At 44.3% G+C, this 71,667-nt stretch overlaps 3 protein-coding genes across 5 annotated transcripts in view; all 3 read right to left on the bottom strand.

The window, feature by feature from the left end:
- Window positions 1–15,499: 15,499 nt before the first annotated feature.
- On the bottom strand, window positions 15,500–36,903 carry BUB3 (BUB3 mitotic checkpoint protein). Of its 2 annotated transcripts, none has more exons than XM_028730014.2 (8): window positions 36,750–36,903; window positions 33,830–34,024; window positions 32,400–32,469; window positions 30,380–30,531; window positions 27,003–27,161; window positions 25,745–25,922; window positions 25,133–25,353; window positions 15,500–15,743 (listed from the first exon to the last, which is right to left on the bottom strand). In XM_028730014.2, the coding sequence occupies exons 2-7, from the start codon at window positions 34,022–34,024 to the stop codon at window positions 25,133–25,135; spliced, it is 975 nt and encodes a 324-aa protein (XP_028585847.1). In that variant the 5' UTR covers window positions 36,750–36,903; the 3' UTR covers window positions 15,500–15,743. The 2 variants fall into 2 exon arrangements, with proteins under 2 accessions (XP_028585847.1, XP_028585846.1); XM_028730013.2 differs by having other exon boundaries at window positions 25,137–25,353.
- A 4,273-nt stretch (window positions 36,904–41,176) lies between these two features.
- HMX2 (H6 family homeobox 2) lies at window positions 41,177–67,827 on the bottom strand. Of its 2 annotated transcripts, none has more exons than XM_028730015.2 (3): window positions 67,656–67,827; window positions 43,554–43,851; window positions 41,177–42,299 (listed from the first exon to the last, which is right to left on the bottom strand). In XM_028730015.2, the coding sequence occupies exons 2-3, from the start codon at window positions 43,843–43,845 to the stop codon at window positions 41,755–41,757; spliced, it is 837 nt and encodes a 278-aa protein (XP_028585848.2). In that variant the 5' UTR covers window positions 43,846–43,851; window positions 67,656–67,827; the 3' UTR covers window positions 41,177–41,754. The 2 variants fall into 2 exon arrangements, with proteins under 2 accessions (XP_028585848.2, XP_028585849.2); XM_028730016.2 differs by having other exon boundaries at window positions 43,554–43,846.
- A 3,824-nt stretch (window positions 67,828–71,651) lies between these two features.
- HMX3 (H6 family homeobox 3) overlaps window positions 71,652–71,667 on the bottom strand; it is a 4,805-nt gene continuing 4,789 nt past the window's right edge. The window contains exon 2 of the mRNA XM_028730017.2: window positions 71,652–71,667. This exon is cut by the window's right edge and continues 2,088 nt beyond it. The gene's annotated coding sequence lies outside the window, so the exon portion shown is untranslated.

Raw genomic sequence — 71,667 nt, 5'->3', positions numbered from 1 at the left:
CCCTAGGACAGTGTTTCCCAAACGTTTTTGGGCAACGGCACACCTGTTTACTGGAAAAAAATCTCGCGGCACACCACCATTAAAGCCCCGCCCCGTGACGTCAGCGCGCAGCGTCACGCCGGGAGGGACGCACAAAAGTGAAAGTTTTCTCCCGCCGCGCAGGAGCGATGCCTCTCTCTGGCTCTCCCTCTGCGCAGGCTGAGGGAGGGAGGGAGGGGCGCGTGTGACCCGTCTCTGCTGGGAGACCAAACCCAGCGAGGCAGAGTCGCGCGGAGGCGCCCAGGCAGCGCTGCCGGCTGCGAGGAGGAGCGCCAGGCAGCAGCAGGAGGCGCGGCCTCTCCTCGCCGCCGCCGCCCCGCCTCTCGCCGCCCGACTCGCCCGCCTCCCTCCAGGCATCTCGCGGCACACGAGGCAACGTCTGACGGCACACTCGTGTGCCGCGGAACACCGGTTGGGAAACACTGCCCTAGGACACACTATCTACCGGAAAAAAACACACACCAACCGCTACTTACATGCACAATCACACCACCACCCTGCACAAATAAACTCCGTAGCCAAGACTCTCATCTCCAGAACCAAACGCCTGGCTGACAAAAACCACTTGACAACTGAGTTACAGAATCTCTCAAATGTGTTAATTGCCAATGGATACCAGCAAAACAGGGTTACGAAGCTAATCCAAAAAGAAACACCCCCCAAAAACCAAGACACAGAAGAAAACAATGGCATGGCCCTCCTTCCTTATATCAAGGGCACTACAGATAAAATTAGCAAAATCCTCCATAAACACAATATCAAAACAGCCTTTTGCACCAACCAAAAAATAGCCAATATCCTCAGAAACCCCAAGGATAAAATCCAGTTGGAAAACCAAGGGGTCTATGAAATACCCTGCAAAGTCTGCCCAGCCACGTACATTGGACAAACTAACAGACGAATAAATGCACGTATCGCAGAACACAAGAATGCCGTCAAAAAAGAAGAAAAAACTTCCTCTCTTTTCCAACACATGAAAGAAACAGGACACGAAATTAATTTTGCAGATTCCAAATTGCTCTTTAACATGGAACATCACCACAAGAGAATAATCATGGAAGCCATCGAGATAGAGAAACACCCTCACAACATGAACAAGCGTGACGACACATCCCGCTTGCCAGACATCTGGAAATTAGCCCTCCCCACAAAAACTGACACCAGAGCCAGAGGCACACAGAACGCCATCACCAATCAACCACACCAGACCCAAACCCAGACCCTCTCCACAGATGAATTACAGATACCATCCAGTAGCCAAACCATGGTGGCACCTCCGGATGCTGCACCCCCCTGCAATCCCTACACAGATCTGGCTGGCACAGACCACAAAACCACAGCTCGCCCCTATACACGAAGCCAAGCCAGAGCACAACAAAATGCAGTACAACCATCTTCCCAGAAAAACTCTTCACAAAGTTCAAGAGGTCAAGACACAAAGGCTTTAGCAACTAATCCACACCTAATGACCCACCTAAGTGGTACTCAGGATACAACTCAAGAAATCACTCAAGATATCCCTCAAGTAATTAAGAAACAAAAGAAGAAAAGGCACACTAGCCTGGGAACTTCCTCTCTGCCCAAGAACATTAGAGGCCACACCTCCTCAACAGTATTTATAGGAACTCAAACACTGAGATCCTGCTCTGTTCCAGTAACAAGAAGCCGAAAGCACCAGCCTGAAGATGACGAGTGAGACCTCGTCGAAACGTCGCCTAGACACCCCAACTTTTACACGGGAAGACACCCGAGGACACCAAAACCTGCATATACATATATATATATATATATATATATATATATATATATATACTTCTTTTTTGCTAAATAATTCATCCCAGATTATAAATGATACCTAAATAAAAATAAGATTCCTCTGGAAACTGTTAAGCTACACCAGTTTGGACTTCTACATGGCAGAAAGATAAGTCTTTGCTTATTTTTAAATGCATTCTCATTATACTTCTTCTAATTTCTGCTGAACTTCTAATTCATCTTCATTTTTGAAGTACAGTTCTTCAAACTGAGCAACATTCTTAGCCCAATAAGACAGACAGACTGTCTGCACAGAAACTATTTAATTTGAGCTGGTTGCCCCTTCTGAAAAATGATGTCGACAGAAGATAAGGAGACAGGCATTTTAAATTTGTTCCATCAGAACCAGTGGCTTGTTATAGGAAGCTTATTTGAGGCAATTCAGAACTGTTCACTTTTAAGAGCCAATTGTCCATCTCGAAGACTGTTTGTAACTGAAATACAGACCAAAAATGGTTTGTAACAGCATGAGCTGCTACCGTAGGATGGAATTCACTTGACAGCCAAACGATATGTGCATATCCCTGTGTTCCATTTTATTATCTGTTGACTCTTGGCTTTTTGTCAATAACATAGGCCACAGTCCATCAAATACTGCCCTTGTAAAACTTCCATATATATATATATATATATATATATATATATATATATACGCACACAGAATCTGGATTTCTGGTCACTCTTTTGTCTATATTTGCCTTTCAAATCCATAAAACCCATTGGATCTCATTAGCGTGACCATGCTTAACCAGCCATATGTATTGGAAGGAAACATCCTTCAAGGACCTCACTCTCTCCTGCTTCTTTGAATACTATGCTGCAACATGGCAAAAGCTGATGAGAAAAGGTGGGGAACCTCTTCCAGCCCAAGGGATGCATTCCCTTCTGAGCAACCTTCCAAGGGGTCACATAAGAGCGGTGGGCAGAGCAACAAATGTGAATTTTTCCTCCGTACAGTTGGCTAGTCCCTATAAACTCCTCTCTCTCCTCTATCCAGACAAGTAGGAGGCATTATTGGAGTTCAGGGAAACATTCTAGCCAAGCAAAAATTCCCAAGAAGGGTACAAAGCGGGGTCACTGAAGTGTGTGGATGGGGTATGGCCAGGTGGAGAGACACAGAGGTTGCATTTGGCACCTAGACTTCAGGCTTCCTCTCTGTTCTTGCTGTGGAGTCAGAACACCTGCTACTAGCTCCACACAGAGGCCATTGTGTGAGCTGTCTTTCAAGTCAGCTTGGAAACCACAGCTGGTGCAGAAGGCATCTCACCATCTTTGGGCTGGAGCCAAGCAATCAGATCCTATCAAGCTGAGACTTCACCAGTTCCAATGATTGCCAGTACATTTCCAGGCTTGATTCAAAGCAAAAGCCTTTAAAGCCCTGAATGGGTTGGGACCAGATTGCCTTAGGGACTGCCTGATGATATCTGTCAAGGCCAGCCCAAGACATTTTGCTGCCTGAAGCAAAGGGCAAAAAGTGACATTCCACATACAGAAACCAAATAAACTGACAGATGAATCTTACGTACTAGAAGCAGGACAGCACACCTGGGAGCAGCAGACTAGTTCGAGGAACACAGGATATGCTATATCTATCCTCCAACAGAGTGGAATGGTTAGGGGCTCAACCAAGAGACTGCATCTCTGCCCCCCAACATCTGACACTTAAGGCTATCACTTCACTCTAATAGACCAGCTCTGATGCCAATCTACATATTCCCTAATATCTGCGTCAGTGACCCTGTTCAGATGCCCACCGGTAAAGCTATTCGGCTGGCAGGCACAAGGAACAGGGCCTTTTCTGCAGTGGCCCTCCATTCATGGAACTCAGTCCCCATGAGCAGTATCACCTTGGGAACAATCTCCACCAGATTACAATGATGTGATGATGAGTGAGACACAAAATGGCAGCAAGAAGGCTGTTCCCAGAATCATCTTTGTGATGTTGGTCCTCATTGTGAGAAGCATCCTGCATATAGACTCTCCCCACCACCGCCCCAATGTTATTGCCACATTTAAAGCCACATTTATTTGCTTCTTGCAGCAACTGCAGACCAGGTAGGTCAAAGGGTCCAATTTTCTTGTAGCTAGAAGGATTCCCCCCTACCCAGAAGAAGAGGCCTACAACATGGTAACCTCTAGGCCAGAATGCAACTCACCACTACACCCACAAATAGCCATCACAAATACCATTGGACTTTTTCATGGCTATAGTAAAGGGACCTGGTATAACCATGGCCCTTCTTGAGACAAAATCTACTCTTTTTTATAAAACACACACACACACACACACCAAAAAACAGTATAATTGAAGCCCTGGATAAAAGCCAAATTGATAGGCATAAAAGACTAACCTGGTGCTTGCTGATGTCAGGAAGAGCTTTGATATGAAAATCGAAGAGAGCAACTTTGGTTCCATGATCTTTCCGGTTCAGATGCCTGCTATTAATTTGGGCAGGCATTATTTGATTCAAAAGGCAGGCAGCAGCAGCAAGTTAAACAGACAAAGATATATTAACTTATCCTTAAACTGGGAGACACACCAGAAACCGATAACCTCAATTAGATTGAGGTGGCTTTATCTCTCAATGGGATCTTTCACTCAGAACGAGGAAGTGAATTTATGAGGGGGGGGGGGAATGAATAAAGAATGGAAACAGCCCAAGCATGTATTCAAACCAATAATCATAATCTTTACCATTTTGTTTTCTTTAGGTATCCCCCCTCCCCAATTTCATAGCCGTATTATTCCAGCAAAGCTGAAACAATACAGAGGTAAAACATTTCATGTGAAGTGCAGCAGATATTTAACTAATTAGCAAAATGACCTTTGCATCATTTTCATCCACCATCTTCTTACATAAATATTTCATGAATTACATGTAATCATTAGTAACATCAACTTGAGTGAATTAATTACTGCCAATTCCTATTAATAAAATGCATCTTGTAATAAATAATGTTGGTTTATTACAGAGTATTAGTCTCAGGGGCACTCACATATGTCAGTTGCCTTCTACTTGAGGCTAAGAGAAAAGTAATCAAATAACTGTAATTATTGTACTAAATATATCACCGTTTGTTTAAAATGTCAATGAGACTGGATAAAGGCATTTATAACACTCCAAACTGAATATTCTACTGTATAGGAGTGTGGGGGAAGAAAAAGAGTGGATGTTAAATATCAGACTATAATGACTAGTGTACATGAGGTATCAGTCATGTCAGCAGATGGAAGATGACATATGGTTCAATGCTATGAACAAAAGTTCACTGATGTAGAGTTGTGCACTTGTACATAGCTGCCAACACCAAGATCTGACCCCAGTTCTATAAACCAAAGTTTATGTGTGAACATCTAGGAATTTGTGAGCTTCTGGCATCAACTGAAGAGGAAGAGTCCTAAGAGGGATGTTGCCAAAAGCAACTGACTTGCAGCACAACAAATATGATATCAAATGCTATTTATGTTCCAAGCTCTGCAGGTCCGCCATAGCATCTTCCCTCTCACCTCTGTAAAAAAGGTTGGAGAGAGTGGAAAGCATTCCCTTTGGACATTAGGTCCACACATGAAGTGATGTTCCGTTGCACAGTTTGTTGTCCTTTCGCAAAACACTGCTGCAGAAATACGCATTGTCCTCACAGAGGCTGCAGTCTAGAGAGGGAGAGCTACTTGGGGAGATAATCTGTGCACATGCTCCAAGCTGCTTTTCTCACCGTGACGTTTTGCTCCCACGGGTTGAACAGCAGCCAAGGTGAGAGGGGTGTTAATGCAGGAAAAGCAAAGGATTAAGAAAGAAACAGACAGACGGACGGACACACACGACTTTAGATTGCAACCATGGCAGAAACATTTGACAAAAGAAAAAACATCAGAGACAAATGATATGTGGCTGAGCATCATGTATAACTTGGCATTTAGGACAGGAATACAAACTTCTGCTCTTTCGGCATAATGGCTAAATATTCATTCTCTCTCTCTCTCTCCCTTGCTGGATTCCTGCCTGAGACCTTTCCAGCAACTGGGGTTGTTATATGGAGAGTTTAAATTTTAAAAAATTGCCTATATTGTTCCTTTGCAAGCAATGCCAATTTTAGAAAATGCTATTTTGTTTTACACCAAAGCCACCAAAGCTCAACTAACATACGAGTAAGCAGGTCTCTCCTGCATGTGTCGTATTTGCAAAACATTGCAAGGAGCTGTCTCTCTCTCCCTTGTTTTCTTGTCCCTTTCAACGGACTGGCAGCTCCATGCATGTGTCTCTTTGAAGATGAAGAGTTCCCCTGCCCTGTAAAGGGATGCCCTCTTGTGCAAGGGACAATAAAAGCAGCTTATCAAACGCGGGCTCTGGATCAGATCACTTGATTAGAAGTGTGCCTCCTGCTCCAGTCATATTTATCTAGCACATGTAAGCATAGAACACAGGTAAATGTGTTGATCCAAGAGGATGAAAAGGGCGGGCAACTGAACATAATAATGAATTTCCCTTTAATCTTTTTTTTTTTTTTAACTACAAACTAGACCAAAATTAATTTGTCCACACAACTTTTAATGTTGGAGGAGGGAATCGAGCAAATTCACAATGAAAGCTGCCAAACCGGGTAATTGAAACCATAGATTTATTTGTACGGTTCTTCCATTTCAGCTATACAGTAAATTAAACACAAAGCCCAAATATTAACATCAGATTTGAAGCAGCTTATTAATATATTCTGCCATCTTGTTAACATGTTAGGCTTTCTTTAAAAAAAGAAAGAAAGAAATGAACGTGATAAAGTAATAAAATAAAACTAGGCAGAGGATTAAAAGAAAGTGCTGCTTAACTTTATAAAGATAATTACCTGACACAAAAAGCAGCTAACAAGAAAATTTAGCTTTGGAGTTCATCCAAGAATATTAAACCCATGTTGCTACCACACAGCCACCAAATACTGGGGTTTGGCAGAAAAACATCTATTTTTTAAATAATAGCCCAATGGTCCCAGAGGACATCAGCAGATGAATAAAGGAGATGGGGGGGGGTGCAATATAGAATCTCAAGCCTTTTTCCAAAATGGTGCTAATGCTTCTCTGAAACTTAATTTTATAATTTACTGGCAGTCAAGATGGCAGGAAATAAAATAATTTGCTATATTCTGCACAACAAACCCCACTTTTCCTGGGAAGGGTAATTATCCCTTTAAAAAAAAAGGAGGGGGAAAAAGACGACATCTCATATTAAGCTAAAGTCTCATCAAGAAGAGAAAGAGTGCCTCATTACATGTAATTACCAGGGAATTAGAAACATCATTTAACTAAATGAGCGAATAATGCTCAGGATATTGAAGAAACTTGCCTGCACTTCTGCAGAGCACTCTAAGTCCCATTACAAAAATTGCACCTCTTTAATGGAATAATTTTAGGCCTTGTCTGCCTTGCTTTAAAAATAAAGAGCCTCCGAGAGGCAGAAAGAGGCTGAAACTACCATAAACAACTGTTGAAAAGAGCTGCTGAGTAGGAGCAGTCTCTACTGGATACCATGATTTAAAATGACTCATAATCTAACATAATCATGAAAATTAAACCTTCGGGATTGGGAGGGGGTGTGTGGGAGGGGAGTATTACCTTTTTTTTTTTTTTAAATCTACTTACTTGAGGCTGCAATGTGTTTGCGATTCTGTATATTGCAAATTAGGAGGGAAAGATTTTGAGGTTAAAAGCACGTCTTTTGAGCGTCTGCTTAAAATGAGGCTGTTGCATGAGAAGTGGGTTGAAAAGCAATATGGTTGCGAGCCTGAAGAATTGCCGCTGCCATCATGCATAGCAAATTCAGCCGTGGTTTTTCACTTCCCCTGTTGCTTTTATGCGCACCATACCTGCCAGCTCTGAAAACTCAAAAGGCGATTGTGGGGACAGGGAGGAAGAGGAGGAACTTCAGAGCTTGTTGGTGCCCCACCAACACTGAGTTGTAGACCTTGCCCTGTGATGCCCTTCCTATCTGACTTCTAATACTTCGCCTAATAAATGAGCCAGTGGGGTATAGTGGTTAGAGTGCTGGACTAGCACATGGGGTACCATGATTCCAATCCCCACTCAGCCACGAAGATCACTGGGTGACTTTGGGCAAGTCACTCACTCTCAGCCTAACCTACCTCAACTCACAGGGCTGTAGGGATAATACAGGTGAAACTCAAAAAATTAGAATATCGTGGAAAAGTTCATTTATTTCAGTAATTCAACTTAAAAGGTGAAACTAATATATGAGATTGGACGCGGGTGGCGCTGTGGGTTAAACCACAGAGCCTAGGACTTGCTGATCAGAAGGTCGGCGGTTCGAATCCCCTCAATGGGGTGAGCTCCCGTTGCTCGGTCCCAGCTCCTGCCAACCTAGCAGTTCGAAAGCATGTCAAAGTGCAAGTAGATAAATAGGTACCACTCCGGCGGGAAGGTAAATGGCGTTTCCGTGCGCTGCTCTGGTTTGCCAGAAGTGGTTTAGTCATGCTGGCCACATGACCTGGAAGCTGTACGCCGGCTCCCTCGGCCAGTAAAGCGAGGTAAACCCCCGAGTCGTCACGACTGGACCTAATGGTCAGGGGTCCCTTTACCTTTAATATATGAGATAGACTCATGACATGCAAAGTGAGATATGTCACACCTTTATTTGTTATAATTGTGATGATCATGGCGTTGAATTACTGAAATAAATGAACTTTTCCACGATATTCTAATTTTTCAAGTTTCACCTGTATGTGGAGGAGCCGGCCTGAGCTCCTTGGAGGAAAGTTGGGATATAAATGAAATAATAAGATAAAACAAATAAATATTTGATCAAAAACATGCTACTCATACCAACTAATGGGTAAAGCAGCCTATTTAATTATTTCATATAACCACTTATTATTTATACTTGTATCTCTCATGAAACTCAAGGCATGTGAGGCTCAGAGTTAGTCTCCCATTCAGGCACTGTCCTAACCCAGACCTCTTTAGTTTCTGGAAGCAGGCTGAATCATGGGGCTCCCTGGGCCAAGATCCCAAAATTCCTTCCTTCAAAGCAAATTCTGCCAAGGGACTAATTCTTTCAGAGTACCCAAGCCCAGCCCTAGGCTTCAAACCTAACTGAAAGGGCAGGTGCTATTCTCACAAGCAGCTCCGTGTGAGGCCGTCACAGGATACCACAGTGGTTACAGCGACTGGGCTGGCAGTTGAATCTTTTGGTAATGCTGGCAATGGAATAGCCTCCTCCAATAACACCTCAAGGCAGCAGGCTAGTTTTGAGGATGCATGGCAGTCTATATGGTACAAACAGCTCTCATCAGAAGACCCAGGAGGAATAGCTGGTTCCTTTCTCCACTTGTGACATGAGGAGATTGTATGACTTTGTCTAATGGTAGGGCCATCCCTGATTCTGTGCACCACAAAAGGCTGATCTGCAGCCTGTAATCTAGCCTGCTGCCCTCAGATTTAGAGATGGATGTTGTTCCTTTACCAGTTTTGGTGCAAGTCAGTACTGGTCTGGACAGCTTTTCAAAGTGGAATGGGGGTGGGTGCCATCTTGTTGTTTGTCTCAGGCAGCAAAATATTGTATTCAACTTTGCCAAATACAAATAATGTCTCTTCTTCTGTAGGAACCTATAATCAACACAGGCTGTCTCGTGTGCCCACTGCCCACAACTAGTTTGGATGAGAATATGGTCTGAAACTCCCTTCCTAAGGAAGACTGCCTCATTCCCTCCTTGACACCTTTCCACCACAGACCTAAGATTTTCCATTTTAAGAAAGCTTTTCGGATTCAGAATTTTGGTCATACCCTGTTTATATAAGCTCTCTGACAGATTACATCATTATCATCTGATTATTATTTTTAAATGCAAGTGGGCTTGCTTTTTTTTAGTTCTTTATTGTAAGGTAAAGGTAAAGGGACCCCTGACCATTAGGTCCAGTCGTGGCCGACTCTGGGGTTGCGGCGCTCATCTCGCTTTATTGACCGAGGGAGCCGGCGTACAGCTTCCGGGTCATGTGGCCAGCATAACTAAGCCGCTTCTGGGGAACCAGAGCAGCGCACAGAAACGCCGTTTACCTTCCCACCGGAGGAAGGTGCTTTCGAACTGCTAGTTGTGCTGAACATCTGTTTCAAGGTGTGGCATAAATGTTTGGAATTAACTAAATAATCCGTCACGGTGCTGTAAAAGTTCTTCAGGGCTGCTTCCTAAGCAGCTGATTTGTATTCCTCATTTTCTGACAAGGTTACATTGGCCCAGGTTCATTTTCTGGATTAGGTGGCTGTGTGGTAGCAACATGTGTTTAATTTCCTTGGATGAACTCCAAAGCTAAATTTTCTTGTTAGCGGCTTTTTGTGTCAGATAATTATCTTTATAAAGTTAAGCAGCGCTTTCTTTTAATCCTCTGCCTAGTTTTATTTTATTACTTTATCATCTTCATTTCTTTTTTTAAAAAAAGAAAAATAAAACCTAACATGTTAACAAGATGGCAGAATATATTAATAAGCTGCTTCAAATCTGATGTTAATATTTTGGCTTTGTGTTTAATTTACAGTATAGCTGAAATGGAAGAACCATACAAATAAATCTATGGTTTCAATTACCCGGTTTGGCAGCTTTCATTGTGAATTTGCTCGATTCCCTCCTCCAACGTTAAAAGTTGTGTGGACAAATTAATTTTGGTCTAGTTTGTAGTTGTTGTTTTTTTAAAAAAAAAAAAAAGATTAAAGGGAAATTCATTATGTTCAGTTGCCAGCCCATTTCATTCTCTTGGATCAACTTATTTACCTGTGTTCTATGCTTACATGTGCTAGATAACTGTGGAGAACAGCCTTTACCAAAGGTGTCATGGGCTTTGAAGATGCTCAAACTCAGGATGCAAGGGAGAAACGTACTAGGAGGAAGGCACGCTTGGCAAATCCACACCATGATCAGCTCCTGCCTGGAAACCAATGTCCCCACTGTGGAAGGACATGTGGATCCAGAATTGGCCTCCACAGTCAAAACTGTGTTTATGGAAGACAATCTTACTCGGCTACGAGTGATCGCCAAAGAAGAAGTATCTGTTAGTGTACTCAGTTTCCCATCTAGATAGGGAATCCTTCATGGAATCTTGTATGGGTGACATCCAACTGTATCTGTCTGTCCACCAGTGGAATGGACTTCCACTTTACTTTACTTTTCTGTCCTCTCCCCTCCCCTCTGTGCCACACTCTGTGTGGGTGGTTTGGGGATATATGGGGAGAGCTTCAGGGAGGTAAGGGACCTCTACTTATGCAACTTTGGATTTCACATTATAAATCTCACTGAATTAGAGCTCTGCATATTTCAGCATACAGCGGTACTTTGGTTCTCAAACCTAATCCGTTCTGGAAGTCCATTCAACTTCCAAAATGTTCAAAACCAACATGTGGCTTCCGATTGGCGCAGGCGCCCTGGAAACAATAGCCGACAGCCACATTGGGTGTTTGGCGTCCGAAAAACATGCAGAAACCAGAACACTTGTTTGGCGATCAGTAGCCGATTTGTTCGCAACTAAGCTGTTTGAGAACCAAGGTTCCACTGTAGCTGGTAGAAAATACATGGAATCATGCACTGAACACAAGAAGAAATTGCAGATAAACAGAGAAAGCTTTAGGTGCAACAAGGTTTCCCTACAAGATGAGGCAAGATGGTTTTAAAAGCTCACAGAAAAAAATATAATCAAATACTATGGGTTTTTATGAACACACACACACAAAGTGTGCCACCTTCATTTTTATTATAGTCCTTGTAGGTTGTTCTCTTGACATCTTTAGACCTAGTGGTAAAAAGCTTTCTTAAAATATAATTTTAATTCCCCCCACCCTTTTAAAAGTCTCACTTAGCTCTAACCCCATTACCTGCTTAATTAAGTTTTGGGTGTTTAAAATTGCTAATCACATCTTTGGGGAGATTGTACATTTTAATCACAATTATATGATGAATATTTTATGATATATATCTTTTGCGTATAATTAGGAATAAAAATTTAATCCCAAAAAGATGTTTAATAATTTATACTTTTGGGGGGTTGATTAAGGACATTAGGGGGCATGGGGGAAATGATTTAATTGTGGCCAACTCAGAAACTTCAAGCACACTCTTGTTTCTCAAATTAAGAACTCTAGTTCAAAAAAAACCACCTTACACTTTTGAATTTGAGTTGGCTAAAAAAACACACACCTTTAAATTGATATATGCTTCAATTGAATGAATTTTTTCAAAGAGGTTTTCGTTTCGTAATTTATACTTTGAGGTGTAATAAGAACCTTCTATTACAGTTTCAAGCTCATGGTTCTGTCAGTAGCCATAAAGGGTAGAACAACCTCTCACAACATGTTTAGTGCATATGAATGGTTCCCACAACCATAGCTGTCACTTGATTAGTCAAAATGATACAGATCTGGGTCGCTTAGTCTGCAATAGTTCATGCAACACTTGTCTGGAAAGTGAAGTAAAATAATAAAATCAATCAAGACTTAATGCTGTAGAGATGAATAGCCCAATCTGGGAGTGTCCATGTCATCAAAATATATGCTAAAAAGGAGAATCATCAGGAGTTGTAAATGGGATCAAGAGTGAAAATAGTTTTTAAAGTGACTGTTTAGAAATCTAGGATAGACTACTGTTAATATATTGTACAAGGTGCTGCCTTTGAAGTCGTTTTTTAAAAACCACACTGGGTTTAAATTTTTAAAATAAAGTAAAAATGCTGATCAAAATTCAGACTTTGCATGACACAACTCTTGATGCTAATAAGAAAAAGGATAAAACAATTCAGAATCACTAAACCCCATTAGGTTATGGCACTTCATTCCTGTGAAATGACATATTTGAAAGGAAAATCTTGACTTTTGCTGAAATCTGATGGCCACAAACATGAGCACAAGCCAAATTATAAGCAGCACACCAAACATCCTAATCTGAAAATGGTGACTGTGGCCTGGCAATGATCAGTACTTCTAATGGGATAAGGTAGACCATTATCATCAAGCCAATGACTTTTATTTCTCGCAGGAGACTCCAGAAAATAAGCCTGCGCAATACGTGGAAACAATGGTCATTTGAACATCCGTGGCCCACTGCCTGGGCGGGTGTAATATAAACATGCAAAATCTCCAGCCAGAAGCAGCAGCCACCAAACAGCACCCCTTGGGCTGCTATATGAATGAAAGACGCTGCAGGGTTTTAAAACAATGGGAGTTCCCACCATTCTGAATACAGCATTCAGGGAACTTGAATTTACATAGCAATGTATGTCCATGTGAATTGTACTGTTTTACTGTGTGCAGCATTCTTCTGAAGACCTTTTTGCAGGAGAAAACATATGGACAGGAATCATAGAATTGTGGATTCTATTAGAATTGTGGATATTAGATTATTGTAAGTATTTCTAAGATTCACTGGAATCTCAGCCATTTTCTAATGACACAGATCTAACAAACCCCACTTGAATCACTGAAATAGCAGTGTAGTGCAAGCCTATGCATGTTTACTAAGAACAAAGTTCTGTTATGTTAATGGGGCTTATTCCCCTATGCGTTTAGGATTGCAGTCATAATATAACTACAGTTCTGCACAAATCCTCATTAATTCAATCAAGACAACATTTACATTCAGGTATAGCACCGGAGTATTTAGGGGCACAGGTGCCACTTGGCTTCTAATATCATATACTATCATAATCCTTTCTTGAGAGACATCTTGTGACTTTTTTTAGCCCTGCAAGCAGGCAAGGATGATGGATGAGTCTATTAGGATGATGGCTGTGACTCCATGTTTCTCTGGAATGCCCTCAACCATTCAGCAAGAGGCAATGACTTAAGGAGCTTTTTAGAACTCAATTACACTGATCAGGAGTCTGTATATCCTCTTCGCTCAGCCGTTTCTCATACAGGAGAAAGAAAGCTCATTGCGTATGATTTCTTCTGGCTCCGAAACCTTTGTATTTATATTTCTGGAGGAGAGCTAATAAAAGGAAGATTAATTGCCTCCTTAGAGAAAGAATGCCTATCTTTACTACATATAGTCTTGTCTCAGTCATGAACACAGCTGTTGCCCTGTCCCAACCATTTTGTCATTCTGCATCATGCAGGCTCCCATTTTCTTACCACCATCACCACTATTCTCTTAATGGCAGTTTTTATCTTGGGCATGTCGGTGATAACCAGGAGAAAACCTTAACTGTTGAAAAAAAATCCACTTCCAAAATCCCACTTCCAAAAATACTTCCTATCCAGGTTTTATTGTTTTAGGAGCACAAAAACAGCACATCCTTTACCTGAAGGATGCTCAGATACTGAATGAGACTTCAGGCCAGTGGACATAACAGGACTTCCCCTTTCTCTCCTTGTCCCTGCAGCCTGTCCCAATCTGCTTCCAAGTGTCTCCAAACTCTCCAGAGTAGATTCAGATGAAGGCAGGAGTTGCAGAAGGGAGGCAATGGAAAGTCCCATTTGTGCAGGAGGCCTGCTGCACAAGTAGGAGACCCCAACTGGATTATCACTCATAGACTGGGCAGGTGCAAAGCTAAATGTGATCCAGCCCAATAAAAGACCAAGCTATGAAGTCTGGCCTCTCAAAGGTGTTTTGAGAGTGAAGAGAATAGTAAGTAGTTGTTTCTTTTTTCCATGTTTCCGAAGTAAGACAGCTTCCAACACAGCTGCATATGAACCATGGTACAGGTACAAATACTCAGCATACTCAGTTATGAAGCAGCAATGTACTAGGCATGAATGGCTGTCTGTTTCTGTTCCATGTTACTTTCACATGTGTTAATTCCAAAGTCCCTTCTATCCTCTTTCCACATCCATGTTTTGTTTATAAAGCCACGAAAAATAATTTAAATACATAATTAAATGCACATTTTGAATGTATTTTTGCAAAATACATATATCTAAACATTGTCATCTCTAAAACAGCTAGGTTCCCATCTCCTATCAATTTACAATCCCTACCACCCGGTCTTGGTAATGTTTTACAATTGTTTTGAAGTGTTGCTGGGTGGAATGTACACAAATGACTTCTTATATGATTCACCCTTTGATTTTATCACTTTTTCTTGCTATTACTATGGAATTTACTTTATTAAGCGGCTTGCTTTGTATTTATTTTTTCTTTTGCGTATTATTATCAATAAAGTTGCTTTGAGAGTTACCGAGTAGCAGAATATAAATACATTAATATGCAATAAAAATCATCATAGCAGTTCTCTTGCTGAATGGGGGCAAATGTCTAAAACCAGTTTATTCTTTTCTGAGAAAGAACTTCTGAAATGCGACATCACTCTTTAATGGTGCACTACACATCTTAATTCCCACTTTTGCCATCTTCCCAGCCATGTTGAAGACAAATTACAATTTGCAAAGGTAAATTGCAAGCGCTGGAGACAATGTATGCTTCTAAGGTTTTTCAAACAAAGCCTTTGGCCAGCCTAAGAGAGCCCTTATTCAACATAAAACTGAATATGTGGTTTATCCTACCATGCCCAAAAAGAAAACAGATTAAAAAGTAGATGTTCCCACTGATAAATCCAAGACTTATAATAGCATTAATATTTTTTTTGAAAATTGCATTTATTAAACTATTTAAACTACTATTAAATAAGTACAAAAGTTCAACTAGAAAATAATGTATTTCAAATGAATCAACTAACAGAAAAGTTTATTACTGTTCAGACAGAAGAAAACAGTGTTTCATGAATAAGCTAAAAATAAAAGAATGATAGAATATACTGAATGATTACACAAAACACTACTTTCTGTGAAAGCATTATTGGAAATGTATCTTCATTTAATCCAGGATTTGCTTTAGGCTAGCCTTGTAACAAGCAAGTGGACGTACTTTGAAAGAGAAAATTACTGAAGCATTGTGTCGGAAGTTAAGTAGACCTGCAAAATAAAGAAGCATGTCTCAGAGAACTATCTGAATTTTCATAACATTGCAAATAAATTTTCAACAAAGTGTTCCAACTTGACATAAACCTTCATACATCATACATATCATTTCTTTGCCTTTCCAAATCTAACAATTAAAAGTCTGCAACTGGAAGCTGAAAAGCTCTAATTTAGGAGACACTATCACTTGGCACAAGTTAACTTCTATGGATCACTACAAGAATTCTTCAGTGTCTGGTTGAAGACTGGCATAAGCAACATGTCTGAAAAGCATATTAATGTTTCAGAAATTCATTTAAAGGCAGAAAGAAGTCCAAATAGATGCCTGTCTAAATGCATTGCAATTACGTTACAATTATTTTGCGAATACACAGATATGCTCTGCCTTGTCTCAGCTCATTACCGACTCAAACAATTTGCCCTTCTGGGATCAATTGTTTGCTAATAAATAATTGTTTGCTGCAACAAAATGTTATTAAGTACTATTCTTATTAGTTTTGCTTCTACATCCTGTAATAAGATTCAAAACTAACTAATTCCCAGGAGTCTAACCTTAACCTTGCTGTGTTTAACAGCCCAGGAAATGATGAACCATCTGTTTCAGAAAATAATGGACAGCCAAGAGGAAATATTGTTTAATTGAAGATTAACCTCCTCAGAAAGCAGAACGAAGCATCCCTATAATTAGCAAACACAACGCAAGGATAGAAACAGCTGAAATCAAAGTCATATGGTCAGGCCCTCAATCGACTGAAGACTGCTTCCCATGCTATAATTCTCATTAATGCAAGTAATCTGCAGGAGCACTCCCATTAACATGGTGTAATGTGGGAAGTAGTTCCAAATATCTTTTTTTTTTTAATCCCACTATACTGATTTTGGCAAGTTGCATTCATATTAGTGTAACAGATGATAGCATGGCAAAGTCAAGGCTGGGGAAAATCGAATAAAAATCTAAAATATACTTTTAAGTCGTGGTTATGCCTGGAAAGTAGAACTGTGGTGCTGGCTCTTAAGAATTTGAAATACCATGAGTGCTTATAGTACTCCCAGAAGCAGCACAGCAACAAATATTTACAAAAGGTCTGGTGGCATTTCCTTGTGTTAAACATAAAGGAAATATCATTACTAACTGTTCTACTGTCAGTATCTCACTCAACATAGATCAGCTGATTAAGTCAAATGTGCTGAACATGACCTAAGGTAAAAGAGGTTTGGGAAAAGGTAGCCAATACTGCAACTCTATACAGACTTACCAGGGAGTAAGCCCCATCGAACTCAATAGGTCTTACTTCTGAGTAGACATGTTTAGGATTGCACTATTATATAATAAAGTTTTAAATAAATACATAAGAGTTATACAGTGAGTTTTATAAGAAAAAGTCTGCCTGGAATGCTCCTACTGGGAAAAGGAGAGGGGCGTTTTTTGTTGTTTCCTTATTTCCCCCGCATTCCCGGAAAAACTGATCCAGAGTTAAGGGTGGAAACTTTAAATAAACCTTTTGCCTTTTTTTTTTATTAGTTTCTGTAAACACAACTTTTGCATTAATTTGGTATTGTTTATTTTAGTTCAATTTTTCATGATCACATCTTTGTTTGTCTCATATCTGCATCCTTCACCATGATGCAACACTTTGGCATACATAATTCTTCTCTACTTTATCCTCAAAAAAACACAGAGAAGTAGATTAAAATGAGATGTGGTGACAGGCCTGGACATCTCTGGCACTAGTTCAACAATAACTATTCTTCCTTGAAAACATATTGGGTGGGATTCACTCAATGAGCCCCATCAATGGAAGCCTGTGCAAAGACACAATGGAGCTCCCCTCCCCAATGAACCCCCAAAATTGGCTTGGACAAGTTGGGAGTGCTCCCAGAAAAGGGGGGGTGTTGTGTCTGACAATGAATTGCAGCGTTACTGTATAAACCCCTCAACAGTTTGTTTTTTTAAAAGAAATGAATCTCAAGAGCACAGGTACAGTTGCCAAGTTTATAAACTAGATGTGCTAATAAGCCTTTTTAAAAGTGCCAAGGCACAGGGACACAGCATCTTCCAGGACACCCAAACCCTTTGAAGTTCTTTGTGCCGGTTCTGCATGGGAGACACCACTCTGTATTCCTTTGGTTTGATAGATGTCAGGGAACTGCCATCGGAAGGACAGGAGGTGCAAAGGCTCCCTCAGGTTGAAAGAGACGGAGCAGCTGAAGAGGGAACCAGTAGGGGGCGAGCAGGAACTTCCAGGGAAAGTGAGTCGGAGGGGTGGCTCAGAGACGTTTCCAGCGAAAACAGTGGAGAGGTCTCAGGACCTCCTATAGGGACACCCACGCCTCGCCGGAAACTGTCACGCAGAGAGTCCAGAAGACGTGTTTCCGTGAAAGAGCTTTTATGTTGGAAACGTTTCCGAAAGCAACCACTTTCGGATTCTACTAGCGATTGACGCAGCCATGCCGGAGGGGCTCCGTCACAGGCAGAGGTTTGAAAACCTGATCAAACTCTGAGGGACTTGCATTTTACGCACAAGCAGCTCATCATCCCACCACAGCAATCCGAAAGTCACTGAAAGCCAGCTTGTGCAAGCAGCGGCATCATGAGCGACCCAGCCGGAACCGGAGGAGCAGGAGCAGCTGGAGGAGGTCCAAGCCTGGAAGAAAGGTACAGGGCGTTGGAGATCCAGCTGGCCATGCAAACGGCGAGGCTTGAGGAGAGGAGGGCTCAGGATGCAGAAAAGGGAAAGGAGAAAACCACCTCGATAGCCAGAAAGGTGCCAGGATTGGTGCAGAAATTCGGGGGAGATCCCAGAAACTATCATGCCTTTAGAACTGAGATGCAATACGCTCTCAACCTGCAGTATGATGACTTCCCCGACGAGGAATCGCGAGTGGCTTTTGTAATTGGCCATCTCGAAGGGGGGGCGAAGGATTGGGTTCGACCCCTGATGGCAGTGAATAATGAGATACTAAAGGACACGAGGAAGTTTTTTCGTGCCATGGACCTGATGTTTTCCAGTGACATTGAGCAGGGGGTGGTACGAAGGCAGTTAATGGCTTGCAAACAGGGGAGCCGATCTGTCCGTGAGTACTGGACTGAGTTTACTATGCTGATTCATAAATTGGGGTGGGACCTATCAGCGGAACCCATCCAAATGCTTTTTGAAGAGGGGCTTTCTTCGGCCGTTAAAGATGAACTTTCCCGGGGGCCAAGGGCGGAGTCTATGGACCAGCTGACCAAATCCGCGCTGGCCATAGGAGCGCGCCAGGAAGCGAGAGCTTTGGAAAGGCGGGAAGGGAAAGGAGAACGTTGGAGGGAACTGCGCATTCCGGACATTCCAGAGCCACCTTTCCCGCCGGCAGAGCCGATGGAAGTTGGAACAGCGCGGGCGCGCGCAGTTTCAAATCCCAGTGAAGGGCGGAAGAAGGAGGGAAAGAGCGCCAAGAAATGTTATCTCTGCCAACAGCCAGGGCACTTTGCCAGAGTCTGCCCACAAAGAAAGGAATGGCAAGGGATGGCAGGAGCTGTGGGGGAAAGGGAGGAGGAAAACAAGGAGCAAGTAAAAGCCAACGCCTGGCTGCCACCGTCGGGGCACAGCAGCCAGGCCAAAGAGCAGTGAAAGTGCCCACGCCAGAACCACCCAGACCTGCTTTAGTGATAGAAGTGTCACTAGAGCTGCCAAATGGACACCCCCTACAGGTCAAGGCGCTTTTGGATTCAGGCAGCTCCTGTAATTTTATGAGTAAGGAGTTTGCAGCTGAGCACCAGATACAGACCATCCCTTTAAGTAATCCCTTGCAGGTGACCACGATTGATGGCAGAGAGCTGTTGGGAGGAGAAGTTAGCCAACAGACTGTCCCGATGATAATGAGGGTGGCAAGGCACACCGAACGGATAGCGTTTAATGTGGCCACCTTGGGAGGAGCTCCCATCATCTTGGGGATGAGCTGGCTGGCGCTACACGATCCGCTAGTGGGCTGGCATCAGAGGGTGGTCTCCTTTGGGTCAGCGCATTGCCTAGAACACTGCAAGCAGGGGAAGGTTCAGGGCGGAGACAGAGTCACCCTAGCCGGGATGGAAGTAATGGGCAGAGGGAAGGTGCCCCCGCAATACGCAGATCTGAGCAACGTATTCAGCGAAAGGGAAGCAGACAAACTGCCGCCGCATAGACCCTTTGACTGTCAAATCAACCTACTCCCTGGGGCCCAACTCCCAGTGGGCAAGCTGTACGCCATGTCCGACAGGGAGATGCAGGAGCTGAGGGAGTTCATTGACAAAAACCTGAAGCGAGGTTTCATCAGAGAGTCCCGAGCGGTGGGGGGCAGCCCAGTGTTTTTTGTGGACAAAAAAAACACAGATAAGCCGAGACTTGTGTGTGACTTCAGGGCCTTGAATGCAGTGTCGGAACCCCTGGCTTTCCCTATGCCCCGAATTGATGACATTTTGACCAGGGTAAGGAAGGGAAAGATTTTTACAAAGCTGGACCTGCGGGGGGCGTACAATCTGATACGCATAAGGAAGGGAGATGAATGGAAGACCACCATGTTCACCCCTTTGGGAGCCTTTGAATACCTCGTTATGCCCTTCGGTCTACAAGGAGGCTCCGCGTGCTTTCAAGCGTTTATTAACCACGTTCTGGGGCCTTTGCTCTACAAGAACTGTGTGGCCTTTTTAGACGACGTGTTGGTGTATTCGGAGGATGAGGAGCAGCATGTGAGGGACGTTCGAGAAGTGTTGGGCAGGCTGCAAGCCAACCAGCTGTGGGTGAAACTGGAGAAGTGCCAGTTTCATACCAAGGAGGTGGAATTCCTGGGGTACCGCTTGTCAGACAAGGGATTGGCCATGGATCCAGGCAAGGTCCAAGCGGTACTGGAATGGAAGACACCGAAGACCAAGAAGGATGTGCAAAGATTCTTGGGGTTTGGGAACTTTTATCGGAAGTTCATCAAGAACTTTGCCCACTTGACGGCGCCCATCACCGACTGCCTCAGCAGCAAGAAGAAATTTGTTTGGACGGCGGAGGCGGAGCGAGCATTTGAAGAACTGAAAAGGGCTTTCGCCTCGGAAGAACAACTTCTGCATGTGGATTTACGAAAACCCATGAGAGTGGAAACCGATGCGTCCGACCGGGCGGTAGGGGCGGTACTTCTTCAACCGGGGAGGAGCATGTCAGAGTGGAGACCGTGTGCCTTCTTCTCGCGGAAGCTGAATAAATCCGAGAGGAACTACACGGTGTATGACAGGGAACTACTTGCCATTCACGAAGCGTTCCGGAGGTGGAGACATTTATTAATTGGGGCGCAATACAAGGTGCAAGTGTGCACCGACCACAAGAATTTAGAGTATTGGAGAACAGCTCGAGTGCTCAACCAACGACAAGTGAGATGGGCACAGGAATTCTCTAAATTCAACTTTGAAATTTGTTATGTGCCAGGTCCAGAAAACGTCAGGGCGGACGCTCTCTCACGCAAACCAGAGTATTGGGAGGGGGAGGGGGCGATTGAAGAGAGACATGTCATCCCTGAGGACCGCTGGGTGTGTGGGGCGGCGCTGGTGGGGCAACGAGAACTGGTAGAGGAAACGGAAAATGATGAATATGCCCAGGATAAGCTCAGAGGACTCAGGGGGGAGGGCGAGAGCCCCGAAGGTTTTGAGGAAAGAAATGGGGCATTGTATTACAAAGGGGCACTGTATATACCCGAAGGTGAATTGAGGGGGAGAGTACTCAAGCAGTTGCACGATAGCCCCACGGCGGGACATTTTGGGCAACACAAGACCATGTGGTTGGTTACCAGGGAATTCTGGTGGCCCAAGGTGAGGGAAGATGTAAGGGAGTATGTAAGAGGGTGTGACCAATGTCAGCGAGCCAAAGGGGAAAGACGGGCGCCGGCAGGGTTATTAGAACCATTACCCACACCAGAACGGCCTTGGGAAGCGGTATCAATAGATTTTATGACGGATCTGCCGAAGTCCAAGGGGAAAACAGCCATCATGGTAGTAGTAGACCTGTTAACAAAGATGTGCCACTTTGTAGCATGCTCACATGCAGTCACAGCGGAAGAAACAGCGAAGTTGTTTGTAGAACACATCTTTAGGTTGCACGGGGCTCCCTTGAGGGTGATCTCGGACCGCGGCAAACAATTTACTTCCAGGTTCTGGAGGAAGCTCATGAGCTTGCTGCACGTGGAAGTCAATTTTTCAACGGCCCGGCACCCTGAAACCAACGGGCAGGCGGAAAGAGCAAATGGCATTCTTCAACAATATCTGAGGTGTTATGTCAATGACAGAGAGAACGATTGGGTCGAAAAGTTGGCGCTGGCAGAATTTGCCTACAATAATGCGGAGAATGTGTCCACAGGGATGAGCCCCTTTTTGGCTAATTACGGGTGTCACCCCAGGGCATTTCCAGGGGAGGGAGGGGAGAGATGGAGCGTTCCAGCGGCTGAACATTTTGTAGAAGAGATGGAAGCGATCCATCATCAGCTCCAGCTCAACTTAGAAAGGGCCAAGGCACAATATAAGAAGCAGGCAGACAAGAACAGAAGGGAAGGTGAAACCATAAGGGTGGGGGATCAAGTGTGGCTGTCAACCCAAGGGTTGCCGTTCAAAGGGGGTTGTAAGAAATTGAGGCCCAGAAGATTGGGACCCTTTGAGGTCATTCAGCAGGTCAACCCGGTGGCTTTCAAACTCCGGTTACCCAACCACATGAAATTGCACCCAGTGTTCCACAGGTCGTTACTGTCACCATACAGGGGGGGACGTGAAGGGGAGCACGTCAGGGGACCAGCCTTGGAAGAGAGGGAACGCAGCAACCATGTAGCGGAAATCCTCGATTCCAGGTGGAAGGGAAATCAAGTAGAGTATTTGGTGGCGTGGGAAGGGGAACCGGAGTCAGAAAACACCTGGGTGACTGCAGGGGAGGTCAATGACGAGGTTTTAACAGAAACGTTCCACCAAAGATTCCCTAGGAAACCACAGCCGGTAGAAAGGTTTAGGAGGGAGTACTTCGGCACCACCGACGAGGAACAGGAAATGGAAGGATTCACGGAGTCGGAGTTGGAAGAGGGAATAGACTCCGAAGACGAGGAGTATCGAGAGACGAGGGACAGTAGCAGGTGGAGGGAAGTGTTCGAAACTTCGGACGATGAGGAAGGTTCTTTCAGGGGTTTTACTTCCTCCCAGCCCGGAGGGGAGGAGACGGGAGGGGGTGAAGGGGGCCCTGGAGGGGAGGTGGATGTCAGGGAACTGCCATCGGAAGGACAGGAGGTGCAAAGGCTCCCTCAGGTTGAAAGAGACGGAGCAGCTGAAGAGGGAACCAGTAGGGGGCGAGCAGGAACTTCCAGGGAAAGTGAGTCGGAGGGGTGGCTCAGAGACGTTTCCAGCGAAAACAGTGGAGAGGTCTCAGGACCTCCTATAGGGACACCCACGCCTCGCCGGAAACTGTCACGCAGAGAGTCCAGAAGACGTGTTTCCGTGAAAGAGCTTTTATGTTGGAAACGTTTCCGAAAGCAACCACTTTCGGATTCTACTAGCGATTGACGCAGCCATGCCGGAGGGGCTCCGTCACAGGCAGAGGTTTGAAAACCTGATCAAACTCTGAGGGACTTGCATTTTACGCACAAGCAGCTCATCATCCCACCACAATAGAGGTATAACCTAATACCCTCCCTGTTATGGCATCTATCTTCTGAAATTCCCTTGCAAAAAGAACATTCCTTCAACACAACAAACTGTATGTCAATTACTTTCAGCTTAATTTAGCTGCACCTGATGATGCTTTACTATAAGATGCCCTGAGCACAGGGACCCTGAATGCCCACACCAGCTTATTTGCCTGACATTATTCTGAGGTAAGTAACTGTACTCACAAGATGGGCTTAGAAAAGCTACTCTTCATTTCCATGAAGTCCATGCCAGTGACTCAAGAATCAGATTAAGTTTTAAGTAAGAAATATCCACTTTTGGGATGTTATGTGTGGCAAATTCTACATCTTAATAAGCAACCAAATGCCAAGTGTGAGAATGCCCACAATAACTCTAAGCTGCCAATTCCTTGCAGGAGGAAGTTCAAGCCACACAGAGCTTTCCCACCAACTAGAGCCACTCTTCTTCCACAGCAGAAGTAGTGCATGTACACAACAAGAGAAAGAAGCAGCTAGTTTAAAGAGCTAAGAATGGAGGGAGATAATGTGTGTATTTCTCTCCTATACACACCTATACTACAGCAGAGGTGAGCAAAAATTAGATCAGGGGGTACTGGTAGATCTAGTGATCAGCAAGGATTTATGACTCCTAAATGTTTAGCAACAAAAACATTTCCCACCTTAATAAGGGTGCTGAAATGGAAAAAAAAATATTAACTCTGACTGGACTTTTGTGTGAAATGTCTTTTAAGCTCAGTTCAGTTTTGGCCCTAAAAATTAATTCCTAGGTTCAGAATGGGCTCAGAAGCACTCTGTTCTTTAATTCTAAGTCTATGTGTGCATTCTTGTGTACCTAGGTCTGACTGGAAGATCATAGGGTTCCAGCAAGCAAGGAGTAGGAGTTGACCCTTCCCTATGGATACTACAGCATAAAGGCCTTTTTGCATATTATCTTTCCCTACAGGCAAACATGCTCATATCTGCTGCTCCCCACCTTCCTGAAGGCAAATGCGCTAATGAGAGACAGCAAGCAGCTGTGGGGCTAGTGGGAACAGCTAATACCCACAGAGGTTCCAAACACTGCAGGCATATGTGTTTTCTTAGCACTGTAATATACTCAAGTGGCAAAACTGAATATAAGATATAAACTCCAATGTGCTAAGGGAAAGAAAATCGCAATGTATTTAGGTTTAGGCTAAATTCATTTTAGCTTTGTGCAACCAAAACTAGTATCCTGGTAAAGAAAATGTGGCACAATTCTGGACATTAAAGAGTTACACATACCGTTTCAAAATTATTTTCTTATAATTTAAACCATCACTATAGCAGCTCTGCTTTGGTGTATTGTAGATGAGAAGCCCAGATCTATGTGCAGAGATTGCCAATAGTTCGAAATCTTAAAAATCCTAATATAATTAGACTCTCTCATATGTATTATCCTGAATTCTTCAACTTAATTTTAAAGCAATGAGCTGGCAATAATGCCATGACTTCATATAATAGCTCCTATTCAAGAAGAATGAGAGTTTGACATTCTTCTCCCACAAAACAAGTAGACAATTTTATCCACCAGCCGTCTATCAACCTACGGATATTGAAAGCTTGGGGAGAACAAGATAAAATCAACTCTAGTCCTACTGTCAAGCTGCACTATCTACCAGGAATCAATAATGCTATTCATGAATTTAGGAAAATTAATAAATCCTGGAATAAACGGTAGAAAAAGCTCAAATACAGGTGAAACTTACTCACTTGGGTTTTGTTTCGGCATCTGTCACTTGCCGAATATAGATACCATCTTCAGGATGTTCAACGTCATCCAATTCGTACATATATGATGATGCAATTGCAAGGGTGGTTCCATCATTACTGAAGGCCAGAGATGCTATGCTTGTAGGATAGCGGTGGAACTGACAGAGTCTCTTTTTATTGAATGGATCCCAAATATTGACAAAGCCATCGGAACCACCTAAAAATAGATTGCAAAGAGCCAAAGCAGCAGAAACGAGCATTATTGACATCTGTGCAATTAAATATAATTAGAAAGTGCAAGGATATTTCAGTTATTTAATGGGAGAAGCACATGGTACAAGATATAAAATAGGTTCTGAATTATTGCAAAAAAGATTCACATCAAACAATCTTCCCAGTTTTACAAGTATGCAAAACAGCTACAAAGTAGAAACTGTATTTTTCAGCTTATATTTTAATGATATATTTGAGAACTAAAGACAGGATACCTCAAATTCTCTAAAAGAATCACAGAACAACTGAAGCTTTTCAGATGACTGCTTGGTCAATATAACTGAAGAATTATCAACTAACAGCACTAATAAGAAAAAAATAAAGTTTCATGTTACCTGTAGCAAAAGTGTTATGGACATTGTGGAAAGAGATGGCATTGACTGGATAAATATGTTCAATATTATTCTCCTTCAATCTGTGACATTTGAAAGCATATTTCTTCTTCTGTACCTCCAAACTTGGATCCAAATACTCAACTGCAACGCGGCCTTCAATAGAGCTTAACACATAGCCCTATGGGACACAGACAGAATCCTCACTTATTTCGATGACTGATCATAGGGTTTTGTTTTTTCTTTATGAACCGCTCTATGTCGATGAAACATTTATAAGATGTGTACATCATATGTACACATGTCACATTTAACTATTGAGAGGCACAGGTGCACTCTGAGTCCTAAAGGTTTGTAAAAATGTCTGAGAAGATTCCAAAGGGAATTATAGATTATTCTCTTAGCACTGTGTCCTGATAAAGAATGTTGCATTCCAGTTCTGACATTAACTCTAAATAGGGCACACACTAATGCCTTTTAGAAAGTGAGAACAGATTCCAAATGAGACCTCATTGGAGGAACCCTTTTGCTTATAAATAACATCTAACAAAATTCGCTTTCATTTAATGCCTCCTCTGCATAAGACAACTCTATATCTGCTAGGTATATCTTGCTATCTGACTTCAATAAAAGTCTGTTAGGCTTTTCCTTTATATTTTTCCCACCTCAAGAAGAGCAGAAAATAATGGCTAAACACTACATTGAACCCAAGAGAAGGGAATGATGAGAGAAATAAAGACACTCTTGTTCTTCTGTTAATTCTCTTTGTAGCTTTGATAGATCCAGGAAAGAGCCATGCCCAGCACAGAAAATGACTCCTAAGCAAATAGTTTTTTATCTAAATCCTGTAACAGTATTTCCCAGAACACTAATTTTCTTGGCGCATGGCATTTATGCCAGTCTACTGCTCCTGCATAATTCAGAGCTCTGTGATAATTTTAGAATTAAATACAATATTAAAGTTCCTCTAGTTTCCAACTCCATTAACAGCTTCAAAACCTTAGGAAAGCACAGCAAATACATCATTTGTTTTAGAGATAGCAATAAAATTAGCAAGATTCAAAATAAACTTTTTGAGTCAAGATAATCATAAATATCAAAAGCTGGTATAATTGAGACTATTTTTCTACAAACTTTCATTTGACAAGCCGCTCTGAGCCCGGCCTTGGCTGGGGAGGGCGGGGTATAAATAAATTATTATTATTATTATTATTATTATTATTATTATTATTATTATTATTATGCAGCACAATTTAAATACCTGTTTGTTAGGGAATGCTCTGATGCAACGTGTCTGATATTTAAGACTTGATTCTCTTCTTTGTTGAACATAGCCCATGTTTCGCAAGTCCCACACCAAAACTCTCCGACCAGCTGTTCCCACTATCAATCTATCACCAGACACAGACAATGTATACACCTTGGAAAAAAGTTATAAAGTGGCATTACATTTTCCACATTCAGTACTAGGATTTCTACTTTAGCAGCATAAAGGTAGAAGGAAAAGATTACCTGTTCCATTAACATGCTCAATGACAAAAGATTTTTAAAAGTAGAAGTCTAGCAGACTTAACTCTCCATGAAACACTAAAATGCATTCTACATGGACTATACAAGATTACCCATGTTAGAATACCAAAATTTTACATACTAAGCCTTGCTATAGAGATGCAATTTTTCTTGTTTGTCCTCCTTATATCTATCTTGTTCCTGCTAAGAGTTCTCCATCCTCAAAGGGAGACCATTATTTTCCCAACCAGCCTACAAACCTAAAAAGCTAATTCTACCCATTGTTATAGCAATGTCCTTGCCAATTCATCTAACCCCAGCTTTCACAAATCCTCAGGAACTATAGTTAGCACAAACTATGGATTGCATATACATTTATAATCATAGTTGTGGTTTGGAGCTAACCATTGTTAGTACATACACACAAATAATTTTTAAAAACCCAGGTGCCTATGTAATGTTTTTAGGCTCTGAAAGCAAAAAGTGAATTTAAATTCTTTAAATAAAATGTGGGGTGGGAAGGGGAAGATCCATCTGCAAGAAGTAAGGTGAGATAGTGCTCAAGCTCACAGATTGCTCTCAATCTCTTATCCATGCTTAACAGATATCATTACATCTGTGTCATGATTACATAAATAATTTTAAAGAAACAGTTTGTCTATTGTTTCAGAAAACAATAACCTACCTATCAATTACACACAGAAAGAAAAATTTGCTGGCAGGAACATCAAAAAATATATTACACTGAACACTCAACTGTTTATTTACTCTTGCCATTTCAGCATGCATAACTAACTGCTAAAAAAAAAATTAATGGTTGTGATAAACTAGAAAATGTTGCTTACATCAGTTTAAACTAAAAACAAAAGTGGTGTAACTAAGCAATTAATCTGTTATCAGGTAAAACTCTTTCAAGTAACAGCTACTAGTTACATATTAGATATTTCAACTTTACCTTTCTAAAAAGATACATACTATACATGCTTTCATTCCATATGCTTAACATGTGGTAGATCTGGTATCTAATTACAGATCCTTCATTTATACTAGGACTAACAGAATGTAAACAGAATGCACGGGCTACCGATTAGTTTCCAGGCCCAATTTAAAGTGCTGGTTTTAACCTTAAACGGCTCAGGACTGCAATACCTCAAGGACCGCCTCTTTCCATATGAACCTACCCGGACCCTGAGATCATCTTCTGAGGCCTTTCTTCATGTGCCTTCTCCTAGAGGTCCAGAGGGTGGCAACACAAGAATGAGCATTCTCTGCAGTGGCTCCCTGTCTGTGGAATGTTCTCCCCAGGGAAACTCGCCTGACACCTTCATTATACACCTTTAGGCGCCAAGCAAAAACACTCCTTTTTAACCAGGCCTTTGGTTGATTTGATTGACATCCTATGTCCTTTTAAAATGTGGGTTGGGTTGTTTTTATTTTGATTATATATTTTGTGGTTTTGATTTTGTTCTGTGAACTGCCGAGAGCTCTGGGTATAGGGCGGTATATAAATTCAATGAATAATAATTATTATTATTATTAATGATGAATTGTCAATGGCTCAAACAACAGTGACACAAAGCAAATTACTATACAAGAATGCATACAGTATAAAATGTGATAACACAAAAGCAATGTTATAGAAAAATATATACAGGAAAAACTGCATCAGGAGTGTTAACTACCTTAAATCTTCTTTACAGACTGGTGTCATACCTGTGAAGTATTCTTTACAGCACCCCATAGCCATAAATCAAATGAAACCAATATCATGAAATAGGCTAGGTATACACATTTATCAGAGATACTATTTAAAAAAGTGACATAATGAACCTTGCTATACCAATAAGAAGTTTGATTCAGTGTGACTGTCTATTATATGGCATTCTGCGAGCAATTCATCACAGTTTTCTACATGCTACATGCAACCATAAATCACAAGTAAAAAACAACATTTTTATCCTGATCAAAGATCTCGCCAATAGATTCAGATTATGTAGTGCCCACATTACTGGGCTATTTAGACATGATGTGGTCCAGACTGACAGCTCACCATTGTGATTAGAAAGTATTTGAAGTAGTGACAAAAACAATTTGCATGTATCTGCCTATGAAAATGAAGACTGGCAAGAGATCATAAATAAAAATTTAAATACTGTTAATGCAACTGCTGTTTAGTGAGCTGAAGAAGTTAAAGCCTCATCTCATCCATTTATCAAAACATGCAGCTATTCATACCATAAGGCTGCACTAACATGTTAAAATAAAAGTTACACCGTTCAAGTTACTCTTAAATGCATAACTCAAGGTTTATTGTTGGCCGTAACTTTATCCCATCACTTTGTTTACAGTACTTGTAAGCCAAAGTTACAGCAGGCTGCAAATCAGCTGCTAGGACCTTACTCATGGACCCTGAATAAGAAGCTGAAAGAAATTAAGCTGCAACAATCAAAATTCCTGTTTACATTGGCATAAATGGATACACCAACAAAGCCCTTCCTATATTAGTGTATTGACACCACAATATAACATTGGCAATACTACCAGCTGGGTTTCTGGAATATACCTTCAGCAAAAGGATCTCCCTATTGTATCCAAGTCTTATCCTGGTTTGTTAATTAACAATGGTTTCTAAAAACCAGTTTACTAAAGATTGAGCAATGGGAAAAAGCAGTTTAGAAACAAAAGAAGACTAAAGCTTTAAACCTTGTCCCTTTGTGGGAGGAGCACACAAGTCTAAGGTTTGTGGGGCTCAAGCCCTTAACAACAAACCATGGTTTTGTGTTATGTCTGAAGAGTGTCATTATATTTTCCTGGTGTAGCTAAGCTTGCATTAATTACTGAGAATAACTAAAGAGTTAACTTTGTATTTTTCTGGTATTTAAGTAGTACTTGTTAATCATGCAAAAACTCACTTAAGTCTGTAATTTTACCCTCATTAATAGTGTTTATAAATTTTTAATGCAAACAATGAACTGATCTGAAAGATATTAATACTTTAATTGCTCAAATGTATTCCTTAACCACATAAAAAATACAAGTCTACTGGAAAAAGAGCCCCATTGAACTTAACAGTGCTTACTTCTGAGTAGGCATGCAAAGTATTGTATTGTAAATTGCTTAAATACAAACCTTTTCAGGCTGAGAAAATGTTCCCGCATTACAAGGTGTTCTCGGATCCCATAACTTGACTGTTTGATCCCAACTTCCTGTTACCATTACATTGACCTCTGGACAATATTCAACGCATCGGATAGGAGCATCATGGGTGCCAACAAGATTGTCTGTTTTTTTTAAAAAAAAGATTAGTAATAATCTGAACACATAGTTGCACTATATTTTTGATAATCAAATTTAATAAAAAGGACAAAACAATATTCATACAGAGTTAACAGGGTCTGATATACCATTCACTAATGTATGTGCATGCTGGGACATCTTTCAAAGGACGCTTGATCCTCTAATCTTCTCAATAGACAGACACTTCTGAAGTGTTAAATGTAGACTAATAGATATCAACTCAGTATTTCAAAGAAGCTTAAGGGGGGTGTTGGTACCCATGCAGAGATTTTGAAATGAACAAAAGAGATTTGTGCACCTAACTCTGTTGGGGTCCTCTGAAAATCCTAGTCATGAATGGTGTGTTTGAAAGATCTAATAGTAGGTGAATGTAGCATGACCACATTAGTTCATGCCTTTGCCACTTGTGAGTAATTAGGCACTTTCAGCAAAACTGTCAATAAACCTTTATTCCACAGCATCATCCATTTTAGCACTGTATCCTGTAGTATTAAACTGTTTTAGAAGCTTTTAAAGTGATGCTGAATACTAATCCTGTAATACTTCAGATTCTTTCTCCAACTTAGGAAATAAATCAGTACTTTTTTTTTAATCCTCTAGAATTTATTCTAAATAGCTTTCTCCTCCAAACCCAATTCTCTAGTATCTTTCAAGACATCAAGCAACCATTGCCTGGAAACTTCTTATCCATTTACAATGTCACAGCATCTAATTTCATCCTCTACAATGATGAAAAGCAGCTTTCCTGACATTCAGTTACTCTGCTTCCAAACAGCTATGTGTCTGATCCTATTATCCCTGTATCAACTACAATGACTATTTATCAATATTGTAGGGTATTTGTAAAGGGAGTGGATGTTAAATGTCCTCTTATCAAGTCAGAACGTGCAATCATACTCACACCTTAAAATCTCACTCAAGAGATGTCCCCCCAGATTTCTCTACTACCCCCAAAAAATATATAATCACAGTTTAAGGATTTCATATTTAGAATCATAGAATTGTAGAATTGGATGGGACCACAAGGATCATCTAGTCCAACCCACTGCAATGCAGGAATCTTTTGCCCAACATGGGGCTCAAACCCATGACCCTGAGATTAAATGTCTCACAGCTCTACCGACTGAGCTATCCGTTTACAGCATTTTCCCCATTGTCTCTTAAATCAATTCAAGCCCCGCACATTACTCTATGAACTCATAGTTCATATGCACATGTATGCGGAATAATGCCCTTCTGCCAAAATCTCAGGCAAGTCTAAACAACTGTAAAAACAAAGTTGGAGGTGTTAAATAGCCCATAAATACATTTCTAAAGGGAAAAGAACAAATGAAACTATCAAGGATAGAAAAAGTACTGCATAGAACTAGGTCATACAAGCAATATTGACAGTTTCGCTTTCTCAACACTCAAGACTAGAACTGTAAATAAAACAAAAAGATTGTTTTTAAATAAAGATGTACCACCCTGCAAATATTTTTATATACTCAGTTAAAGACAAAACACCACAAGGTTCTTATCATGGAATACTAACTCTTTCCTTAGCCTAAAAATCTGCATTGACTAATAAAGCTTTAAATGCACTAAATAAAATCAAGAGCAACACTATACAGAAATAAATGGAAGTTACAGAAAGTGCAGACATAAAACCAAATGACATAGTAAATATGAACTGTACAGAAAAGAAACACATTTAATTTGCACTTTAATGCTGTCTGTATTTATACTGTAAGAATTCCAGTCATAATACTTTTCTATTTCACGACACTATTTTCAGTGAATTAATCTATTGTTGAAACAATCTATTTTCTCCTACTTCTGCAGATTCTACTATACCTATCAATTAGCTTACCTTGATCAGTGTTCAAGTCATGCATTTTTAACTGCCGATCCAATCCTCCACTCCAGGCATGTGTAGGGTCCTTCAAGAGAAGAAAGTTGTTCACTTATGTTCTATATCTGTACTCCAAGGAACCAACAAATATTTGATAAAGGCATTATTTTTGCTTTAAAAAGTCTTATCCAACAGTGTCAGCAAGGGATCGACAAACCATGACCCTTTCAAAGGCATACATATAAGAATTTGGGATGGCGCTGCTCTCCTACTGCCTAAATACCCATTTTATTTCCACAAGAGAACAGGGCGACTGAATGACAACAGTAGCACTACCGCCAAAGGTCACCCACAATGGTTACTATAACTGTGGGAAGAATTTGAACCCCACCCCTGTGCAAGGGGCTTCAGCTCCTTCACTGGGGCAAAAGCTACGCACAAAATTATGAAACTGAAGATCAGAAAATAAATTCTGTTATTAAATGTGTTTGACAACGCTAATGTGATATTGCTTCCAAAATAATTAATGTTGATAAAATCCTGCAGCGTAACTATTATATAGGAATGAAATACTGTACTTGACTAGGCAACAAAAAGATCAAAAGACAGTGGATGACATCCAGTGATGTCCACCCAATTGTGCAGCAGACTTCTGCTCACGGAACAAAATGCCCCATTTTTGCCTATTATCACTACCACCACATTCTCTTCCAGTAGATTGGCAGACCCTCCAAAGATGATATTGGAGATATTCAGGGAGCTACAGAGTGGAGGACAAAGCAGAAGTAATGGATGAGCAGAAGACCACTGATACAACACAATTTTACTGGTTTCCCAATTTTCCATACAGGCTTATAATCAAAATACGTAGTTTTAAAAACAGAGCTGTCAATCAATTGAACAATTCTGTTCAGCCATCTGTCTTAACCAATTAAAATTAAATATTAACCTGCTGCACTGGCTTATTACTAAAAACCTCAGTAAGGGTACCTTTAAAAAAAATGATGAAGATAACCTCTATTTTTAAAAGTTTTCACTGGTTGCTAGAGAGCAAGACTATCTTTAGCATTCTTTTTTTCATTCCCCATTACAACAAAACATCAGGCCCACACAAGCATCAAAACAAGCTTAACTTGCTTAACTTAAGGCATACTTAACTTAAAGCTCAATCATTAATAAAAGGCCAGGCTAGAGAAGCCCATGTGCAATTCCAAAGTGTTTCTGAGCACAGAAAGGGTGGTGGGTTGCTCCAGAGGGCCTCCCAGTCTTCAAGAGGTAGTTTCTTGTCAGATGGGAGGAGCTGAAAACCCTGTCCATGCAAAACACTGTGCATGACACTTTGGAATCCAGCCTAAAGACTTCAGTAACCTACTAATTAAATCAGTTACACCTTGTAACCCCTTCTTATAACTTCAATAGTAAAACACAAAGTAGTAAAAAAGACTTACATAAAAAGCACAGTCAAGTACAGCTCCTGTATGTTGATACTTGAGTCTCATGGTGTTGGCAGGAACATCATACAATCGAACAGAAGTGTCCCAAGATGAAACAAGCAGAAACTGAGATGTGTTAGGACTAAATTTCACTGATGAGATTCCATCTTCCGGTGGTTGGTTCAACTTAAATTCATTTGACCCAGTCATCTGAATAAGAGAATACAAAAATTATCTATAGATTATTATTTTTTTCTATAGTATCATTGGTAGATTTTAAAGAGAAATTACAACAACAAGAAAAGCCTGCTGGATGGGCCACTGGCACATCTGGTCCAGAACTCTGTTGTCAATATGCAATATGCTGATGACACCCAGCTTTATCTGTTGATGAACAGCCCCTGACTCGGCCCTGGACACACTGAACAGATGTTTGGAAGCTGTGGCTAGATGGCTGCGTGAAAACCAATTGAAGTTAAATCCTTCGAAGACAGAGGTCCTCTGGCAGGGTCAGCACGACATGGGGTTTGGGGCACCTGTTTAAGGTGCTGGTTTTAACCTTTAAAGCCCTATATGCCCTAGGACCCTCGTACTTACAGGACCGCCTCTCCTGGTATGCCCCATGGAGGACCTTACGGTCTGAAAATAATAGTATCTTGGAGGTCCCGGGCCTTGAGGCTAAACTGGCCTTAACCAGGGCCAAGACCTTTTCGGCTTCGGCCCCAGCCTGGTGGAACCAGGACCCTGCAGAACTTGACATCCTTCCACAGGCCCTGCAAGACAGAGCTGTTCCGCCTGGCCTTCGGTCCGGGCACAGTTTGACCCCCCTCTATGGGACCCTGTAAGTTACCTCTTTGGCCCTTTTATTGGCTCATGTGGGACCAACACGGATAGCTGGCCCTGATGAATACTTGATGAATACTTGAGGTTTCCAACCCCTATAGTTGTAATTTGTGGGCAGTCATTTAATTTCATCCTGATTCTAATTTTTAAGCTGTATTTTAATCAATTGTCTGATTGTGTTTTAATGTATTTGATATTTGATGTTAGCCGCCCTGATCCCGGTCTTGGCCAGGGAGGGTGGGGTATAAAAATCTACTTACTTACAAGTACAGTCATACCTCGGCTCCCGAACGCCTTGGGAGTCAAACATTCTGGCTCCTGAATGACTGAAAACCGGAAGTGAGTGTTCCAGTTTTCGAACGTTCATTTGGAAGCAGAATGTTCAACGGGGCTTCTGCAGCTTCCGATTGGCTGCAGGAGCTTCCTACAGCCAATCAGAAGCCACGCTTTGGTTTTTGAACGTTTCGGAAGTCGAATATCTGGCAAATTACTGAGCAGCCTGTAATGTAACATCTTATTGGGGGGAGGGAGAAAAGAAATACCCCCATAACAGTAGAAATGTGGCCCAAAAAGAAAGGTGGGAGAAGCAGCATTAGCAAGTTCTGCTCTTGTGCATTGCTTATGCACAGGCTATTTTGGCTCTGAGAACATCAGTGCCCAGCTATGAGTCGTGAAGGCCATTCCCTGCAAGGCCCTTTCAACCTGGCCTAGGGAGCGGGGCCAAGACTCACCCAGCCCTACCAAAGAGGCTCCTGGTGAGACCAGAGGGACATCGCTATGCCTGACAACAAACCCTAATTATTGATTCTTTTGCCCCATCTTTCAGTGCCTGCCAAACAGCCATGTCATGCTTATGATAATATTTTATTCTCTTGTTAATTATGCTGTTTTAAATGTGCGTTTTATATTTGACTTCACTTATCAATGATTTTTTTTAACTTTTTGTTAAATATGTATTCTGCAGCTGACCTCCTTTGTAATGTTTTATTCTGAAATATTTCTGATAATATTTTAGTCTTGATAATTATGTTGCTTTGACTGTATACTTTATATTTGACTTTCTTCAGAAATGTTTGATTCTGGATTGTTTTATTGATGTTTTAATATGCTGTAAACTGCTTTGAGATTTTTCTTAAAAATATAAAGCGCCATAGAAATGAAATTAATAATAATCAAATAACAGCATATGGAGAAATCAATGTGCTAGTATAACTGATTCCATATTATACAATGTATCCAATACCCTTGTGGTAGTTCCAACTGCATCTCTTAAAATGTACACCATGGATGTGAGAATTCCCCTCTCACAGAAGCACTCTAAGGTTAAACCACTGCTTGTTTTCCCCTATCAAAGTTCCATGATCATGGGATTACACAAATTCCTGGAGAATATGTCCCTCATAGTCATGGCAGCCATATCAGACCCACCAGCTGAGAGCCTAGGTACCAGTTGCTAGGGAGCAAGAGTCACAGAGGGCCATAGCTGTCAACTTTTCCCTTTTCTTGCGAGGAATCCTATTCGGAATAAGGGAATTTCCCTTAAAAAAGGGAAAACGTTGACAGCTATGCAGAGTGCTACTGCTTGCAATGGCATCTTGTTATCTTAGAATCCTGCTTCCTACAAGACTGACCACTGGCCTGATCCAGCAAAGCTCTGGTATTGTCTTTTAACTTATCATTTCAACGAGCCTCGGCATTTACAGCACAAAACCTTACCCCATTGTTGTTAAATGTTTGACCCCAGAAGCGACGAAGGAACCTCGAGTATTGGGGGAGGATTCTTCTTAGGATGCCCCCTGCTTATTATTCCTTAACCCTATGTTATTCCTTATGAGATGCTTACACCCTCCTCCCCCACCCCAATTTCTCAGAAAGGGACGAAGGCAGCAAGGGCGCGCGGGAATAGGCGGGGGGGGGGGGTGTAATGGGCGTGGCCTGGAAGGAGGACCCGCAGCTCCACTTCCCTCCGAGGGTTTGGAGAGGCAATGGCCGAGAGGGAGCCCCCCCCCCCCCAGGCCGCGCGAGGACTCTCCGTCCCAAGGCGGGCGGGGGCGGGGAACGACAACAACAACAACAGGGGCGCCCCTATTACCTTGTCCTCCAGTTTTCCGACGAGGCCTCTCTCTCACTCTCACACGCAACCAACCGTCTTCCTCCTCTCGCCACGCGCGCGCGCCTCGAATACCGAGCCAACTCCCAACAGCCCCAGCTCCGGCGACCGCCTCGGCCGGCGATTGGTTAGTTTAAAATGACTGAACGGCTCGCGTACGGACGTACGCACGCCCGGCATGCTCCGCGAGGCAGCGTTTTGTAGCGTCGACTACAACGCCCAGCATGCAACGGGGTCCAAGTTACCCTTCCGTGGCCTTCCGCTGCTGCCCCCCCCCCCCCCATCTCTGCCTACAGAAGCCCCATCTGCTTCTTTGAGTCTTCCTTCTTTCTTACGTGCCCCTCTCCGGGGCAAACCCTTGTGCTCCTTTCGCCACGGGGAGGCCTTCGGCGTTAGAGCCAACTGTGAACACGGCTCTTGAGGCTGGAGAATGAATGGAAGCGGCTGCTCAAGCCGCACCTGTTTGGGCAGAAAGCAGGTCCTTTGTCGCCTTGATAGGGAGATGGCTCCAAATAAGAGCGCTTTGGATCTGGGTCGTGGTCCTACGAGCACAGCAACTCTCATAAAGGCCAGTGCTCCGTAGATCTCTCGCTTCCTCCATAAGCCCCCTGGTTTGATCTTCCCGTGTACACACCCGCGTCATCCCTGTATGCGGCAGCCCCGTCCACGACTCCATAGCAGTTGTGTAGCAGAAAACACACCGCTGCAAAACCTGCATCCAGCAGAGTGCCGAAATTTCTCTGCACGGGATTTTTTTATATATAGGTTGTTTTCAGTTCAACTCCAAATTAAAAAGTTTTGCAGCTTTGGCTTTAAATGTGTACACGTGTATGTATGAATACGTGAGAAAACTGGGGGGAAAGGGGAACCCGAGGCTTTTTAATTTTTTTCATTCCCTCTTCTTGATTATTTACATCGCGTTTCCTTATACTCTGGATTTCAACATTTAGACGTGCATGCATCATACACACACACTTTTGTCCACGTGTAACTATCATGATTATATTGATAGAAAGGATTCCTACCGAACTATTGCTGGAACTGTTTTCAGTATGTGTATATATCAGCTAAAATATTAGAATTTCATATCTAGAGCCAAGTAAGACACATGTATACCACATGAATTCAGAATACGAGCATTTGACTCTTCTTGCTAGGCTTTCCTGCTGTTCAATGCCTCTCGCTTTGAGGCAGCTTTCGAAATCCCTTCCTAATACCTTGAGTTCTTGGATCCTGACATATTTGCATAATCCTGTGTTCAGGACAAAGGACAATTCGCCTCTGAAAGGAAAGTCCAAGCGGTATCAGATGGAAATTAAACGCGCATGCTCTTAATAGCGAGAGCGATGATCATGAAAAAAATATTGTTGTAATAGCCCTGCCATTGATGCCTCGCGGTTGAATCGACGCAGAAGCAGCAAGTTGGGGATAGTTCCCGGATGGAGAAAGAAGATGCTGGGGAGATACTTGACGGCCCAAGGTTAATCAGTCTACCTCGCAGCTATAGCAGATTGCAATGTATAGATCTCATTGTTTCCCTCCTTTTTAACCTGCTAAATCCTTATGTGTAGTCATGCTTGCAATTAAAGCAGATTAATTCCATCAACCGTTCACAGAAGGATTTCAAGTTAACACACACCACAGTTCTATGCAGGCTGGCTTTAGAAATAAGCCTCACTAAATTCAATGGCGCTTACTCCCAGGTCAGTGGGTATAGGATTGCAACCCTTTAAAAAGTGATGGAAACAACGAGATCTATGCAATACTAACTCCTGGGGGCCGCTATGTCGTTGACTTAAGCTCGGCCAGAGTTTCCTCTACTATCCTGCGGTGGCTGAACACGCTTCCATAGAAGAGCCAAACTGCCTCTGCCTCTTCGCTGTATCGCCACTGGCCTACAAAACACTTTTTAAATATCTCCTGGTGTGTTGGACCAGTTCCAAGGTTTGCAATAATGCACAGGATTGATTAGCAATACGATTTGCAACGCGAGGATAAGGATTGCATGGAAACACCAAATGCATCCATTGCTCTTCCCAAAACGATTTTTTGTTTTGTTTTGCTTCACTGCGTGCGATTGAGATGGGCGACGGATCTGAGTTATGCAAACCGAATATATGCAAACACCATGCACGTCTGTGATGCTATGTGCTATGTGGGTGACAGAGAGGGGTCATTTAAAATCCAATAAACTTGTACTGAAATTCCACTTTAATTCGAATCATCTGTTTTGGGGTATGTTTTACCGAGAAAGCTGTCTTCGATATTAATGTATAGTGAGGCAAAACCGAAACATTCAAGGAACCTGAAAGTAGTAATAGTCTGAATTCAAGAGGCGGAAAAGATTGGAAGGGCACTGATTCTAAGTACTCCTACTGGAAACAATCCTTGTTGGCAATATGAATAACACTTCATCACCACTGAGAGCCTGAAAAACAACTTCTTTTTTATTTACTTACAAATATTCACATACAACCTTGATCATAATGAAAACTTTTTAGAAATATCTCCCGTGCATTACAGTGGAACTTACGCGTCAAGGATAAATAATGCATTTCCTAGGCTCTAGCTAGATCTTTTGTTTGTTTAAAATAGGAGGACCAGGTTCCCCTAAATTCATTTGTTTCTGAGATAAAAGGTCCGTGCATGCACTTAATAGGGAATTACCCTCGTTGGCTTTTGAGAAAATGGTTCAGATAAACAATTTCAAAAATATTATTTTCCACGAAAGAGCGTATCCCGAGCTTATTTTTTACACGGGCCATATGGAGTGTTATCCCCCCCCCCCAATTCTCCGTTTTAAAACATCGTAAATGTAATTTTAGCTGGATTGTGGTTACTTATTGCATTTTAAATAGTCTTCTCTATAAGATCCTGAGCGAACCATGGAACAGGTGGCTGTGATAAACCACGTAACGGCGCCTGCAATTTAAATAACACTTGATGAAGTATTTACTTTTTGTTTAAACGATTCGCTTCCTCCTCTCGGCACATCCGAGGCTGCAGGTGTTTTTCAGCGCTGGGGTGAACGCTCAGATCAATCACGGCTTGGTTATAATGTCACATTTCTATTTAAAAAGGAGCTGGCATGAGATCTTGGCATTTAACAGAATACACCTCAAACTAGGAAGAAAGCCCATTTCCGGAAACACTTGTCAGCTCCGATCGCTTAATAAAGGACGTTCATCTTCTTTTCAAATAACTATATACATGAGCCGCTTTGATCCGAATGCGTTTGACATTTGCAAGCTTTTACCCGGATCTGCAGTGTAGAAGCTTATATTTTCCATTCACTTTAATGAGGGGGAGGAGGAAGAGAAAGAGGAACGCGCCCCATCTGTGGTTTTACGATGGAGGGCACAGAAGTAGAAGTGGCGCTGCGGTTAATATCAATGAGCTGGATGCGAATCACGTAGCATGCCTCTAAACAGCGCAGATCCAAAGCCAGTTAAAACGATTTAAGCCAATTGGCACCTTAAGCGGAAAATCGGGCCGCTTTCAATGGATTTTTTTTTCCTAAATAAGGATGCAGTCCAATACAGACTTACCTGGGAGTAAGTCTCACTGAACTCAGCGGACGTTTCTTCCGAGTCTCCCTCTTTTTCACCTCAGCAACTACTAAGAGTTTTGGGAGATGTGCGTAGACTCGGGATGGTAGGACAGCGACCCAGGGAACATTTTTCGGGCGGAAGTGAGAAGGGAAGGGAAGTTCCCCTGACGTGAACAGAACCCCCATTACAAATAAAAACCATTAGGATCGGGACTGCCTGCCTCTGAGTTTTACCTGTGTAAATTCAGTAACTACAGCTGGATTTAGTAGTAATGGACTGTGTAGCCTGAACTTTTTTTTTTTTAAAAGGTGTGTGGAATATCGGTTCTTGATCGTTTGAGCCCATACAGAAATGGCTGTTTATTAAATATCCCTAAATGACAATGGTGATCTTAAATAGTCTGAAAGAAGTTTAAAACTTCCTGCATGTCTTTCTCCTGACTTTAATCCTGATCCTAACAGCAGGAGGAAGTAAACCCCACTCTTTTCAGTATGACCTATAAACAACGTGGAATGGCAGCGTTGTCAGCATGGCGAATATATCAATATTTCAGCTTTATTTTGATCAACGCTCCCCGTCTATTCTTGGATTTATTTCGCTGTGACATTAGCCACAGTTTTTGGACAGGAGCGCAGCTGGAGATGAATCGAGGTTTCCTGCGACCTCAACGAGAGAGAAGCCCCCATCGTTGCACGGATGAAACTTTCCTCTTTTTTCAAACTTCCAGCGAGAGGGGCCCAGAGGGCAGAACGCATCCAACTTTTCACACCTAAAACCCAAATACATGTATTTTATTTTATTTTTAGGGGCGGGGAGGTACGCCAACTGAAATACACAAGCAATCTGATCCAAGTTACCAACGATGTTTAAAATGCTTTATTTTCTTTTAAAAATATGTACAGATCTGAAATACACTATTATTATTATTATTTATTTCCCGCAGATATAATTAATACTCAGGGCAAAAAGGAACGGTGGGGGCGGGCGAGGGGAGACTCGAAAATGGCTGGCCACTCCAGCGCCCTGTTCTTATCCTACCTGCGCGCACACGCAGACAGAGCCGCGCGGTTCTTTCTAAAGGCGAGTTGATGTGTTGGGTTTCCTGTTCTGCTCGAGGTCGGGAAGTCACTTTGTTATTATGTCAGAAAAGGACACACTAAAGAAAATGGGTTGTGGAGGGGGCTGGAGGGAGAGAGGGCTGGAAGTGACACACTCTCTAGGGCCGTCTAGAAAACAAGCAGAACAAAACTAACCCAGAGAGGATTCCCATAAATAAAATGGCCTGGGGTCCCCCCCCCCTTTAAAAAAAATAATAATCATAATAATGAATACACATGGTGTATTTCTTAACAATGCAAGAAGCACATTTCTCCTTTCCTATGAATAACAGGCGGGCGGGTGAAGAAAAGGTCGTGGGTGGAGACGGCGGCGTCAGTTCAATAGTCGATCTTGTTGTAGAGATTATAAAGAGGTAAGGCCGACAAATTGCTGCCTGGGTAGTATAAGGGAGCCGGGAAGGCGATGGATCTGGGAACCGGCACTCTGAGGAGGGAGTTGTCTCTGAAAACCAGGGGCATCCCCACGAGAGTCTGGGCTGAGGCGTGGGCCATGTTGGCCGCCTCCAGTTCCGCCGAGAGTTGCCGTTTCCATTTGTTCCTGCGGTTCTGAAACCAGGTTTTCACCTGGGTCTCTGTCAGCTGCAAGCTGGAGGCCAGGCAGGCGCGCTCCGAGCTGCTCAGGTAGCGCTTCATGTCGAAAGTGGACTCCAGCTGGTAGACCTGGCTCCGCGAGAAAACCGTGCGCGTCTTCTTCTTGGCCGAGCTCGCCTGCCGCTCCGCGCCGTCCCGCTGCCGCTCCGACGAAGCCGGCGAGCCCGGCCCGAAGTGCTTCTCTTTCTCTTCCTTGAAGTCCGGCTGGGACGGAGAAAGGAAAGGCGGCGTCCGGTCGGAACTGATCGCCGAGCCGTTCCCCTTCTGGTTGCCTTGGAGGGAGAAATTAAAAAAAGGAAGGGGGGGTGGAGATGCCTTTCGGATCAGATTGGCATAGCCATGTGTCCCTCCCCACAAACACACACAGACACCACAACCCACCGACACCAATATACGAATCCCACCAAACACTAAACCCAGGGAGTCGATTACTGTTTGTTCCAGAGCTCCAGTTCTTCCATATCTTCCTAAGAAAATATTTATCATCATTCTATAAACGAATTGCAACTGGAATTTATGAAGTCCTTTCAAGGTCAGGCAAAAACTTCAATGCACCTCACAGGAGAGCAGTCCTCCTTCGCATCGGTGCTGCGCTCACGAGTAAGTCTGTTTCCAAGTGCAGCCTTTACAATCCAGTTCATTCTCGGTTATAATTCTAAAAGCGCAACTTCATACTCGCCACCTCAAAACTAAGCCCCGCTGAGTTTAATGGGATTTACTCCCAGGTAAGTTATTCTATTTAGGAGTGCAGCTTAAAGCTGCCACCGTATTCATACTTTCTTTTTTTGGGGGGTGGGGGGAGTTTCTGTAAGCGCCACCGAATTCAATCTGAATTCTTGGTCAACGCGGTGCAAGGGCGTGCCCGTGTTTTCAAATACGACCCTTTTCCTGCTGAATCGAGAGAACTTGACTTTTTATATCTTAACATTTCATAAATTATGTATTCGGGAATCCTGCGAAAAACCTCCGGCTTCTCTTGCCTTTTTGTTGGGGTGAGTGCGGGGGGGGGGAGAGATCACCGTTATCCATCATAATAAAGATGATCTCCCCAAAGACTGGACGGAAAAGGCATGATAAGATAATAACATGTCTCTTAAAAACGAAAGGGTCCCTTAATCTGTATGACATCCGAATTTAGCACGCACAAAAGGAAACAAATACAGATTTTAAAAACAACCAAAACAAATAGCATTGAGAGAGCTTGAAAACTGCACCCTATACATTCGCAGAAAAGCTCAAACCGCTGTTCGCCGGGCTTCCCGCAACCTATTCCATCCCTGATATCATCTAGGTTAATTTCGCCCCCTAAAAGCCCGGCGATCAGAAAGACTGCTGTTCAAATAAAACAGTGGTTACTTGCAAAGCTGTTTTTTTCAACACACACACACAACACGCGGCATTCTTCCTAATAACACGGTCCGCCAATATAATAAGATGCACCTACATATCATCCTTCCTAATTAGGAAGTAAAGGAGGTTTCGAATGGTTTTTCTTTTCTTTTCCTCCCCCTTGGTCCAGTACTTACTGAGACACGTGAAACTGATGGGTTGGTGGTGTTTGTGGCACGTTTCTTTAGGACCATGCGAGTCGGGGCAGAAGCAAGCGGGGTGTTTCCAGCTCTCATCCGGCTCCTCTTCTTCGGAGGATATGGAGAGGCTCCTCTTCCTGCTCGGCCAAGCGGAGGCGGAGGCTGCCTGCTTGGAGCTGGGCTCCCTGCCTCCTTCCGAGGTGCCGCTGCCTAGGATGGACTGGATGGTGAAACTGGAGAGCGGAGGTGCTGCGGGACAACACTTGCTCGGGTCTTCTTTGTTGCTCATCCTGGGCTCATAAGAAACAAGAGAACAGCTCTCGCTTTAGAGGCGCGCTGGGGACAGGGGGTCTCGTCGGAGGGTGCGGGGGCTGCCTGGGGGGCTTGGCTACCTCGCCTGCCTTTGGGGGGACCAGTTTGGGGGGGTGTTTTTGGCGTGCCTTGGCAGGTTTTCCCTGAGCTTGCCGAGCCTGAATGCATGCTCCTTTCTCTCTCAGATCTCTATTGATCTCCAGGCGGCGGGGTGGCGTGGCTTCATTTGCATGGAGGTTACATCCGCCTCGGCCAATCACAGGCAGCCAGGCTGCCCCGGAAAGTTTCAAAATTCTAGAACGCTGTCAGCCGCCGACTTTGCAGGGCCACCGAAACCGACGTGATCGGATTGCCCCTTCTCGTCGAAACAGACAAAAAGGAAGCGGACCACATTTATTATTATTATTATTATTATTATTATTATTATTATTATTATTATTATTATTATTATTAAACCCACGGTCTAGTCGGGGCTAAAAGTCCGCAGAGGTTTGATGTGTGTCCCAATCCACCCTTCCAGCGCTGGCCCTTATCATTTATAACCCTTTAGGGTAAATCGAAGTTGCCTCAGTTTGTTGTCTTAAATAACGAAATGAGGCTTTGGGATGATCACACCGTTTAGCAATCTGATATGGGCGTTTGATTCGCGCCAACATTTTGCCAAGGTGTTAAGTAGCTGACATTGCCTGTATAAAATAAGTCCTGAGATCGGAGGTTGGGTTCTGAAGCACACTTGAATAATCTGAAACCAGCAGGGTTGACTTTCAGAGCAAACGGGTCCTAAACTATTCCCAGTGGTTCAGGAAGGTGGCTAAGCAACTCTACCTTAGACGTCTCCTCTCCTACCAATAGGAGAGACAGAAGGGGGAAAGACGACATTCCTAGTATATGGCTAATTGGGCTAGTACACAATATGTGTTTCCTAAAACAAAGTATTCTCCTCATGCAACAGTCCTCAGAGATTATATATATATAATACACGCACACACGCCCCGCTGCACTTGTGTATTTGTGTTCTCCATTCATTTCCAGTCTGGCTCTGCAAGCATTTGGGGCTCAGGCGGAAGGCTAAGAGGCTTGGCATTAAACAGCTTATGGAAAGAGATCTGGTATTTAAACCAGAAGGGCAGCATTCTAGCAACGGATCCTTGGCGCTTTCATTATCTTCACTTTTTATCCCCCGCGCAGCCCCCGAAAAACCTTGTCTAGCAATGTCAATCGGGGAAGAAGAAGGGGGGGAGACACCCATGCATGGATGAAAGCCAATGTTTTCGCTTTGCTGTTTAAACCCTCAGCCCAACGGGACGGTCACTCATCTGCATCCCTTGGGAGAAGGGGGGGGCAGGAGGGTGGGGGGGGGACAGCCGGAGCCCCTGCTTTTCCACGGATGGGAGATTGCAAGCGAAATGAAAAGACTGCGCGCATTCAAGTTGTCTGGCGCCAAGCTGCCCAGGCAAGGAGCGCGCAGCAAAGCGGGCGGGGGCGCGCGGGGGGGGGGAGAGACTGCTTGCAATACAAGCTGAGAAATACCTTCCCATTCCCAAACTCATGCAGGTACATCCCTAATCTTCCCCATGGGATGTAATCCATCCCGATGGCGCAGGGTATATATAGATATATACGACGTATGTAACAATATGCAATTATTTAGGCTTTCTGAGAGGATTGACATAAATGCCTTCCAATGATTGTAATACAATCGCCCCGCTTCCTCTGGGCTTGTACAGCTTTGATCGCACTCAAAAAGTGGGTGGAGGGGTGGGGGAGGGGGAGGGAGAGAATCGTTCTCTCCAAAAGTTTTCAGAAACTTTCCTGGGGGGGGGGGCGGGCTGAGGAAAAAAACAGAAACGAAACGAGAGTCGTCCACTGTTTGCTGCTGGGACAGCCATCCAATCGCATTGGGAAGGCACGTGAAGGCAGGTGTCTTAATGAAAAGAGCACGTCCATAATGCAACATTTGCCTGTTTTAATGGTTTACGCAAGACGCCGCCGTGGAGCAAGAGCCGGTTGTCTGCTTCCCGTGCTTTATCTGCGTGAGATTCACCAGCTCAGGAGGAAGAAGCGAGCAAAAGCGATGTCAATGTTGCCAGTAGTTGAAAGGGCCATTTATATTTTCGGTGAAGCAGATCCAAAGCGGTTGGTTCCCGAATGTCCCAGCCACCGTCGACATCTTCGAACCGCTTATTCCTCAAGTTCCCTGCTTGGGGATTGTCAAACACAATGTGAAAACAGCACTGCCGTTCCTTTTTATTTTATTTGGAAAAGTGGGTCCTGCAACAAAGTGTTGCAAATGTATTCTCACCTCCGAAGGGCAAGTGCTTCTGTTCAGACTGGCAGCCAGCCAGCGGAGCCCTTCACCAGGAGGCCGTTTCAGTTCTCCCTATCTGAACCCATTTGCGCGCCCGCGTGCGTCTTTTCCTCCGTTTGCATCTGACTCAACATTTCGCGACTCCGGAACATGTTGAGACTTGTCGTTTTGAAGGGGGTACATCTTGCTGGGGGGGGGGGGCGCGGGGTTGAAGAAAAAACTATCTCCCGCAAGGCTGCCCCGGTTCCCCGAGCATGAGGGCACATCTCTGATTCTCAGTGTTCACTGTTGGCCCCTTTTGCCCTCGCCACCCGCGTTCGCTCTTAGAGGAAGTTTTGCTACTCTTTTGGAACGTACCAGGGCAGGGTGAGAAGGAAGGAAGATTACTGAGTTTGGTGTGGAACGTGATTTATAGTAGCCACGGATTCACTTAGGCAGGATTCGAACCGCATCACCTGCAACAGCGAAGCGGGGCAAATTTCGATCTGCTGAATTTTGAAACCGTGCTGCATAACAGAATGGGTTTTACAATGAGTAAATAATGAGCGCACGAACAGTTACTATTCACCGCATGAAATCCCCAAAGTTGGGGGAAAATGATATTCCCTTTCAAACAGGTTTACTGGATTGCACGCTGGGTCAGAAGGCGGAAGGTCTGGGTTCAAATCCCTCTCTGCATAAGCTTTGCATATTGGAAGCGATGACCAAGTTTTTTCAGTGCTCATTGTCTAAATAAGCGGTATTGGGGGTTATGGGCACACTCCAGACTGTGGAAGTCCTTGCTATCAATTCCAGCTGTGTGTGGGTTATTTATGATTACAGAGTGACGATAGGTCACTCTTCACATGCTCAAAGGCACTGTTTCAAGACTAGGCACTGTCAACAGATTTTGGGGATAATCTCAACATTTTACATTCATAAGTACTGCAGAAGGTCCATATTTATGGTTTATGTGCAATGTAAGATAGAATTACATTCAGGATGGTTTTACCTCTTCCGACTCCTAACGTTGCTCTGGGGTAGGATATCCTCCCACATTTCTCATTGGGTCATTGTTTGCGTTGGTGACTGGTGCGGTTATGATCCTGACATGTCCGACATATGCTGCTCCAGCCCTTTGGAGGCTCCATAATGATCTTTGGGACAACGTAGCCATGTCTACTCAGAAGCAAGTCCCACTGAACTTGAATGGGGCTTACTCCCAGGGGGCTAGGCTCGGCAATCCTCTCTAGACTCAGATCTGCGCCAGGGCTCAGTTCTGAAAAGGTGACGCAGCAACGAATGCAAGGGCGCCTCTGAGCGTGTGCAGTACGCCTTTTGCGTTGCAAGCCCGCGCTTAGCTGGGATCCGAGGAAGTGGAGAAGGGATCCCAGAGCGGAATTCGATTTCCAGCGGGACTGACTCCCACTCCACCGCTGCTGCCACTTCTGCTCTTACAAGATGAGTCCTGGAACAATGGACGCTGACGGTGCGTCAGTCCTCCGAGGTTCAAGACTAGGCTTCCGTCATAGTGTCCACCCCTCTTCTGCCCAGACCCAACTCGGAGAAAGGGAGAGAGCAGAGCCCTGGAAGCGTTTTTTGTGTGGCGTGGGAGATGAGACCTGAGAGTCAACGTCTTCCCCTCTCCTTCGGTCCTCTTTCAGGTCTGGGTTCCCCCTCTTCCCCCCGATGGTCTTTCTTAATGGGCTGATTATCCCCTTCCTCTCTCTCCCCCAAAATACATAATGAGAGATAAAAGCAAGATTCCGATCAATACAGACAAATGTCAAGACGTTTCCAAATGACATTTTCATTAACTCCCAGCCCCCGTGTTAGGCCTCGGCATATTGAATCAAGTGCTTATAAAATAATTAGGGATAGCGAGATGACGAGCGAGCCGCGGCACGATCATTCACTCCCCTTAACTACTTTGGATAGACTCATTAAGGGGCTAATTGATTAGGGAAAGTGGCCCGGCTCCTCCCCTCCTCGTGCGGGGCAGGTGCTGTCCTGGTTTACCGCATTAACCTTTTCAGTGCTTTTCAACAGGCTCCAGACACATTACAAATGGTCAGCTTTAATCATGATGTCAGCTCATTAACCCGGAAAGACCCCGCACTGAAACACAATGTAAGGAATCGTCCTTCACTCAGCTCCGCAGCCGGCCCAGGCTGCTCCCTCCAAAGCCTGCCCGGAGAGAAGGGGCCGGAGAGAGAGAGAGAGAGAGAGAGAGAGAGAGAGAGAGAGAGAGAGAGAGAGATATGGAGCCGCTTCTCTCCAGCTCCTTTGCAGAACGAGCCTCCCGGTTTTGTGACATCACACTATCTTAGGCCATCGATCCGGAATAATTTACCAACCTGCATGCCTTATCCGCTGTCACTAAACGCGCGTTATGTAGACAGATGCGTAAAGTGGGAGACCTTTCTATGGACAATATCACCCTTTACAGCCATTCTCTGGATTAAAGGTTGCCACGTTGTACACTCTCTCTCTCTCTCTCTCTCTCTCTCTCTCTCTCTCACCCACACCCACACCCACGCACCCACACCCACACCCACACCCACACACACAAAAGCCTATAAAGCTGTATAATAGGTAGCAGTTTTACAGGTGAAGCTCCCACCTACTTAACGTGCCTGCAATCCTAAACCAGGATTGCTCAGCAGTAAGACCCATTGAATACAGTAGGACTTTATTCTGAGTAAACATGCATAGACTTTGCGCTGTACATTTCAGCCTCCCTTGCTGCTCTTAAAGGCATAGAAACCCAGCCAGGAAAAAAAATTGGCAAGTCTTTGCTGGCTTATAAATATAACTGGGTGGATAGCAGGATTTGCTCTAATTGTGAGTTTCCCAATGTGAGGGAGGACTAAAGTGTACTTGGGCACATCTACCACTAACCCTCCTGTTCCAGAACCAGATTTGATAAGGAGCAAATAATTAAAAGGTCTGAATAGTCAATAATCACCCACTGGGCCTTTTGCTGGCAGTCACCTATACAGATTAGAATCTCCACTGGATTTAAGGAGCAGAGGGATATGCCATTATTTACCTTGCCTGCAAGCAAAGAGAGAAATAGGACCTGGAAGACTAGTGGCACCTAACAGGGCTAGTTCAGTAGTAACTCAAGGGCCTTAAGGAAGAAGTAAGTGATCTGGGGCATGTGTCTTGAGGCAGCAGATGGAATATCCCTTTCCAACCCAAACCGGTGCAAAAACTGAGTTGTCAGCCTTAAACCAAAAGAGATTCTACCAGCTGCTCTTGTCCCTCTGCCCTGAGACAGATTGCTATCCTGCACAGATTGTTAATAGCTATGTTCTCAGATTTTTCTTTGAAAATGTGCTAGGATGATTCTGCTCTCTTAGTAGCGTGTTTGGATGCTGAAGTTCTCAATGCAATCCTGTGCAGACTTACACAAGAGTAAATCCCACTGGATACTGAATTCAAGGTACTGATGTTGACTTATAAAGACCATAGCGACTTTGTGCCCAAAGACTTCAAAGAGTGTGTCTTCATGCTAACTGGGGCCCTCAGCTCTGCAAAAGAAGATTTTCTCATGGCATCGCTGACGAGTGTTGGCCTGGTGGCTGGAGTTGGGGCTATCTTCGTGGTGGTCCATGTTTGTGGAACTCCCTTCCCTTAGAAGCGTGTCAACCATCGTCATTGTGAAGTGCTTGCCATCAGTTCCAGACACATTTATTTATTCCACCAGGCATTTGAGGCAGGTGGATATTTCTACTGGGGCACATGTACTCATGGTTACTGCTGTATGATGAGTTACAAATTTGGGTCCAAAAACATGTGTTCTTGAAGTCTGATAGTGTTTCTTGCTTGCCTAGATAGAGGCTTAATTAGGTGTGAAAATGTGTAGAATCCAGCCAACTCATTGTTCCATCTACTTTGCCTCTGGACCCACTTACTCCTAGACTGTGGTCCTCAGGCTGAAAGAGTTTCCCTACCTGTGTTCTACATGTTTTAACAAATGTTTCTTTAATCATGCTTTGAACCCATTTACTTGAGAAACAAGTAAGATTGACAAACCCATAATTTTCTAGGGTGGGTATTTGTCCAACATATTTTGCAATAAAGACTAATGTAGATAACTATCGTGCCTTGCAATCTCCCTGTACTTCTTAAGTGACCCTTTCACGCCTTTGTCATATAATGGTCCTACCTTATCTGGTTTCCTATTACTAATGTAAAAAAGAAAAGGGGTGGGAAGCTCATTTGTAAGGGGCAGTATCCATTACACTTATTCCATCAGTGCAAGGATTTACATTTGCAAAACAGAACTTCCTCCCACTCACATGCCCCACACACTCCCCAAATCTGCTCCAGAGGATTAGGAGAACCCCAAAAACAGAATAAGGGAGCATGCAGGAGAGCAAAAAAAAAAAAACCCCAGTGTGCAAGCATGAATCCTTGCACTGACGGAACAAGTTCCTTTGCACAGCACTGGCTATAACTCATTATGTTTGGCGACATCCATCTCATTTTTTGTTCTGCAGGCTCTCTGTTTATGTGTGTACAGTAAGCCCACAACATGCACAGGGGTTACAATTTGGGGATGACGCCTAAAACCATAACTGTGTATAGTCCAAAGACACTGGAGGCAGTGGAATGTGGAATCACCAAAATCCTTTTCTCTGGGTGCCCACCCCCTTTTTACTTTAAAACAAAAACAACAAAAAACAGAAAACCAAGTGTGTAAAGCTGAAGGGGCACAAGTTAAATAAGTGTAGGCTTACTACATTATCTTATTATTGAGAGCTTGTGCTCCTTCCAATTCTTCTCATCTGGGAAAAAATTCCCTTTTTTAAAAAAGAAAACCTTCTTGCCTCTCAACATTTCCATGGCCCTCCTTATTAACAGCACTGACATCCTAATGATCTTAGGTTGCCATCCTATGCACATTTATCTGGGAGTAAGTCCTATTGATGTCCCAGGGGTTGAGAACACATGTATAGGATTGCACTTTTAGTCTGTGCTATACATTGTGCCTGAGCTTCTGTTTTAGTGGTTTTAAATAACCTTCAAGCTTCCTGAAGGGATTTGACCCTGCTGACCCTCCCTTTCAAATTCCTTTTAATGAATCCCCTCATTTCCTCTTTTGAAATTAAATGTGACTGTGTTGGACTTTGTGGGCAAGTTTCCACTCCTGTATATGTTGCATTTAATAGCACTGTGGTCACCGTTCCCAAATGGCTTGACAATACTTCCATCAAATCCTGGAAACCACTCAGGATTCGCTTCTTTCTTCATCATAACCCAATTATTCATTTCCCTAGTTAATGTGAGGGTAGATGAAATCACTCATTAGTACAATTTTTCCCCACCTCTGGTTGCCTTCTTGGTTTCTTTCTTAAATTTCAAGATAACCCTTAGAGTAGATAGCCCCTTATTACACGTTTAGGCCTAGTATTTTCCCCACCAACATGGTTCTCTGGTGGGGGTCAGTGGCGTAGCGTGGGGGGTGCAGGGGGGGCCGGCCGCACCGGGCGCAACATCTGGGGTTAGGGCAAATCCACGGGTTAGGGGGCGCAAATTACTTGCCTTGCCCCGGGTGCTGACAACCCACGCTATGCCACTGGTGGGGGTGAAAGTTCCTCAAGATTATTTCTAGCTTGTTAAGAGTCTATGCTAGGTTCAAGAACCTATTTGGGCTTGTGAGCACATCTGCAAACTGGAGACATTGTCTTGGGCTAAACACACACTTGCAAACACACAGCAAACAAGCACCCACCACAAGCAACCCTGATTGACTACAACAGAATACTTGTTTCAAGCCTATTTTCAGCAGGGGAAGGGGACTCTGTTAGCAGCACAGAAGGCCACTGTGGGTGCACGTGTACCCACAGGCATAACATTGTGGATTCTTGCTCTAGCCTCTATTTGAACTTTAAGGCAACAGCACCTCCAACATATTCTTCCCTTTCCTTTCCATAGGAGCCAATTCCTAGGGGTCAAGGCTGAGCCCTCACAAAAGTTGATGGGCATTGCCATTCAAATAGTGTCCATACACCGTGTTATGAGATTGATTATGCAGGGCAGGGCTTACTGCCCCCCAATATTTTATTCAAGTTGAACCCCTGTTTCTTTCTATATATGCTGCATCAGAATACAATGATAGCCCACTGATTTCCAGTTCTGCGCCATTTTTCTGATATGTGCATGTTCTGTTGGGAGGAGTCATTATTCAATAGCAAAGCACATACTCGCTCTACAATGCAGAACACTATCCGATTCAATCCCCAGAGTTCCCAGTTCCAGAATTTCTGAGAAAAGGAAAGACCTTCTCCTGAAGCCATAGAAAGCTATCCTATGAGAAAAGTCCTCAGTTCCAGACTGCCTTTGGCCTCTGCTGCCTGGGAGGAAAAGTTGGCACCTCTGAAAATTGAGGGGGTGAGGTGTATTTTCATAGTTCAGTGATACAGACCATAATCAGCACACAGGAAGTCTCAGGGTCACTTCATGCCCTATCCCAACCAAGATTATTCTGTTCAGGGCCAGGCTACCATTAGGTAGATGGAACGGCTTCAGACAGTTGGTTTTCAATGTCATGAAAGGGCAGCAAATTGTTAATTATGTATTATTGGTATGTTTACTGCCAGGGAACAGGAGAGATGTGTCTGGGATTTTCTGTCTGAGAGGCTGTAACAAACTTTATCTTCTGATATAGATCAACAGTGTCTTCTGATCAGACCACTCCTCTGGTCTGCAACAGACAGATTTCCTGTCTTTTATTTCCCAATAAGGTTTCCAAGGTTGTTGTTGTTTTTTAATGGGCCAGCTAGTCAGAACTGTCTCTAGCCCTTTTGTAATGTAAGCTCAGGGTCATTAGGGCAGCGCAGTTAGCCTTTAAATAAATTTTTGACAGGCCCAGATATCACAAAACAGCCTCCCTCTCTCAGAGGCAGGCCGCTTCTGGTCTCTACTTTTCATATACAAGTGAAGCTTTGTTTTTATCATTTTGCCCTGCTGATTTAGAACCATGTCTTCCGCAATGAACTCTGCACATGCTCTGAATTACAAGTCTGGGGAAGCACATAAAATTCAAGCTAGCTAAGTTAGATTGGCTTTTTGATTTCATTTAAAGTCTCTGTGTGTGATTTGTTGCCTTCCTGTTCCTTTTTTATTCCTGTTTTCCCTTTCCCCCAATAAAAATCTTTTAAAAAATATACTTCAACATTTGGCTTCCTTGGCTTTAAAAGCAATTCTCTGGTATTTCTCACTAGGATCTTCCCCACATGATAGACTGCACAGGGGTTAAGCTACCCCTTATGTTCTAAGGGCATTTCACAAGGTTTTGCTCAGGCCTGTGTGCTTTGGGCTTAGTGGAAATAAATCCAAAGCCCCTCTCTTTATTTTTTCCTGGAGCTGGGCTGAAAAGAGAAGTCCTTGGCAGAAGGCCTCAGAAGCTTCCTAAACAGCTGAACATACCAGACTTTTCCTACTGGTGGCCCCCCTTTTATATAACGTCTTCCCCCATACATACTTTTGATACGCTGCCTTAAGTCAGGTTGAATGTCCTGACACATTCAAGCCCTTAGGGTATGTTAGAAGGGTTCAGCCTAACTGGTAGAACTCTATCAATTTTTTTTTTTGGGGGGGGACAACCCTTATATCAAAGCAGGGTCCACCAGAATGGCTCCCTGTTTCTTGGTGCACCTCCTCCAGCCAGTGCTGCGTGGAATTCTGTCTTCTTCCTCCTCCTTGGTCCTATAACACCTTTAGATTTCAAAAGGGACATATTTTTTTCTGCGACATGATGCCTCTCCATCTTCTTCGCAACAACCCAAATCTCCTGTTTGTCAATAGATTTGCATCTAGTTTGCCAGCCACCAGGCTGGTTTGCAGAAGCTAATCTAGGAATTTCTTTTCTGGTACAGATCTGCAGCTTGTATTTTCCCTCCATATCTCTCTGGTACCCTAGATCTATGACAATAATAAGCTAGATAGGGTGAGGAACCTTTGGCTAACAGGCCAATCTGCAGGTGAGCAGAGGGCTCAATCCTGCTTGGTGCTGCTAGCGAAGCATGTTCTTTCCACCCTCACCTCAAGGTCAACATTTACAGATGGCGAGACCACCCATGATCAGTCTGGTTGGATGAATGGTTTGACTCAGTGCAAAGCAGTGAGACTCCTGATCCACCTACCTCAGTACTGTCAGCATGGAGAGGCAGTGGCGTTCCAGGCAGCGGCCTCTCTGGGCCCTGCTTTGTGATGCTAAGGATTGAACCCAGGACCACTTGTATGCAATGTGTGTGCTCTGTCACTGAGCAGCAAACAGCTGGTATTATCTCACCCTGTGCAGGTGTCAGTGGAGTCTCGTCCATTCTATTCCACAATCTGGTGGGTGGGTGGGGGAGTTGTAGAGTAAGCTGGGGGTGGGCCTAATGTTCTCCCATAGATCTGGAAGTGTATAGGGCCCTGTGTTAACAGTCCTCTTGCAGTTTTAAGACTACCTGATTCAGGCTGCAATCCTAGTCATATTGCAGAGCGATCCTCATTGAATTCAGTGCAATGGTCCATGTGCAATTATTGTGGCATGAATTCGCACTAGAAATTGCGACAGCAGGGAGCCCTTTTGGAACAAGGTGGAACATTTAAATGATATACAGTCGTACCTTGGTTGTCGAATGCCCTGGAACTCATACGTTTTGGGGCTCCCGAATGCTGCAAACCCAGAAGTGACTGTTCCAATTTGCGAACGTTCTTCCGCAGCTTTTGATTCACTGCAGGAGCTTCCTGCAGCCAATCAGAAGCCGTGATTTGGTTTTCAAACGTTTTGGAAGTCAAATGGACTTTTGGACAGATTCCATTCGACTTCCAATATCTAAGTGTCCACTGTTTCTTTGCAGAGGAGGAGGAGGGTAGGGAGAGAACCAGAACAAGTGGAGGGTGCACAACTTTTCTCTTTTCGCAGCTGTGGCATCAGGGATCCCTTCTGAACCAGATGTTTTCCACAATTACAGGTACTAAGTGTAAAACAGTGGTGCCTAAGTGTCCACAAGACTTTTGCAAGGGAGGAGGATGGGGAGAAAACCTGAACTTCGACATGCCTCCTTGACCTCCAATTGGCCACACCCCTGTCAGACATTACTGCAATCAAACCAGCAGTTCATGTTTTGCCGATAGGCACATGAAGGGGCTGTGAGTCACAGAGCTTTCCTATAAAATTTGCTAGAGAGAACTCTGTGAGATCACTTCTTTGGTCTGCCTTGGCAGGAAGCTGTAACTACTGCCTGGACAGTCTCTTCTTTCTTCATCATGCTTCCAAGCTGACCATACGTGCGTGTCTGAGTTCTGCAGTTCAGACACCATATCTGAGCTAACATTTTGTGCTTTTGTAACTTACATAGTAGTTATAAACCTGTCTTCATTTTGCTACTGGAATTGCTGCTTCAGTTACATATGTAAGTAAATGCTGCTTTTATTTCTTCACAACACAATATGTGTGTGATTGTTGTTTTTAAAGAGGGGGAAAAGGAAAATCCAGTTTGCCTTAAAGCATCCTGGATTATTGCTTATGCAGGGTTCAAACTGCAGAGGATGGTACTTTGTTGATCTCATTCACATGAGCAAGGAAAGATAAATAATATATCCGATCCTAGTGTCTAAATCCACTCCTACAAATGTGACTTCTTAGTAGCCTCACTAGAAGAAGAAGAAGAGTTTGGATTTGATATCCCACCTTTCACTCCTCTTCAGGAGTCTCAAAGCGGCTAACATTCTCCTTTCCCTTCCTCCCCCACAACAAACACTCTGTGAGGTGAGTGGGGCTGAGAGACTTCAGAGAAGTGTGACTAGCCCAAGGTCACCCAGCAGCTGCATGTGGAGGTCTATGGGACATCAGCCACCACTGGGACTCCTGTGGATCCAGAAAAGGAAAGGGGCAGATGCTGGTAGACCCTCCCTCCCTCCATTTCTAGGGATGTGTTTCTTTACACTAGACTTTCCCATTCAGCTGAAGCTGAGCATAATGACCTAGAACCCATAACTTTTTTAGGCTGTGAGGAACAGCTGCAAGCTCAAGAGACTGCAAGCCTGATACTCACTACTTGCTGGTGCTTGCTTCTGCACAAACCTGGCTCTGACTGCCCTGCAAAAGTCTCTCCTTACCAGAAGATCAGACCCTTCTCTTAATCCTACCACCCTCCCAGGCACACTTGGTGGGGATGCAGGACATGGCCTTCTTGGTGGCTGCTCCCAGACTTTGGAATTCCCTTCCTAGAGAAATGGACTGGCTCCCTCCTTGTTGCCCTTCAACTTGTAGGTGAAGACTTTCTCATTCCAACATGCTTTTGGGAACTGACAGCTTTTGATGAAAAGGCCTGGTGACATGCTGCTTTTTATTGTAATTGTATAGTTTTAATTATTGTTTTCAGTGGTTCTTATTTTTATCTGTAAGCCACATTCAGTCTTGTCAGGGAAAAGGGTAGTAAGTAAGTAAGTAAGTAAGTAAGTAAATAAATAAATAAATAAGGCAAGCAGGCAGGCAGGCAGGCCTGGGAGGGGGCCAGCCAGTCCATTGGCTCCTTCTGATTTGCTGAGTTAAAGTGAGGCATATGCTCCTGCAGGTCAGGAAAAGCCCTGGGTGAAATGGTGATATATTGGGCCTGGCGAAGAGGTGGAGGAGAATTTACAACCAGGGCAGACAGGGCGTGAAATCTGCCCTGTCAGAGCTAAATGGGTGCATTTTATACACACCCGTTTCGGCCTAAAGTTGTTAAATGGCCACATCTGTCAGGAAGGGGGAGGCGGGAAGAAAGGAGAGAGGGAACGGCAGATATTACAATTGAAGAGGCTTTTGTTGACGTCCCTGAACGGACACCTAGAAAGCCTCATCTTCACCCAACAACCATTTTACTATATGGATTTTTAATTTTTTTGCTTTGTTTTGTTTTGGGGGTCGCCTTTGCTTCCCACCCCCAGAGCGGAAGCATCTCCTGCAGCCTTTTGACGAGGACTCTCCACTGATCAATAGCAGGAGCCAAAGCCATAGAAGCAAGATGATGACACTGAGGCTTATGGCTCTGTGAATTGTGATTTCCCTGGAGGCCCGAGTGCCTCCTTCTTTCCCTCAGCTCTGGGGCAGCAGTGGCTAGGGGCTCCTGAGCAGAGGGGTTCCGGGGCTCATGCTTGTCTGCTTAATGGTCAAAAGTCTGTCTGCACCCAAACAGTGGGGCTGGGGGGCTGGGGAGGGTGTTCAGGATGAGCACAAGGATTTATTTCACACATTACGGAACTTAGCCTTGGGGGGGGGGGACATTCCCTGGTGGGCTGGGAGACTTCTTCCCCCTGCCTTTGTCTTGTAGTAGCACATGGCTTCCCCCAAAGAATCATGGGAATGGTAGTTTACCCCTCACAGAACTACAGCTCCCAGCACCCTTAACAAACTGCAGGCCCCATTCTTGTAGGGATGTGCACAGAAACTAGGAGATATTATAATTCCTTACATACGTTTGTGAATTTAGCAAAGTACACCCCTTTTGCGACTACAGCCTTTTTGACGAAGCTGTCCAGAATGTGTGGGTACAGCCTCGATTTTCCTGGTGTTTTTATCCCCCTCAAAACAATCATAGAACAAAAACAGTCTTCTCAGAATAAAATAGAGTTTCCTCACAGTTCACATACAGTAGCAATCTGGAGGGGGGCTTAGGTTGCAGTTACGTGTGGGTGGGTGATGGAGTCTGAATCTTTTGACCTCAAACTCAACAAGTCACTCCAACTCTGTAGCGATGCAGTAGATGCATGATGGTGGTTAGCAAGCAAGATGGACTAAGAGATAGAGATGGGGACATAACCAGCCCTTTTATAAAAATTATGCCCATCTCTACCTGGCCGCACTCAGGGGGAGGTGGCTCCTGCAGGGCTGACAGGAAGTCCTCTCTATTGCACCTACATTTTGCTGAGTGCCCATTCTAGCCAGCAGGAAATGTTGGACTTGGCTGCTCTTTCAGGATACCCCACAATTCTAGGTGCAAAGTTGTGTGCCTCAAATGTATGGCGTGCTGCATTTCCCAGAATCCTTTCCTGGTTTGGTTGTTTGGTCTCCCTCTCAGGTCTGAAGAAGGCACAGGATGCTACAGGCATGCTAAAACTAAACGCAACGGGGCCGTGGGGGCAAATCTTTAGGGCAGACGTCCAGGGACCAGGGTCCCACTCAGCAGAGCGAGCAAGAGCGCCCCCTAACGCAGCATCGCTGACTTACCATATTTTAAAGTAAGGGAGTATAATGCGCATTACATACTAATTGAAGCGTGTGTGTGTGTTCTATAAGACTATTAATGGCCGAACAGCACCATAGCCTAGAATGAAAAGGAGCTCTAGAACGTTAAAGGCCGGTTGTTGTCTGAGTCCCCCACCCGCATCTAACTTAAGCCTTAAATGGACCCCTTTTCCAGTTCTTAAAACGCACACACATGCACACTAAACAGGAAGCAACTAGCAAAGGAAGAACACCCCCCCCCCCAAGGCAGAAGGGGACACTTAGGAGTCGAGATCTGCAGATTAGACGCAGGTTCAGTTCTTCAAGTGGCCCCGAGCAAGCTTTCAAAGGTTCCCTAATAAAAATTGATCTCCCCAGCTTTTGCGGCGCTTGGAAAATAGGCTTGTTGAGAGCCTGTAATATCGGGAGCAGGTCCCCCCCCCCTTTGAAATGACAGATGAAGTCATAAACAAGTTTGATCTCCGAATCAAGCTTCGATAAATATTAAACACAGTCTCTCCCCCCCCCGCGCCCCTCTTTTTGCCACGTGTGGATTATGATATATGGAGCGTCCAAACTTTAAAATAAGGAAATACCAGAGAAAATGATCTCAATAAATTTTCTAAGTATAAACGTTGATTATGTTTCGATTTTCATTCAAGAGGCTATGCTGCCCGTTTTTTGGTGCAAATGACATCTCGCAATAGGCTTGTGCGGGGAGCGAGGGGGGGAGAGGGATGGGTGAAGCGAGGAAGGCTCCCTATTTTGAAAAGAGAGAGGTAGGCGGGGGGGGGGAGAGAGGGAGAGAGAGCGAAAACAGGAGAGCGAGCAGGAGGGGGAAGAGGGAGAGGGAGAGGGAGAGGGAGGGAGGGAGAGAGAGAGAGAGAGAGAGAGAGAGAGAGAGAGAGAGAGAGAGAGAGAGAGCGCCTTAGCGGTGTACAATTTATGTAATCTGTGGCTAGAAAATGAATTGTGTAATTTATTGGAAAACAGAAAAGTCAGGCAGATTGGATCAGCATAGCCTATCCGAGGCTCCCCTATCCATCAAGTTCCAATTAACAACCTAACCAGAGAGCTTTAATGTGTTTCCAATCTAGTGGCCTGATAGACTCATCAATTCCTCGGGGAGAAATTAAGAAAATCGACCGCCCCTTGGCGTTGTAGTGTCATTCCTTTCTGCAACTATATGTCAAATTAAAAACACAATTAAAATTTAAACTGTTTCAATCAGAGGGTGCCCCGCAACCTATGTTTCACTTAATAGAACTTTGATGAAAATCTGATGCTTCCACTCCATCATGAAAGCGACTCGAGTTTAGGAGAGCGAGAGATCCCTCAGATTTATTTTAAATAGGAGGCTGGAGCAGAGACCAGGCGACCCAACCTGAGCGATATAAGCGAGCAGAGGACGACACAGCGCACAGCGACGCTGGCGAAGCGCGCCCTCGCTTATTTGCCCCCTCCCACTCGTGATCCTGCCATTTTCGACTGTGGATTACCTAAACCCGTAATAACGACGCTGCGCGGGTGCGCTCCCAGTTGTAGCTGGACTAGCTCACGTCCTCCCTGACCATTGGTCATGCTGGTTGGAACCAATGAGAGTTGGAGCCCGTACAACAGAGGGCCACGCTTTCCCATCCCTAAGCTACAGCGAGACACTTTGAATCGGATCAGGGATGACAACTTGCATAAAATATTTGGGGGGGGGGCAGGTAAGCCCCGCTCGCATTATTGCTCACATGACGCGGCACACGCACACTACCTGAATGGCAATGTGTAAGTGCGTAAACCGACTACGCAGTGTTGTATTGACCTTCCTATATAAGGCTGAATCTAATACAGATTTACTAAACCCCGTTGAGTTCAATGGGGATTAGTTCGGAGCAGAAATGGATAGGATAGCACTGCTGCGCAACAGACCCAAAAGCAAGCTATGACTGTCTCCATCCGCCTTTTTCCAGCTTTTCAGTCCAGTTATCTTTTATCAACAATCCACATGAAATCGACAATACTCTGCTTCCCTAAACTCGATTTTTCTTGAGGGGCAAGGAGCAGAGGTTCAAGTTTGGCCAGATGCAAAAGAATCTGGGTTGAGACAAACAGGCGATCCAGTCATTTCTCGTCATATACGGTGCCCAAATGCTATCACAAAGATGGGGGGGGGGGGGAGAGGGCTTTTGTACTTTTAATAGCTACACCTGCTGAAATTCCCTCTTCTACACAACTATTAAAGGTGTAGGAGCCCCTGTCTTGTTTTGCGTCTGGCCACTTTCAGCCATTCTCATGGAGACAACCTTTAGTCTGGGCCAAAGAACAGACAGATCGCCTGTTTGGGGGACGATCATTTTAAAAGCATCGCTCGGATCCAAAGGTCTTTTTATTACAACGCCCTCAGCACTTAAACCATTTTTTCCCTCCCGCACGGCTTCCACAGCTTCTATTCCAGTCCTATTAACATTCACATTTTAAGATCCATAATTAATGGAGCCATCGATTAATCGCCCCTATTTTCAGTTTCATCCCCATTTTTCTCCTCCGACCTCCCCCCCCCCCCTCCGCACTCGTCTCAATGAGGTTAAAAGCACAGAAATAGAGGGAGCGGTTTCTGTTGGGGACAAAGGGGAATTGCCAGAGATGGATCGGGAAGAAGCTGGACTGAGTCGCACCACTCAGGGAGGGAAGAATTTGAAACCTCCCCGCACCACCTTAAAGGGACACGTTTCTATTTGGCATCATCCCCAAAGGTTTGCCAAGCCCCAGTCAAGCAAGACATCTATGCGTGCCTCTTCATAGCATCTATTCCAGACGAGGTCTTTTCAAAAGCCAGCTGAGAGCTTGCCTGGAGAGCCGGGTTCGAGGATCCAGAGAGCAGCAGAACTAAAAAGGGTCGTTTCTTTTCCTCGCACTTTTCCTGCTTTCTGCTCAAATTAGCCACATTATCCGATGCGGCGCCCTCCCCATATATTATTGGACTACAATTCCCACCATCCCTGACCATTGAGCAGCATTGGGAGAGCGCCGCGTTAGCTACCTCTGCAATAGCCCAGTTGGTTAGAGTGTGGCGCTGATAATGCCAAAGTTATGGATTTGATCCCCTATGGGTACATATTCCTGCATTGCATGGGGGTTGGACTAGTTCAGTGTTTCCCAGATTTGGGTCTCCAGTTGTTGATTTTTTTGTACTACAACGCCCATCATCCCTTGCCAGCAAGACCAATGGTCAGGGATGATGGGAACTGTAGTCCAAAAGCAGCTGGAGACTCAGGTTTGGGAAACCGTGAACTAGAATAATCCACGGGGTCCCTTTCCAACTCTATAAATCTGTTACTAGGCTGATAGACCGTGGCTGCCTATAGTCTCCCAGAGGCCATTCTTCTGTACTTCTATTAAAGTGGCAGGAATTCTGCCCTCGTTTGCGTCTGGACACCCTAACAATAAATCCCACGCCATAGGCCTGGGATAGACATCCTGCAGATGCTGTTGGACCCTAACTCCCAATCAGCATGGGCAATAGTCAGGGATGATGGGAGATGTAGTCCAGCAACATCTGCAAGCCAGGCAGCACGTTGGCTACCCTTACCATATGCTATAACCCTATCTAGACACTTATTTGGTGATATTTACTTCGGAATAAACATGCGTAGGGGTGCACTGCTCACTATTAATTCGTGAAAAGGGTACTTTCCTCTGTCTTCCCGGACAACCTGTCATTTCGTTTAAGCGAGGATTGGGCCATAGATCCGTGGGAAAGCATCAGCTTTATACGCAAAAGATCTGTCTCTGGCATTCCCAGATATGGCTGGGACAACTTTCAGTCTGCAATCCTGGAGAGCAGCTACCAGTCATCTTAGACCAGGGATGGAGAACCTATGCGGCTCCCCGCTTACTTTCTTTGCTGTACTCCAATTCCCCTCACCCCTTGCTATTGCTGGGGTTGATGGGAGCTGAGTCCAAAGCCCTGGGTTCCACCCCTTGGTGTAGACGTGATGGGGGGGGGGCGGGGAACCGTCTTCAACTCGAGGGTCCCATTCTGTCTCAGGCAGCGTCTCAGGGGCCACATGTTGGTGGCGGCAGCCGTAGCTATAAGTAAAAGTGACTCTTTTCAGTAGGCTGTTTTCGTGCCACGTAAAACCCAGAGATCGCTACCCTCCCCGTCTCTCCTCCTAGGCAGCCAAGAGGCACAATCGCAGTTGAAAGCAACATCTCATGGCCTGGGGAGAGTTCTGGAGGGCCTCATTCGCCTCGGTGCCTGGGATTCCCCACTAGATTGATCTGACTGGACACAAGGCCTTCTCCTTTGTTCCCGTTCACACCATTCATAACCTTACATTTATTGGGGTTGCACTATTATTATGTGTCCTTACCCAACAGTAGATCCCACTGAATATAGGAAAAGCATAGGCTCGCAAGGCCTCCCCAAGGCACGGAAGGCGCTCTACTCCAGGCGCTTGGAAAGGTCAGTTGCTCTGTTCTGTGCTTTGGATATACAGTGGTACCTCAGGTTACATACGCTTCAGGTTACAGACGCTTCAGGTTACAGACGCTTCAGGTTACAGACTCCGCTAACCCAGAAATAGTACCTCGGGTTAAGAACTTTGCTTCAGGATGAGAACAGAAATTGTGCTCGGGTGGCGCAGCAGCAGCGGGAGGCCCCATTAGCTAAAGTGGCGCTTCAGGTTAAGAACAGTTTCAGGTTAAGAAGGGACCTCCGGAACGAATTAAGTTCTTAACCCGAGGTACCACTGTACTTTTTCCCCCGAGAGGAGGCGACCACAACCCTACACTATTTCTCAGAGATCAGGCTTATATCATGGCCTCGCCTTCGACCTAGAGATGCTTGCAGGGACCAAGCACTTTCGTGCCCGCTGCAGAATTCTGCCTGACTCGAAAACCCACGCGCTTTTACGCCGACAGAAGTGTCAGAAAAGCTGCCTCCCCACCCACCAAATTATGAAGAACAAAACGCAAGCCTGGTTCATCTGGCTCTGATCTTAAAGTGATCTTAAAGTGGCCAGGAGCGAGAGAAGACCATCGTTTTCATATTGGAGGTGACAGAAACCCATTCCTTCATCTTGTCTTTGGAAACAGAAAATCTATGCACCCTTCCCGTCCCAAGCACTCGATGTGTGGCAATCGGTGCTTCCGATGTCAGGTCTATATGCTTTGAATCAGAGGTTTGGGTTTCCGTCGTGCGCTTCTGGTGAGATGCCAGCTCCACTTTCGAATGGATTTCGTTTCCAAACAAGAAGCGCCTTTACGCATTTTACGCATTGCTCGTTACGAGAATGTCTGTTGTAATTACGCACATTTCAAACCGGCTTCCAGATTGCTCAGGGCAGCGGCTCCTCTCCCCCACCCCTTTTATTTTTGATTGGTTCAAGGTCATCCAATGAGGTTCGTGACTGAATGGGGATTTGAACTTCTGGCCTCCCTGCTTTAACCACTGCACTACTTTGCTCTTAATTCAGAGATGTGCGTTTTATACTGCGATCTTGGGGGCGAGGCGGGGAGAGAAGGTGTCATAATTCTGAATGCTGCCCCACTTTCTTTAACGCTCCCTGCATTTACTAAACTAGCACATTAGTGAGTGGTCTGCCAAACCCTTCTCTTTGATGAACTAGTTTTCTACTAGTTTTCTCTCCAGGAAGCAACAAAAAATATAACCCCCCCCCCACCATTTGTTATCTAAAGGTGTACAGATCACAACTCAGGAACTCTAATTCACTGCCACTTTATTCTGCATAACTAGTTGAGCAGCCTAAGATCAGAGGATGACAAACAGATCCAAAACACCTCACGCTGTAGTCAGGCTCACGCCTCTCAATGGAATTTCCAAGTAGGCCAACTCCAGATTAAGAATTGCAGCCAAATCCAGAGCCACGGCATCAAGAGGGATTTTGCCATTACCATCTCTACACTGTTGCAGAACTTACATTTCATCTTAAAAGGAGTGAGGGCATTCTTCTTTGCATTGGGCCAACACCATGCAAACTCAGGAGTTCAAAGGAATTTGTGTCTTTGCCGGAATTAACTAAGGGAGACAAAAGTTGTAGACGCCTGCCAGAATCACTGAAAACTCCTTATTAAATACATTATTGAAAACTGGTGTCTAGCCACATTTATTTAAATAAATGGTATTTGGTTAGTCTGATTCAAGAAACAAACACTTTCTGGAGAAGGAGAGGAAGAAGACCCAACTAATGCGGTTGCAAACAGCTGCCAAGCCGTTGATCCCACTGAAATCAATGGGACTGGGGTATCCAAGTGGCGCCCTCCAGACAGGTGTGCCAACTTGAATAAAATGAGGGGGGCAGGTAAGCCCCAACCCTGCATGGTGCGCACACACCATTTGAATAGCAATCTCCACCAACTTTTGGGGTCAAGCACCCTCAAATATTTTATTGGGCAGTGGGGCTGAAAGGACCTTGGCCCCTAGGAATTGGCTCCTATGCCTCCAGATATTGCTGGACTCCAACTCCCACCGTGCCTAACCACCAGCCATGCTGGTTGGGGTTGATGGGAGTTGTAATCCACAACACTTGGAAGGCATTGAAAGTGTTAGCACACAACTCAACTTGCTTAGGGATTTGCATGGGGTTGAAGCAGACAGAAAAAGGAGCCTCCAAATTTCTAAACTGTCTCATTGTCTTTTGATCTCTGCGCTGACCTTTTCTTTGATGGTAGAATGATATTCTCAGGTTGCAGCTATCTCTTCCTGCCTCCTTCACATTTTCTCTTGAACCCTCTTGGAGAGAGGTCATATTTTGATGTATCTCTGCCTTGTGCAAGGAGCAAGGTGGCTCCCTTGCACCTCCCAACTTAATTAGTTAGAACTGGAACTCCTTTCTATACAACTTGTATTTTCTGTAATAAGCTTAAGTTTTCATGTTTGTCCACACCAGGTGTCTCTGTGTGCTATTGCAGCCACTTTCCCCAGCAAAGGGTTCAGCTCACTTTGCAAAGTAAAACAACAGAGGGCCCCACATTGGCTACCCCTGTCATAGGGTTTCATCCTTATTCATACCCCCTAATCTTAGGAGGGACCATAAAAGTCACCTAGCTCAACCCCCTGCTTAAAATGCAGGATCTGCAATGCAGCCGGCAACTATGGTATCCCTGACAAACAGCCACCCAGCCTCTGCTTAAAATCCTCCAGTGAAGAAGAGCTAACAAGCTGACCAGATTTAAGAGAGAGAGAAGGGGGTCCGCAGGCATCAGTAGATGAAACTTTTCACAGTGCGGGGGATCAACACAAGCAAAGTAGAACTCTCCCTGCTTAACACTCCCAAGCCCTAAGAGGGTGGGAAACCTTCTTCAAGTCAAACCCTTCAAGTTATGGCTTCAAGAATGGCTATAGGGTGATAATGCGTAACTGATCCACCATAAGCATTCTCAAATATGCTTCCTGTGCATTATGGATCTGGCTATTAGAAGTTAAGCCTCCATTCTATTCAACTTGACATATTCACTGTTTTCGATTAGAACTAGAGGACCTGACTGCTCCACTTGCTGCAAGGGTTGGGGCAGCTGTGGCACTCCAGAGGTTGCTGAACTCCCAACTCCCATCATCCCCAGCTCTTGTAGCCAATGGCTAGGGATGATGGGAACTGCAGTCCGGCAACCTCTGAATGGCCACAAGTCCCCCACCTCTGGCTTACTTTAAGATCAATGATGAAGTTCTTTTCAATCTCCCTCCAGCAACCTCATGATTCAACAACAACAACATTAGCAGTGGTTTTAGAGTAAAAAAATAAAATAGATTCAAGTCTTCATTTTCTGCCCTCAAAGCAGGTAAGTCCCTTCAGTTTTACAGATAGAGGGGCAAAAATGACAGATAAGGAGAAATGACACCTTTCTCTCTTTCCCCTTGGCTCCCACAATAAATCTTTGAATGAAATGCCGGATGGGGCACACCCCAATGCAAACCCAAAACTCTAATCACTGGAACACACTGCATGTGCTGTATTGGGAGAATTTTGCTAAAATGCAGCAGTTAATAGCCCAGCCTTGTGTTACCTTTACTCCAAAATGAGTCCTCCTGAGTTCAATGGGGCCTATTCTTGTAGAACTTCAGCCTTAGTAGAGCAAGGGAAGTAATATGGGACAAGGACTACAGTCAAGGGTAGGCAACGAATTCTATGATTAAGGACACCCAACAGTGTAATCCTAAACAGGCTTGCTAGGGAGTAAGCTTCAGAGTGCTTCACAAGACTAAACAAACTTAGATCTGCATTTCAGGTGTCCCTGTAATGACTGTTCTCTAGGTGGGCAGAAATGTGGAGCTACTGAAAGATCTCTGGGTGATTTGAAATAGATAAGTGAGGATTCCTCAGGGGCAATTATTTAAACAATGGCAGCAACCAAATGCTATCTCCTCCCTAAATAACCCAGCTGAAATGAAGAGGGGGAGAGAGGATTAGAGTGTGGAAGGTCTGGGGCACTATTCGGTTTTTACACTCAGAATCCTTTTCTGGGTTCAGAATTCTTTCAATCTAAGGGAATGACTTTTGCGCCAGGCTCCGGTGGGTGGATTTCATGATTCTATTTTAAAGCGAAACCACAACCCAAAGCAGATCCCGCCAAGCCTGAAGTCTGCTCAGCCCTGCTCTGGGCTCTGAAGCTCATGCCTGCCCCACCTCAGAGCTCTGCCACGGTACGCCTATATATCCTGCGCCCTCCCCACCCCACCCCGCTGCTCATTGCCAAGTTAGCAAGGATGTAAGGGGAGAAAAGGAGGGTTGCTTAATCAGATTGAGCCCTGAAAGGATAATTTGCCTGTTTGCGAGCATCCCAAGGTCATCAACACTGACGAAAAGAGCACACAGGAACAATAGATTCATTTGAAACAATATTTTACAGACGTTTGGCGATCAATATGAGCTGCTGTATTATGCCAGGCCAATCTGTTAATGCTCTTAATGGGCTTCTCATTCCGTTTGCACACACTATGCTAAGTCGATAGAGCAAAGTGATTGTTACAGAGACACTTGCAGCAGATTCCGGGGCGGAGGGAGGCAGGCGGAGGTTGAGGGAGGAACCCACCCCCGTTTTGAATTTCCAGCAGATTATTATTATTTTTTACTCCCCTCTCCGATCTCACAGTATGCATAGCTAGGTTTATTTGGCCAACTTTCTTTCCTTTTTCAAACTGATCCTACCTTCTCCCCTCTCCGCCCAGCGTCCTTCTCGCGTTACTTTCCGGGTCCAAGGACGAGGTAGAAACTTTTTTTAAAAAAGGTACGTGTAAAATACCCCTTCCCCACAGAGCAAGATGTTTCAATCGAATTACCTCTTTCAATTCTTCTGCTAAACTCTACAGAGCTGCTGGCTGCTGGAGGCGGCGTGTGCTCTGCGTTTTAATCTCCGCCAAGTCTGCTGAATTCTTCCCCCGCCAGATCTGACGTCCCGAGGAAGTTTTATATCTTGGTGCCTGCTGTTGCCTATACACAGCAAGCCTCTATTTACTCCTAAATAAAAGAAATACATGTATGTTGCTAATACAAACATCCGAGCGAGTCCTGTTCACTGGAGCTTTAAAGAAAGGAATGGCGAAGGGGGGGGGAGAGAGACAGAAGGGAACAGGGGAAGATAAAGTAGACTCTCCCTCTCTTGCATGACAAACAAAGGCAGAGATTTGTCAGAGTCCAATTTCGGCAATAAAGAGAAGTGGCGGTGGAGTGGCTGCAGATTAAGAAATGGCAGCAACTGCCTTTGAATTGAGACCAAACAGGCTTGCCTTGGTGGTTTCCAAGAGATTTGTTTGGAACCATTATTATTATTTAAATAAAAGGTACAACAATCCATTGGGGTTGAGTGGCTACTTCCACCTATTGTTTTTTACAAGAGAAATAAGCCCTCTTTACTGTCCACTATAAAGGAGCCCCAGTTCAACGCACGCGTTGCATATAAAACGTTTGACATTTCCAAGCACAGCCTATGTGATCTCAGGTCAGAGGCTCGGGGAAGGCCTGTTCCTTGCGCCCTGGCTAGGGATGGCCAAGTGCGGGCCTAGAAAGAGAGGGTGAGCAAGGGCTCTTACTTAACCGCCAGATCAAAACCCTGGTCCTTCAACAGCCCAGAGCACTCCGGCAAACTTTGCAGACCGAAGCAAGTTTGTCTATGGGCGCGCGCCGGACTTCTCCACGCAAACGCCTACAACTGGCGCGCAATGACGCGCAGGAATTGCTCTTGGGTTGCCGTTTCCCACTTGCTACTAAAACATCTCTGGCTTGATGAAATGTGGATGCTTTTATTTTTTCAAGCAAGACTTGGAGGAGTCCATCCTGGATCTATTCTTCTCCTTTTTAAAAAAGTGGGTCCTTGGACCTTGATTTCAGTGAGCTGCAGATTGCGTTTGAAGGGAGCTGAAATTATACTTAAGCAAGGGCCTCGGGGAGAGAGAGAGAGAAGGGGGCAGATCAACAGACCTGAAGAAGTTGAGCTTCCCTTCCAGCGGGTTCCTTCAGAGGGCTGGAGGAAGGAGAAGCTCCTGCTTGGGGTCCTTCAGAGAGAATGGACCTCAGGTCAACAAGAGGTTAGAATGAGAGGCGTAGGGGCGCCCAAGACCTGTCCACTCCTCCATTTCCTCACTGCGCACCGGAGTTTGATTTTGAAGTCAGCGGCTTGAGGGGACTACAGGTTTCTGCAATGGGTGCGTTGGTCTTATGAAGGAGAAATTTGGGGTCATTAAGTGGGCTGCGGATCAGGACTTGCTCCCTACCAACTGACTGTCTAGCTAGCCAAAGGTTCCTAATCGCAGTGTCTGAGGACACCTCGCGTTAAATCGCAGCAGCTTTCGCCAAACTGGTGCCCTCCAGCTGTTGTTGGACTACAAGGCACCATGAGCACCAGCCGAAACTGCTGGGAGTTGTACTCCAAAATCTCTGGTTGGCCCCTGTGGGAATAGGATGCTGGACTAGACGGGTCATTGGTCTGATGCAGAAGGCTCTCCTTATGTTCTTAAAAAGAGTCTGCTGGATCAGGCCAGCATCCTGCTCTCACACTGGCGAACCTGCGTTGTACAACCCCCACAGCCCTATGGGGGGGCATGTTGTAGAAGGCTGCGTTATAAGGCCTTGACCCCTGGACACATAGGCTAGTGGGGAAAGCCTCGCGTCTCAGCCAATAGATATGGACTCTGTTGCAATTTTGAACCGGAACGCTTTGGCAGAGAGGGGAGGGGGAATTGCAGGCAACAGAAGCAGGTGTAACATATAAAAGAAAGATAAAGAAATAAGGTGGTGGTGGTGGGGGGGTAACAAGCTGCGCTCGCCTCCAACTGGTCCTTTCTCGATTGAGTAAAGACAGGGTGAGCCAGGAACCGTTTTCTAGGCACTAACCACAAATAGAGAAGTTATTTTTCTCGGCGTTTGATAACATTGCGGCAGGGGGTTCGCCAATGGAAGGAGATATTTGCTGTTGCAACAGGGCTTTTTAATGGATTGCTAGTGGCTTGGCCCAAAGTTAGTATTGCAAACAGCCCAAAGGCATCAGCTTGTTTGCAGGTGACACAAGGAAGATCGTATTTTGACTCTACATTTCTGTTTATTTTCCATTTATCACACAGGCCAAGAGGTTTTAATCCCAAACGAAAGGAAAATAAATGGTTATCTCTTCTCCTTCCTTCTTGTTTCTTTCTTTTCTGGTGAAACCTTGCCTCAACTGTATACATACATACACACAGAGAATTATTCACGACAGTTTTCTATAAACGGAAAACGATATTATCTCTCAAAGCGGGCCCCAAAGATCTATTGAAGAGCACACGCCCTGTACCAATTGAGCTCAAGAGATGGAACAAAGAAAACAAAAATCGCCCAGAAAAATACTATCTGGGTAAGTTTTCTCTGGAGTGAATAACAACAGAACCATGACCTTTTCTCTCTCTCTCTCTCTCTCTCTCTCTCTCTCTCTCTCTCTCTCTCTCTCTCCTCCCTCCCTCCCTCCCTCCCTCCCTTGGATGGACTGCTGAAGAGCAAATTCATTAAAAAGCTGTAGTAAGCATCAATGATTTTCATTCTCTCGGAGTTGAATGGAAAGCTCCAGCAGCCTGATTTGTCCCTTAGAAACATTTTACATTGGCAAACCGGAGTGAAATAGGATTCAAAGTGGGACTAGGAAGGGGCTTCCATTAGGGTATAAGGTGCCTTGAGTCAGCCCCAGAGTGTTGCGGCTTTGGAGCAGTTCTGCAGCAGAGATACACTCGGATTGGAAATCTAATCCCGGCCCCGTGCGCTTGGAGAGTTCCAGGCACACCAGAAAGGCTCCAGAGTCGGAGTCTCTCCAAAAGTAAAAAAGGACCAAGCGCACGTCTTTCCCGATTAGAAGTTTCTGCCAACCAATCTGATGCTGGCGAAGGCTCAGGGTTCTGAGTTCGAATGCTGAGCTGCAGGAGAGGAGGAGACCACGCGGCGATTCACAGTTGGAACAAGCGGCGCGCGCTGCCCACTTCAGCGCGCAAAAAGGCTGTGCAAATCAATCCTCCCCTCTGCTTGCCTTTCTCCGTCTCTAGCTGTGACGCTAGGGGTTTTTTAACCCGTTGCTCGCGGCGTGTGAAGCCATCAGCCTGCTATCTACCGCCGAACAGTCCAGAGAGAGCGGAGAAGGGCCGAAACCAGACGTAGAGCGCATCGGTTCTTGCAAGCACAAGCGTCTCCCCTATTTATTTATTTTTAAAAAGGAGTTCTCTGTAGGACAAAGATCCCTCTCCCCACCCTCCCAGCCCCACAACCCACCGATCTATTCTCATCCTTAAACAAAAAAAAAACCCTTTGCTCTGATTCTCTGTTTTATCCCAGTCTCCTGATTCTTTCTCCTACCGAAAGCGACAAGGTCTGTAAATTTAGCCAAAATGCGTCGTTTTGTTTGTGAAAGGATGATCTGGAGCAGAAACGTTTACCTGAGCCCGCAGGTAGGACTTCGAAGGCGCAGCCGATTATCCATAAGTCTACAAGGCCCCTAAAACGCCTGCTAGTCTCAGCAACAGGCGTTTTCGACTTATATGGAGGGTTTTTGTTTTTTAAAAACTGCTTTAGAAAAAGTCTCCTCTGCGCAGGCAAACCTAGCCGGCTCGTTCCCCCCACCCCGCCTTTTTTTTTTTTTTTTTTGGAAGAACAAAGACTCCTCTGTCTACCTCTGCAGGTTCAGCGATCCCTTGGAGTTGGAGAGGCGGGCTTGCCTGCGTCCCACTAGCGAGACGGTTTAGGACACCTGTTATCTCTCCTTTCCCAAAGTCCCCTCCTTCCGTTTCTAAAATAATCAAGCAAAACACCACCATCGTCACCAGTAATGAACAGGTTTTC

This window comes from Podarcis muralis, chromosome 6 (genome assembly GCF_964188315.1).
Source record: "Podarcis muralis chromosome 6, rPodMur119.hap1.1, whole genome shotgun sequence".
In the NCBI taxonomy this organism is placed as follows: Eukaryota; Metazoa; Chordata; class Lepidosauria; order Squamata; family Lacertidae; genus Podarcis; species Podarcis muralis.
Note: the sequence above shows the minus strand (reverse complement) of the source record. Positions and strands in the feature narration are given on the sequence as shown.

Excerpts from the sequence above, each read along its gene's own strand:
- BUB3 (XM_028730013.2), bottom strand. The coding sequence starts at position 34,024 with ATGACTGGGTCAAATGAATTTAAGTTGAACCAACCACCGGAAGATGGA. Across the intron at positions 30,532-32,399 it reads TGACTTGAACACTGATCAAG|ACAATCTTGTTGGCACCCAT; the intron begins GTAAGCTAATTG and ends TAAAAAAAACAG. Across the intron at positions 27,162-30,379 it reads CATTTTCTCAGCCTGAAAAG|GTGTATACATTGTCTGTGTC; the intron begins GTTTGTATTTAA and ends CTTTTTTCCAAG.
- HMX2 (XM_028730015.2), bottom strand. The coding sequence starts at position 43,845 with ATGAGCAACAAAGAAGACCCGAGCAAGTGTTGTCCCGCAGCACCTCCG. Across the intron at positions 42,300-43,553 it reads CATCAGTTTCACGTGTCTCA|GCAACCAGAAGGGGAACGGC; the intron begins GTAAGTACTGGA and ends TCTCCCTCCAAG.